This window comes from Nelumbo lutea, chromosome 1, assembly GCF_056320005.1.
Source record: "Nelumbo lutea isolate HS-2025 chromosome 1, American lotus-T2T, whole genome shotgun sequence".
In the NCBI taxonomy this organism is placed as follows: domain Eukaryota; kingdom Viridiplantae; phylum Streptophyta; class Magnoliopsida; order Proteales; family Nelumbonaceae; genus Nelumbo; species Nelumbo lutea.
In genome coordinates this window covers 12,044,233-12,102,247 of record NC_142684.1, presented here as the reverse complement: position 1 = coordinate 12,102,247, position 58,015 = coordinate 12,044,233, and the positions used below count along the sequence as shown (strand labels likewise).

At 38.0% G+C, this 58,015-nt stretch overlaps 2 protein-coding genes across 10 annotated transcripts; one reads left to right on the top strand and one right to left on the bottom strand.

Annotated features, from left to right (window-relative positions):
* The first annotated feature begins 462 nt into the window (after nucleotides 1–462).
* On the top strand, nucleotides 463–40,211 carry LOC148873543 (Peptidase family C54 protein). Of its 9 annotated transcripts, none has more exons than XM_088963613.1 (10): nucleotides 476–809; nucleotides 19,380–19,472; nucleotides 23,910–24,443; nucleotides 24,588–24,673; nucleotides 24,850–24,900; nucleotides 25,054–25,439; nucleotides 29,971–30,109; nucleotides 39,407–39,462; nucleotides 39,563–39,633; nucleotides 39,727–40,211. In XM_088963613.1, exons 3-10 carry the CDS (start codon nucleotides 23,981–23,983, stop codon nucleotides 39,948–39,950), a joined length of 1,476 nt encoding a protein of 491 aa, XP_088819739.1. In that variant the 5' UTR covers nucleotides 476–809; nucleotides 19,380–19,472; nucleotides 23,910–23,980; the 3' UTR covers nucleotides 39,951–40,211. The 9 variants fall into 9 exon arrangements, with proteins under 9 accessions (XP_088819736.1, XP_088819742.1, XP_088819739.1 ...); XM_088963614.1 differs by having other exon boundaries at nucleotides 19,380–19,613; XM_088963619.1 differs by having other exon boundaries at nucleotides 555–809; nucleotides 19,380–19,613; nucleotides 24,027–24,443.
* A 5,106-nt stretch (nucleotides 40,212–45,317) lies between these two features.
* On the bottom strand, nucleotides 45,318–47,142 carry LOC148873542 (F-box/kelch-repeat protein SKIP20-like). Its single transcript, XM_088965968.1, has one exon. The coding sequence runs from the start codon at nucleotides 46,832–46,834 to the stop codon at nucleotides 45,551–45,553; it is 1,284 nt and encodes a 427-aa protein (XP_088822094.1). The 5' UTR covers nucleotides 46,835–47,142; the 3' UTR covers nucleotides 45,318–45,550.
* Between the last annotated feature and the right edge of the window lie 10,873 nt (nucleotides 47,143–58,015).

The following is a 58,015-nucleotide window of genomic DNA, read 5'->3' as shown; positions in this document are numbered from 1 at the left end:
TTGGTTATAATGTATCAATTAAGCCACGATTGGTTGGTTTATGTGCAAGCTGTATACAAAGAAAATTTTAAAGCTAAGCAACTAAAAAAGAAAGATATTTTTTACTATTCTATATGTAAACAAGTAGAAATATATAAAAAACTTTGAGAAATCAATATTAATCCAATTTTCTATCTATAAAATTATATTTTTAAACAGAATCCCGTGTATAATACGGATCACCGCTAGTTTAAATAGGTACCAAAAAAACATCTTCTTAGTCCATTTGATAAAATTTAGGGCTAATTTTAAGGGATTTCCCCTTAATAATATTGGTGATGCGAATCGTGTCTCATACAACTTCGCTTCGCCACGCATTTACCAAAATACCCATAAAATACACGTGTCACCCCGTGGTTGACTTTGTGCTGGGTGGAGCTCCCATCCGTCCCGCAAGCCGCAACCTAAAGAGACTCGTAAGTCGTAACTCGTAATTGCGGTAAGACCAGGAGAAGAATTATTTTTGGCAGGACAGCCTGAGAAGTACTTTACAACTCATCGCAGAGGAGGAGAGAGAGAGAGAGAGAGAGAGAGAGAGAGAGAGGGAGAGGGAGAGGGAGAGAAACGAAACCTACACTTTACTTGCATGTTTCGTATTGTCTCTCTGGCTTGAATCCCATCATGCCAATCGATCCCTCCTATCTATTGCCATAGTTCAATCTGTCGGACGCTGCGATCTCTTCTTCGAGTTGGGATCTCAGCACAAAGGAGAGGAAGGGAAGAAGAGATGGAGTTCGAGAAATCAGCAACAACAATTCGGTTCCTCTGAGGTCGGGCTCAGGTTATAAATTAGTTTTGTTAGGATTGATATTTGGTGGTGTTTTCAAAGAAGAACATAATCTGGAATCAATTGGAACACATAAGAGAAGTAAAATTTAGGATTGTAAACTTGATCCTTTCTTTGTTTTATCTGTATTCTATGTGATGATTACATATCAATGGTATTGTCTTCCGGTTTATGTGGATTTAACTATTTTCCTTTTCAAATGGTGTTTAATGATCCTTGGGTTCTTTCTCTTATTGGAGCTCAGTGAGCTTTCTTCTTCTTCTTCGTCGGGAACTCGGGGGGGGGGGGGTTGATCTTTGTTTATTAGAATTCCATTGATGAGTCCAAGCTAAGGACGACTTAAGCCCCACTTACGCGCCCCAGGCTCATTCAGGAGCCTTTGCATCTCATAAGTGTAGCTGCACGGAGATTGTGACCTCGGCGCCTCGCTTAGGCTGGTTTTGATCCTTGTTTTTTATTTTTTATTTGTTTTGTTCTCGCTTCTTTAAGTTTTGAATTCTGGCTTACGCTTTACCCGTTAGTCTACTTGCCTATCTGTCAAATTCCTAGGAATTAAAATTGAATGATTATTAGTATCACATGGTTTCCGTATTTTCTATCTTTTTTTTTTTTTTTGATTTATAAGCGATTGGATTAGAAGAAAGAGTGCAGCAGTTTTAACTGTATATTTAAAACTTAACCTTTATTTTTCTTCAACTAATGTCTGATTGGTCCTTCTTCCACATTTTGAGTGCTAATTCCTTTTTTCTGTCTGTTGTTTGCATAATTTATTGAATTTGAATTGTTTTTCTGTAATTCTAATTGGCCTTTTGAGTTACCTTAACTTGAAAGACTTTCTAATTGAGTTGTTTGGAGTTTCCAGTAGAGTAGGGTGGTTGAAGTGGCCAAGCGCATTTAGTGTTCTATGATTGACATATGCGGATGAGACCAAAAGGAGAGCTTTATAGGATAGCTACAAGATCAGCATTACTATTTGGGGTGGAGTGTTGGACAATCAAGAAATAACATTTTCAAAAAATAAGGCGTATGAGGAGGAGGTACAACTTGATGAAACACATCAGATTTGTCATAATGTTTGGATTGGGGCCATTGGGCTCTTGATGGGAAGATTGATATGGCCAAACCTCTTGTGCTATTTTTCTTGGGGAGGTGAAGGTAAATGCTAGGGAGATTTTCAAGTGGTTAGAAGGGGAGGAAAGGAGATTGAAGCAGTTAGTTATTTATGGTGGGGGTGGAAGAATGTAAGCATCCTTTGTTGACATGTTTGTAGCTGAGGAATCTCATCATTAGGACAATGCTGTATGTAGTTTTCATTTGAAGGTTCCTGGATAGGGACATGCAATATTCTGAAAATTGTAATCATAAAGAAAGTTGAATCGAATCGAATCATGAATCGTATCATAAATTGCAATGCTATTTCTATTTTCTACAAAGTTGTCAAAAAATTAAATATATTGATATACTAAAAGGATAAATATTTATAAGAAAGTGATTTTACCCTATTTTTAATCTATATCTACCATATATGTACATAAAACCATAGAACTTACCACTTCTACAATAGAAACCTAAGGTGATATAATCAAGGTTGAGTTGAGAATCAAATAATCCACATGCAATGCCTCTTTAACCTACATTTGATGGAAAATAAACTCAATGTCTAGTCTTAAATAACATAAATATATCATTTTCTGGTTAGGGTTTTAAAACAAGAATCTTTGACAAAACTAATTATAAAAAAAAAAAGACAAAGTAGAGAACTAATTCTTAGATAAATTTATTTGAGTTGTAGTGAATCATAGGAATCGTATAAATCATAAGATTTATAAATCAAATCATAGCATTCAAACAAAAACCGTAAATTTTTGCATAAAGGATTCAAATCAAGTCCTCTGGGATTTACGATTCAAATCGTAAATCATAAGAAGAAAGAGTATGAGCTTTTGAAGAAAATTGCATTTATTTTGTAGGGTAGCTGCTTGTTTATATTAAATAAGCAAGGAGAAAAAGGAGAATGTTACATAGAATTGTTCTTGAAGAATCAATTAAGTGTTGGAATCTAATGTGTGTTTGACATGGATACTTATCCATTTAAAAAAGTCCATGCCACTCTTGTAAGGTGTACAAGCTTCAACAGTACATTAATGAATTACCTCTAAAATCATGCAAGCGTACTAGACTTCCATGAGTCTTCTCAAGTCTCAAGCAGAAGTATGAAATGTTTAGCTTTAATTGAGAATCCAGAGCTTCCACTAGGAAATTTATCTTGGCAGGTGGGAGATTAAGTTGCATTTGTGGTTACTTAGCGATGCATATATGGAAGCAAGGAAATAATCCATGGAGAAATAAATCAGTTCTTTGATTCCTAAACCAACTTTAGAATTTTTTGTTGATCTGGTATTGTTATTTTTGGAGTTATTTAATTTAGGTTGTGTTTGAATAAGTTTCAGGATTTGTGCTTTTAAAGTCCAAAAAGCACAAAGCCCCAATTTTAGGTTTTGCAAAGCTTAAAAGTGTGCCTTTAGATTATAATGTTTTCAAAAGCAACTCTTACCAAACGCTCAACAGCACTTTTTGGCTCAATTTTGTTTCCACAACCCAAAGCTCAAAAGCAAAGGCTTATTGAGAGGTGACTTACCTGGGATCAAACTCAGTCCTTTAGTTGATGATGAATGATGGCTTCTGATTGTCTTTTCCTAGGTCTGTGACATTCTTTTTAAAGAGAAAAAAGCGAAAGCCCATGTACAAAAGGATTGTGTACAATTGGACATACAGGTATATGAAGATTCTATCTCTGTATATCTTTGTAAATAGGGGTGGCAAGTTCCAACCCAACCCGTTGAACCTGCCCAGCCCACCCATTTATTAATGGATTGGGTTGTGTTTTTTCAATGCTGGGTCAGTAGCGGGTTGGTTAATTAAAGTGACGCTTAAAGGATTGGATGGGTTGGGTGATGGGTACCCAATGGGTATCCATTGATATATTAGGAAATTTTGCATTTTGATTTTTCATCTTTCTTGCTTTTGAATATTTTTTCCCGATTTTCTTTCATTCCTCTCTCTCTGCATTCCAACCCTAATCTGTGGTTGAAGATCACGGCAAACAGTTTCCTAACCCTAGACTACCTCAATCTCTCTCTCTCTCTCTCTCTCTCTCTAGTTATCCAAACCCTAACCAACACGAACTCAGTGGCAGCGGTCCTTCCATACACGAACTAAAGCTGCTTCAATGACAACAGAGTTGATTCATTTATCTTCGTTGTGATCCATTCCATATTTCTCTAGGACATGCAGAAGCTGCTACTTTCAACCAACAAATTAATCTTTTTGGATTAATTGTACAAGGTAGGGCAAGAGCTTGCAGAACTACTGAGTTATCCCTCCATACACTAGAGTTATTTCTTCAAGTTCACCTGGGTAAAATCAAAGTGATGTCATGGCATTAGTTTGCCCTGCTGGTAAAAGAAGGTGCTACTTTCCTATGATGTTAATAAAATCCAGAACTCAGCATCACTTCTTTACCTCTATTGATGGATTGATAGCTTATCTAATTTATTTTCAAGTCCATTATTTATTTACTCCTGTTTCATTAGTTTTTCTGATTTATTTTTCAAATCCATTGTTTTTACTCATGTTTCATTTATTCTACTGGATCCAATGGGTATATTCATTCAATCCTCCCTTATTAATCAAATCTTATATGTAATCTTAAATTAAATGTTTTTTCTTTCACTGCCCCTTTCTGAATGTACCAGAAGTTCTTTCTATAATTTCTGTTATAGTTTTATAATTTTTATGCTTTCCTATAATTTCTGTTATTTTTTGTAATTTTTCCTGAAATTTATATATTTTTTATAATTTTTGTTATCTCTTTTGCAGTTTCTGTTATTTTTTTTGTATTTTTATATTTGTAATAATTTCTGTTATTATTTCTATGTTTTTTCTATAATGTTTGTTATTTTTAGTGGTTTTTATATTTTTCTTCATTTTCTATGTTTCTGCAACTTCTGTTTTTCTATGATTTCTGGTTTTTCTTTCTCTTTTGTAATTTCTATTTCTATTTCTATTGATTTTCTTCATTTTTGTGTTTTTATGATACTGGTTTTATATATATTTTCACTTTTAATTATTTTTCTTAATTTTTATATTCTTATGTAATTTATGTTACTTTTGTTTCTGCATTTTTTGTTTTTTATAATTTCTGTATTTTCTGCAATTTATATTATATTTTCTACAGTTTATGCCATATTATTTTCTATATTTTCCTTAATGGGTTGGGGTGTTGGGTGGGTTAGATTGGGTTGAGGCGTGTTTGGGTGCCAACCCAAACCATTTAATTTTATCTAAATGGATTGTTAATGGGTTGATGAGTTAGATGGGTTGGGTTGAAGCTCAACCCAAACCCACCCAATTGCCACCCCTATTTGTACACATATTTTCAAATGCCAAAATAGGGCTGTGTGCCATTCCAAAAAAATTCTTTGCGAATAGAATTCCATGAAGTGCTAGTTATGTTAGCCATAGGTGGAGTTTGGGAGTGCTTATTTGAAAAATAAGTGCTCATGAGCATTTGATGAAAAAACACTTATTTCAAACAGGTGTAGTATAGGTATTTTCAAAATGACATGGTGGCCCAAGACAGGCCAGGCTGGAAAGGAAACAAGCACTTAAAAATAAGCCTGAAATTTGGGCTTCTCAAATAAGCATTTATTCTTGGGAATAAGCACTTATTCGGGCTTATTTCCCTAACACAAACAAGTGCTTATTGGTGTGATCTCATCCCAAAATAAGTGCTTATTCGAATAAGCACTCCCAAACTTGGCCTAAGCTCCTTATTACTACATGCTACATTCCTGAGTACGTGTGAGTTTCTTTCCTTTCAAATGTTCCAAATGACTGCTATTGGGATACTAATTGAAACTACTTTCCCCTTTTAGATAGTTCTCTCATATTCTCAGTAGTTGTTATTTTTCAGAATTGGGGTTTAAGGGGGTAGTCATAATTGTGTTTTTGAGTTTGGAAAGTTTCAAGGGTTGATGTATGGTGTCATGTTCTTGGAGTTCGGATGTATTCAGCTCATTTGGAAAGCATCCCACTATCCTGAAAAGGTTTAGAACCCTTGTCCAGCATGTGCTGGCTGCTTCACAATGCACAAACAGGTGATCTGTAGTCTCCACTTTCGACCCACACATCACACATACGTTTGAATCAATCTGTAAGTCCCTTCTGATAAGGCTATCCCTTAGTAAGACATCCAGGGACTGCAATCCACACTAGGAATGCACAAACAGGTGATCTGTAGTCTTCACTTTAGACCCACACATCACACATACGTTTGAATCAATCTGTAAGCCTCTTCTGATAAGGCTATCCCTAGTAAGACATCCAGGGACTGCAATCCATACTAGGAATGAAGGGAATCCATTAGCCGTGCTATGATTTGCCTCCTAAAAAAGGATCTGATGGAGATTTATCAAAAAAATAAAAGGATCTGATGGAGAATACCCCTAAACTATCTCATCTCCATACTTTGTAATAAAGGCTGAATAGATTAGACTGCACCTTGCTTAAAGAATTCAAAATTCTGTTTAGCTATCAATCTCCCAGTCTTAAGTTCCTTCTCAATCCAGGAACCAAATCACCTAACCATTGAATAATTTTAAGTACTAGCAAATCTATCCAAAGCTGGGAATTCCTTCATTAGGGAGTTGTCTCCACACTATTTATCTTTCCAAAACCTCACCTAGTGATTTAAAAAATGCATCTAGGCACATAGGCGAGGCACGTGGTGCAGCCCCCTTGGAAATGCATGCGCTTGGTGTGCCTTGTGCCTCAAGCCAGACCAGGTGTGCTTCAGAGTTCAATTTTGTGCTTTTCTAAGCATAGTGGCTGGGCCTGGGGGTGGACACCCCAATGATTTAAAAGGCGTGCCTCAGGCACATTTTATGTTTTTATTAATATTATGTTTAATAATTTTTTATTTTTTGTTTTGAAAATTTTGGCATTTTTTTTTTATTTTTAGCATTTTTTTTAATTTTTTGTGCCTTGCTAAAAAAGGCACGCACCTCAGGCGTAGATTGACCCCTGTGCCTTTTTTGTGCCTTGCACTTTTAAAACACTGGGACACCCCCGACCAAGCTCCTTGAGGCAAGCACAAACAAGTCCATGCTAGGGTCTTAAATTCACAACCTGTACATAAAAGATTTATTTTGTAATTTTAATTATAGTTTCTTATCTTTTAAAAGGTGTCTTGCTTTGTATTAAGAAGGATGAATGGGCAACACTAGCAAAAAAGGGGTTCTCAGCAAGGATCAAAATATTGAAATGATACGTCCCACATTGGTGGTCATGGAGACGTATGGATACATCAATTCACACAGGGTTCAAGGGTTTTGAAAGTTTGGGATGATAGAGGGTATCCATCTCATGCTAATAAAATAAAAAAAAGCAAAAGTATTGGTCTTATCAATTTGCATTGATACCCAATTGTTGGTATTGGGCGTATTGATATTTTGGTCCTTGGTTTTCTAAAGTAATGTAATCAGGAACAAGATAATGAGATTGGAAGTTTCATATGCTTGAATTGTTGAGTGTTTGACTATGTTTTATATGTTATGTCTATGTAATTTAATTTGAGATTGTTTTTAAAACATTTAGCTTAAAATTTAAGTTTGCATTTTTTAATTAATACTAGTTTTTCTCTTTTTTGATTAATTTTGAATTTTTGCTCTTTCTTTTTAAATTTTAAAAATTTTGTGCCTTTTTTTATCAACAAAGAGATTTTATATTAGAGATAGGGGAAAAGGAGGAAAGACTAAATTTGAAAGGAGAATTAGGAACTACGCTTTTGAGAGAGGATGGGAACACTAAATTCTTCCACATAATAGCAAATGGGAGAAAAAGAAAGAATCAAATCTCTGTGCTAGAACTAGAAAATAGAACTTTAACAAATCAAAACGAGATTGCTAAGGCTTTGGTGGATCACTTTAAATCAATTTTCAGAAAGCCTACATCAGGAAGATGGGAGATGGAAGGATTGGAATGGCTAGTTCTAGAAGAGGTTATGTCTAGAAATCTAGAGAAAGACTTTGAGGAGAGTGAAGTGAAAGAAGCAATTTTCTCAATGGATCAATCTAAGGCGCCTGGGCTTGATGGATTCACGACGGCTATCTATCAAGATTGTTGGGAGTGGCTGAAAGAGGATGCGATGAAAGTCTTTAAGGAATTTTATCATAGAGGGGTTGTAAGCCGGGGTGTTAATGCTACCTTCATAGCATTGATCCCAAAGAAATATGGAGTTTGCCATCCCAAGGATTTTAGGCCAATCAGTTTGATAACAAGCCAATATAAGATCCTTGCCAAGGTCATCTCCTTGAGGCTAAAAAGGATCGTCCTAGCAATTATCTCTCTGTCTCAAGGGGCTTTCATCCAAGAAAGGCAAATCTCCGATCAAATCCTAATAGCTAATGAATGTGTGGAAGATTTTAGGAAGTCTGGAAAGAAAGGCATTGTGTGCAAATTAGATTTAGAGAAAGCCTATGACTTTGTGGATTGGGAGTTCTTATTGGAGGCTCTTAGGAATTGTGGATTTGGAGCAAGATGGTGTAGGTGGAAGAAAGGCTGTCTACAGTCTTGCCATTTCTCAGTACTAGTCATTGGAGTAGTAAAGGACTTCTTTAGTGCTAAGAGAGGAGTTAGGCAAGGAGATCCCCTTGCCCCCTTCCTCTTCACGATCCTAGCAGAAGTGCTTAGCAGACTGATTTCGAAGGCTGATGCAACAGGTATTTTAAAGGGTTGGAGAGTTGGCAGCAAGGAACCTTAGGTTGGTGGCTAACCTTTTTGAAAAAAGCGACAAATCTGAAAGTGAACCTCAACAAGAGTGTTGTAGCCGGGATTAACCTAAACCAAGAAGAGATCAATATTTGGGTAAAGGAATTAGGTTGTTTGCGGAGTGAGTGGCCTTTGAAATATCTAGGACTCCCTCTAGGTGCAAACCCAAAAAACTTAGGTTTTTGGGAACTGGTAATAGAGAAGTTTGAAAAGAAATTGGCAGCATGGAAGAGAAATTATGTCTCACTGGGGGGGAAGGATTACTCTTATTAGAGCCACCTTAGCAAGTTTCCCAGTTTACTCTCTCTTGGTGTTTAGTATGCCTCAAGCTATTGGGAAGAAATTAGAGAAGATAATGAGGGATTTTCTGTGGGAACATGATGAGAAGAAGAGAGATCATCTAGTTAGATGGGAAATAGTGACTAGAAGGAAGGATTTGGGAGGGCAGGGCATTGGAAGACTTAAGGAGAGGAATGAAGCTCTCTTGGGCAAGTGGTTATGGTCCTTATAGAGATTCCTAGGTGAGACAGATAGGCTTTGGCACAAAGTGGTAACCAGTATACATGGGCTCTTAGAGAATGGATGGGATGCTAGAGTTTCCAGCAGGGCATTGAGTTATTCACCATGGAAGGCAATTCACAAACTTCTCTCTTCGTTTTTTAGTCATATCAGATTTGATCTTAATTCAGGTAACAAAATCCAAATTTGGGAAGATATTTGGGTGGGGGAGTCATCTTTAAAAATAATCTTTCCCTCAATTTTTGCTCTTTCATCCCTTAAAGGTAGACCGATTGCTGATTTTCTTGCCCCCTCCCCACCCTTGTCTGGTCTGACTTGGAACCTGGGACTTAGGAGAAATGTTAGGGACTCAGAACTGGATTCTTTGTCTTCTCTACTTTAGGTGCTTGATGGGGTGTGGCTTGACACTTCTAAACAAGACACTAGACTTTGGTCTCCCCATCCTTCAGGTGTTTTCAGTTGTGTGCCTCTTTTTTCAAGTCTTTTGTCTTCTCCTACCCAACTTGGGGAACCCTTTCCTTTACAGGAAGTTTGGTGTCAACCTATCCCTCACAAAGTGGGTGCTTTTTGTTGGGAAGTATATCATAGTGCAATTAATACTAGTGATCGGTTGTAGACGAAAAGACCTGGTTGGTGCCTTTCACCAAATTGGTGCTATTTATGTAAGTCAAATGGTGAGAATGCTTTTCATATTCTTGTTTCCTGTCCTCTTGCTAGTAGCATTTGGGATTGGTTCTTCTACCCATTTGGATGTAGGTGGGACACCCCAATGAACTTGGAAAGATTGTTTGTGCCATCTACTTTTAGATGGACAAAGTGAAGAGGGAGAATGACGTGGAGAGGCACAAGGGCAGCAGTACTATGGGTACTATGGGAGGAAAGAAATCGGAGATTGTTTGAAGATAAGGAAAGATGCAAGGCAAAAATTATTGAAAGTATTATGAGGAAGGTGATCTCATGGGTGAAAACACTGAACTTAATTTTCAAATTTTGCAGTGGATGATATGATTAAGAATTGGAGGCTAGTTGCTTACTCTTCCTAAGCAAAAAAGAAGATCCTGAAGGAGTGGGTGCCCCCTGAACCAGGCTTTGTCAAATTGAATTTTGATGGCAGCAGTTTCGGAAACCCAGGAAGATTTGGAATTGGAGGGGTTATAAGAAATGAAAGAGGAAATGTGCTGGGGCTGTTTTCGGGTCCCATTGGAATTGGAAATTCCATTACAATTGAACTGAAGGCAATGGTATATGGGATACAAAAAGCTAAGGAGATGGGGGTGGAAAGGTTGGTTGTGGATTGGGATTCAAAAGTAATCATCAGTTGGCTAAAACAACATGACAGTACACCTTGGATATTCAGAAATGACATCAAGAAGATTAAAAGTCTATCCAAGGACATGTAGCTTTCAATTCAGTGGATTCATAGAGTAGCAAATGGGCTTGCAAACCAGCTAGCCAAACAAGGGGTGAACAGGGATCGATGTTTTTGTGCTCAATTGTAAAAGTGAAAAGGAAATTTACTAGTGGATGCACTGTAATGGGGTAGCCGGGGCTACTCATAAGCTATAACCCCTGTAATTTCTTTACATTAATGAAACTTCTTTTTATTGATAAAAAAAATAAAAATTTTGTGCCTTGCTTCAATAACGTATGTTCCTTGCCTTGTGCCTCAGGAGCAAAAAACCCCTTGCACTTTTAAAATATTGACCTCACACTATCCACATCACCCACTTTATATTTTATGCCTTTTATGAAACCATAACATCTCTTCTCAATTCCCCTCCATATAGAGCACCTGAGGGATCTTGTAGCTTCTCTTGAATCCCAATCAAAGTTTCTCAGCCCATATTTTGCTACTATGACGGTATGACCTGCCTCTACATGCTTTCTGTTTATATGTTGAATCTCCACTACCACTTGCCTAGGAGGAGGGTCACATTTACTGTTTCGAGTCATCTAATTTCCTATCCACTCCCCTTCTTTGATGGCTATGGGTGGCTGATCTTAAACCCTTGAGAGAAGGCACGAGAAGAGTAAGAAGAAAAGCCTAGGAATTGCTCCTAGGGTTTCTAGAGTCACTCTAGGGTTAGTCACCATAAGTCACACAGAAAACTAAGCTCCAAAGTTCATTTTGTGGAGACTCTGTAACTTGATGTATCTTATTAGCATAGTCCCTGCTGTATATTACTTATACATCTTGTTATGATTCGGCTTACCTTGGAGTTCTATTTGTCTGAGGTTAGTCATGTAGAGATGTAGAAAGGTGGAAGAAAGAGAGAGAGAGAAAATGAGAAAGTCTGGTTCGAACTGGAAGTCAAAAAACCTAACTCCCATTCGGCCAGATATGTGCTTTTATTATTAAAATAAATGGAAAAGATATGTGCCCTTATTTAAGTAAGGAGCACTGGTTCTAACATAATATTACAGATCAACAACCTTAATATAAGTATAAAGATAGAAATACCCCTTACGCTAACACTCCCCCTCAAGCTGGTGAGTATATATCATATAATCCTAGCTTGTTACATATATTGTGCACTCTTCCCCAACTCAACCCTTTTGTAAATAAGTCTGCCCACTGGTTTCCTGTATTAACGTATGTAGTGTCTAGCTCTCCATTTAGCACCTTCTCCCTCACAAAGTGACAGTCAACCTCAATGTGCTTGGTTCTTTCATGAAACATCAGATTAGAAGAAATATGAACTGCAGCCTGGTTGTCATAATAGAGTTTCATTGGAATATTGATGTTGTACCCTACTTCCTCTAGAAGGTTCCTTAGCCACACTAATTCACAAGCAGTATGCACCATAGCCCTATATTCTGCTTCTGCACTACTTCTTGCCACGACTGTCTGTTTCTTACTTTTCCATGTCACCAGGTTACCCCCCAGGAAAGTGCAATAGCCTGTGGTAGACCGCCTATCAAACATAGAACCGGCCCAGTCAAACATTAGATTAGAAGAAATATGAACTGCAGCCTGATTGTCACAATAGAGTTTCATTGGAGTATTGATGTTGTACCCTACTTCCTGTAGAAGGTTCCTTAGCCACACTAATTCACAAGCAATATGCACCATAGCCCTATATTCTGCTTTTGCACTACTTCTTGCCACGATTGTCTATTTACTTTTCCATGTCACCAGGTTACCCCCCCAGGAAAGTGCAATAGCCTGTGGTAGACCGCCTATCAAACATAGAACTGGCCCAGTCAACATCAGAATACCCTTCTATTTCAAGTTTTCCGCCACTTTTGTATATCAAATCGCGACCCGGAGCCCCTTTTAAATACCTCACAATTCTCAGAACTGCATTCCAATGAGGAATCAGAGGTTTCTGCATGAACTAACTTACCACACTAATTGCAAATGAGATGTCTGGCCTAGTAATGGTTAGGTAGTTCAGTTTACCTACAAGTCTTTAAATACCTCACAATTCTCAGAACTGCATTCCAATGAGGAATCAGAGGTTTCTGCATGAACTAACTTACCACACTAATTGCAAATGAGATGTCTGGCCTAGTAATGGTTAGGTAGTTCAGTTTACCTACAAGTCGTCGGTATCTGCTAGGGTCTTCAAACACTTCACCCATATCACTACTTAGCCTAGTATTTGTGTCCATAGGTGTTTCAGTTGGTTTAGCACCCAACAAGCCTGTTTCTTTCAGCAAATCAAGCACATATTTCCTTTGGCACAGATTAATACCATACTTAGATCTCGCTACCTCTATCCCAAAGAAATATTTCAGTTTACTAAGATCCTTTGTCTGAAAATGATCCTGTAGATAAGTCTTCAGCCTGTCAATACCCATGTTATCATTCCTGGTAATAACAATATCATCTACATACACCACCAACAGTGTTTTTTCTCCTGGAGAGTCATGATTGAATACAGAATGATCAACTTGGCACTGTTTCATACCAAACTTCTTTACCACCTCACTGAACCTACCAAACCATGCTCGAGGAGACTGTTTAAGCCCATATATAGCCTTCCTTAGTTTGCACACCTTACCATCCTCCCCCTGAGCAACAAACCCTGGAGGTTGCTCCATGTAGACCTCATCGAGTAAGTCACCATGCAAAAAGACATTCTTGATATCAAGTTGATATAGCGGCCAATCATACATAGCTGCAAGAGAGATCACAACACGAACTGACCCTATCTTAGCAACTGGTGAGAAGGTCTCTGTGTATTCAATACCATAGGTTTGGGAGTACCCTTTTGCAACCAATCGTGCTTTCAGGCGTTCAACACTACCATCAGGCAGATACTTAACTGAATAAACCCATTTACAACCAACAGCTTGCTTCCCAGGAGGAAGAACGGTGAGGTCCCAAGTATGATTGTGATGAAGGGCTGAAAGTTCTTCTGCCATCGCACGACACCACTCTGGAGAGGCAAGGGCTTCCTGGACATCCTTAGGGACAACAACTGATGATAACAAGGTGACAAACTGGCGATGGGAGGCGGAAAGATGAGTAAGTGAAACATAATTAGAAATAGGATGAAGGGTGCAAGTGCGTTTATCTTTCTGCAAGGCAATGGGAAGATCAAGATCATATGCTGGGTTCGGGTCTGGAGCTGGATCTGTTGACGGTGATGTAGCCGGAGGAGTAGTAGCTGGTGCGCGTGGGCGATGTGTATACACTTGACGGATAGGTGGGCGTTCAACTGGTGGTGGCACTGGAGGCAAGGATTTGGTCACGGCTGGAACAAGGGGAAGAGGGTCGGCCACGGGAAGTGGAAGAGGAGGAGGTGACGAGGAGGAATAAGTATCACCGGACCCCAAAATGAACGGAGTAGACTCAAAGAAGGTGACATCAGCACACACAAAGGACCGTCGAGAACTAGGATGGTAACACTTATACCCTTTCTGGGTCCGAGAATAGCCAAGGAAGATGCACTTGAGAGAACGGGCATCGAACTTGTCGTTTCCGGGACCCAGATTATGGACGAAGCAGACACACCCAAATACCCTAGGAGTAAGGGAAAACGAAGACAAGGCGGGAAATAAGATCGTAAACGGAGAATGACCATCAAGGATGGACGTGGGCATCCGATTAATCTGAAAGCAAGAGGTAAGCATCGCATCACTCCAAAAAGGGTTTGGGAACATTCATGTGATGCATGAGGGATCGTGCTGTTTCCAAGAGATGGCGATTCTTTCTCTCAGCCACCCTATTTTGTTGTGGGGTGTAGGTACATGAGGTCTGATGTATAATGCCGTGTTGGTCCAGGTATTCTTGAGATTATGAAGATAAATATTCACAACCATTATCAGAACGGAAAACTTTAATGTGAATACCAAATTGATTACGAATCTCAGCATAAAATTTATGAAAATGGTAAACAATTCACTTCTTTCTTTCATTAGATAGAGCCACGTCATCATTGAAAAATCATCTACAAAAATGACAAAATATCTATACCCATTATATGACATCACTTTATAAGGACCCCAAACATCGGAGTGAATCAAAGAAAAAGGACTTGACACACGGTTATCAACCCTAGAACTAAAGGGAACACGATGGTGTTTCCCAAACTGACACGACTCACAATCCAAAACAGAAAGTTGACTCAAAGATGGAACCAAAGACTTCAAAACTTTCAACGACGGATGACCAAATCGACAATGCCACTGGAGAGGAGAAAGGGATGACTGGAGAGCTGTTGAAGTTTTTCCACCACCGTCAAGGTAATACAGTCCACCAGCTTCATGCCCTCCACCAATCTTCATCCCCGTCTTGAGATCCTGAAAAACACACATAGAAGGATAAAAAGTAATGAAGCAATTAAGTGATTTGGTCAGCTTACTAACAGACATAAGATTAAAAGGCAATTTAGGAACATACAAAACTGAGGATAGGGATACAGGGTCTAGGTCAACATTACCAGCACCACAAATTGAGGATGTGGAACCATTAGCAAGGGTGACAGATTGTGATGTTGAGCAATGAGATAGGGAATAAAACACACCTGGAGTTCCAGTCATGTGAACGGAGGCTCCAAAGTCAATGATCCATGGATTGGGTGTGGATGCCAAACAAACCATACCTAAGTGAGTGAAAGTAGCCGTGTTCTGCTATGATGTGGATTGGATAAACCTCTCATATTCATCACGGGGAACACTCACCATCTCCTTCACGGGACCATCTGTGGATGTAGGAGGTATCTGATCAAATGAACAGTTCTCATGTCTAAAGCTTGAATTGGTGTCACTAGTCACAGCATGATTGGCCTAGGTTGAGGGTGGACCATGTAGATCATAACAATAGTTAATGGTATGTCCATCCATACTACAATGAGTGCACCTCCTCGGGCCTGAGCCACGTCCTCTACTACGGGTTTCCCCTGAATCTCTGCCCCTAGTACGACCACCACCACGATTATAAGTAGGCCCACCATTGCCACTTTGGCCATACACCGGACCACTACCACCACCACGGCCAGACTGAGCTCCCCGAGCTCCAACTCTAGCACCACGACCTCTCGACACAACAAAGGCAGATCTATCTGAGACATTAGAGTTCTTAGTAGATCTGATAGAAGTCCTCCGGAGTCGAGCAAATACCTCTTCTAAAGAAGGGAGAGCTGATCCTCTTAGTATCTGAGTCTGTACTGGTTCATATTTAGATTTCAGTCCCACCAAAAATCGAGTCACATCAAGCTGTTCTCTCTGTTGTTGCTGAATTTTGTCATACGAAGTGAGAGGGTGGTAGACATTCAGCTCATTACGTATGTTTCTCATACTGACATAGTACTCCTCAAGACTCTGATTACCCTGTTGCAGATTAAAGTACTCCTGATATAGCTGATACACTCTGGTTGTATTGTCCTGACTTGAATACAATTTCTTCGCATGGTCTCACACATCTTTGGTAGTGTCAAGAAACATGAAATTTGAACTAATCCTGGGTTCCATACTATTCCATAACCATGTGATGATCTGAGCATCCTCTTGCTCCCAGTCTTCATACTCGTGAGAGTCAGTGGAGGGTTTCTCCTCTCTTGTGTGTTTTACTTTCTTCTTTGCCTTTAGAAAGACATCGACGGATTTAGCCCAAGGCACATAATTCTCTCCATTTAGTTTAATGGAGGTCATCTGAACATTCAGGTAGTCTGTAGGCACCATCACATTAGATTTACAATCATTGTTATCTCCCATTATGTTATCACTGATTCTGCACACTTGCTGAATTCTATTATCATTGAATTCTGCACACTGCACACGATTAGATCACACTCGTCACACTGATTTCAGCACTTGTTGTTGCTGAAACTTGTACTCTTTACACCACAAACCCTACTCCTACGGCTACCTAAAATCTCACCACTATATGATCACAACTCTTCCTTTGAAATACACAAAAACAGCATAAACCCTAGCACGCTACTGTCTGAAACCCCAACATATGATCTGAAACATACTTCCTATTTGATCCATAACAGAAATCATGCATAGAAATCTCTTACCTTATCACTGAAGGAACAACCACACGAGCAGAAAATCAATCCACATAAGACAGCCACTGCACCACATAGATCGGCCCTCTTCTCTTCATCGATTAGGGGAGGGCTTCTTAGAAACCACACCAACCGATCACACAAGACACGACTGGAGACATAGAAACCTCCAAGGGGAGAGGGCGATCACTCCTTTTCAGCCCTTTCCCTTATCTCCAGTTGAATGCAGGAAAATCAAGAGAAACCGTAGATTGGGTGCACAGAGAATAGAAATCTAGGTAGACAGAAATCTAGGCAGACAGAAATCTAGGTAGATTCGAGTGGCTCTGATACCATGTTATGATTTGGCCTGCCTTGGAGTTCTATTTGTCTGAGATTAGTCACATAGAGAGATGTAGAAAGGTGGAAGAAAGAGAGAGAGAGAGAGAAAAGGAGAAAGTCTGGTTCGAACTGGAAGTCAAAAAACCTAACTCCCATTCGGCCAGATATGTGCTTTTATTATTAAAATAAATGGAAAAGACTTATGTGCCCTTATTTAAGTAAGGAGCATTGGTTCTAGCATAATATTACAGATCAACAACCTTAATATAAGTATAAAGACAGAAATACCCCTTACGCTAACACATCTTATTCTTCTTTTCTCTTTCAGCCCTATATGGGCATTCTTGTAATTGTACATATCTTTTAATATATAAGAGACTCTTTGAGGTGGGGGTTATTCATTCTTGACACCTCTAAGATTATTCTTGTTCTTTTTTCTATTCAGCCAAGAGTGTTGAGATGGTATCAGAGTAGGTTGCTCTCTGATCTATTTTCTCTCTCTGTTGAACCTCACTAGAAGCAGTAATCCTGTCGTATTAGGGCTGTTTTGATCAACCCTTTTTTGTTCAGTCTTCTTTGTGCAACCAGCAGGAGAGATTTCATTAGATCTCTCTTGGGAGACATTGGTTTGAGGCCAAACTTCAGATCTGGTGTTGCCTAGACCTGATCTATTCTCCATACAAACACCATCTGATTTGGTGAAGTTTTTGAAGGAGTTTTGATCTTCTTCTTGGGGCAGCAACACTGTACAGTTTCCATTTTTGGACGGCAACAACTTTGGGCTTTAGATCTGGTGTCGCCTAGACCTCCTCTATTCTACCTACAAACAACATTTGATTTGGTGAAGTTTTCGAAGGAGTTCTGATCTTTTTCTTGGGGCGGCAACACTGTTTAGTTTCATTTTTTAGAATGCAACTTTTTTGGACTTCGGGCCTTCTACATGAGCCAGTGATTTTAGTTTTTCTCTCTAGATTAAAGGGATCTCTCAAGCTCTTCTTAACCCTACACTCAGTTTCTGGTTTGGAGATTTCTAAGGATTGTTTCGATCAGCACAAGATACCTCCTTGTTCTTGAAAAAGATGCCTGATGTGTTGGTAAATCACAATTTTCTCTCAATCGGTTGATTCGATCAGCCTATAACCCTAGATCTGGTATCATCCTACGGTTTTCTTGCTTCCCATTTATTTGATTCAGATTTCAGATTCATATTTGAAAGGTTAGACTCGACAGTCTTAAAACTTTCCTTTTTTTTGGACTGTCATCTCGAGTTCTTGATTGCTGAATTTGGTTGTCTCTGATATCTTTGTGCCTGGACTGTTATTTTCTTGCTAAAGTGGAGCCTGATATAGACGATATTATTCCTATAAAACTGGAAGGACCAACCTATGGAATTGACACTTCTGCTGTAGCATATGGGAGTAAGAAATCTACTACTAGTGGTGATTCTTTTGTTAAAGGTGATTCTTTGGCATCTATGGTTGAGGAAAACATTCAACAATTGGTAACATCTGCTATTTTTTTTTGCTCTTTCTGCTATTGTCTTACCTGGTGAGTTTTCTGGTTATTGTGCTTCTCCTTCTCATATTTGGATCATCGACTCTGGAGCTACCAACCACGTGACAGGAGCCTACCCTAACCAACCAAGTAACCTTATTGAAACCCATCATAAACATATTGTTATTGCCAATGGTGAAAAGTTAAACATCATTGGTAGTAGTGATCTGTTTCTTAAGATTTCACCCACTGCATCTTTCCCTCTTACCAAGACCCTTCTTGTTCCTAATTTCACTACAAATTTGATTTTTGTTGGCCATTTAGTTGATGAAGGTATCATTCTCATCTTCTCTCAGGATGGATGTTTGATTTAGGATCGTAACACTAGGAAGGTGAAAGGGAAGGGGAAGGGGCGCAGGTTAGGCCGTTTGTTTGCATTGGAGTTTGAGAAGTCTCAAACAACAACACCATCAGTTTATTTTAGTTCCTCCATTTCTAGTTCCTTTCTAAGTCATAGATATAATGTTTGGGACTTATGGCATAAACATTTGGGTCATTTACATGCTAAAAAATTAAAATTTTTGTTTGATTCAGGCCTTATTAAGAATAGAGTTCCTTCCTTGCACACCTTTGATACATCTTGTGTTTCTTGTTGCTTAAAGTAAGAGTCATACCTTACCATTTCCTCACATATCTGAGCATGCAACCTCTCCGTTTGAGCTTTATACATAGTGATGTCTGGACTGCATTTGTCACTTTTCGGCTTGGATACAAATATTTTGTGTCGTTTATTGATTATTGTACTAGGTACACATGGATATACTTTCTTCGCCACAAGTTTGAGGTGTTCCCAACATTTAAGCTGCTTCATGCTATGGTACGGGTTTGGTTTTAATTACAAGTGCATATTCTCTGTTTGGATTCAGGGGGAGAATACACTGATGGAGATTTTTTATTCTACTTGAAGAATGATGGAATACAAGTGCAACAAAGTTGTTCAGATACTCCTCATCAGAATGGTATGGTCGAGTGCAAGAATGGACATATCCTTAGTGTTGTGAGGACATTATTGCAGGAGTTCTCATACTCCACCTTCTTTTTGGGTAGAGGCAGCTAGTACAACTATGTTTTTGATCAACTATATTCCTTCCTCTATCTTGGTAATATGTCTCCCTTTTAGAAGTTGTTGGGCCATTCTCCAGATTTATCTATGCTTCATGTTTTTGGATGTATGCTTTGTTCGTCTTCCCTCTCGTGAACACTCTAAATTGTTTGCACAGTTTGTCATGTGTGCCTTTGTGGGTTACAGTCCTAACTACAAAGGATTTCTTTGTTATGATCCCTCTATTCGTCGCATTCGTATATCACGTAGTGTTGTTTTCCTTGAGCACATTTCCTTTTTTGCTGGAATTGCTAGACTATCTGCACCGTCTGTTTCTATTTTGCCAAATTTTGATTCATAGGATACTCCACCTCCTTCTGTTGAGAAGGACCTTCTTGTTTTCTCTCGCAAGTGGTTACGTGCTCCAGCCCCTACACTTGTGACTCTCCTTCCTCCCGGTTCAGATCATCATCTTACCACTGCTCCTGTAAGTGATACCTCTACTTCAAACACTCTTCATACTTCTGTTCCTCTTCATCGTTCTACTTGTATACCTCTACTTCAACCAAGTGTGTTGACACATTTATTTGAACCAACCAAACCAATTATGTTGGTTTTGGTTCTGTGGTTTGTGTCCCAATTAATAATTGGGTTGGGACTGGTTCTTGCTATTCTAAATCAATTAAGACCTGGGTCGATATATCATTAATAATCATAGTTTTCAAGGCACCAAGGTGAGGCTAGGAGATAGGGGGCGCCTTGTTTCCTAGTTGTGGCGCCTAGGCGATGGATTTTTTTTTATTTTTATTTTATTTTTTATGTAAAACCATATATCCTAGGGTAGTTCCTAGGTTCCATAACCATCTTTCCTTAATAATTATCCATAATTTTCATAAGAGAACTATAAATTTCATGTTTAAGTCTAGAAAAACAACATTTTATGAGAAGAAAAAGAACAAAGGAAAGAAAATTAAAAAAATATAGGGGCTGAACCCCTACTTTTGTTATAGGAAAAGAGAAAAGAAAAGGTGGAAGAAGAAAATGTATTGATTAGACAAAATTTTAAGTTCTTCTCTTGCTTATTGGTTCAGGTTTTGAAATCTTTGAGGGTTCAATCAAGGATCAAAATTTCAATACGATATGTCCTGTATCAGGTGTATTGTATTGTATCTTTGGGGTCTTGATACACCTGTTTACAGGGACCCATTTTTTTAAATAATATATATATATATATATTATTTAAAAATGAAATTGAAAACCAAAGAATAAAAAAAATAGGGGGAGTCCTTGGAGGCTCTTCTGTGGTTTGTGCCCCAATTAATAATTGGGTCGGGACTGGTTCTTGCTGTTCTAAACCAATTAAGACCTGAGCTGATATATCATTAATAATATATAAAAAGTCTCCTAGTTTTCTTGTAAGATTTGTTATATTGTGTCTAAAAGGTAAATGTCATAAACAGTATATACAATCATTTTGGTTAAAAACACTTCTTTTATCAACATATTATCAAAAATGAAGTTCTAAGTTGTTATTACCATGGGTAATTATAGATGTCAAGTATAATTGGGTCAGATCCAATTATTCCAATTTTTTTTTTTTTAAATCAGAAACGATAACTTTCATTAGAGATAAATTAGCCTGAAATACAGAATTCAACCCTTATTAGAAAAGATTGATCCAATTATTCCAATTAGCAATTGGTTTGGTTCTGGGTCTATATTATAGAACCGATTAATAATCGGTTCAGAACTGGTCCAATTGACTTCGAGGGAACTTCTTAATGGCAAGCTGGGTGAAGTTACGTCAGATGCTCTGCAACCAGATCCAGTTGAAGGTATGCAAAGTCAGAGGCCTGCTTCTTTTTCCTTGGTAAATCTGATAACATTGAAATCCCCTCCTAGGCACCACAGACCCCCCCTCTCTAATCCCCTTATATCACTCAATTCTTCCCAAAACTCGTTTCTTAACCTATACCCATTTGGTCCACAAGTATTTGTTAGAACCCACTCAAATCCATCTTCAAGAGACCTAAACTTGACAGATAATGTAAATTTACCCGTTAACTCCTCAATTCCTTCCACTCTATGATTTCTCCACATCATTACCAAACCCCTTGAGGCACCCCAAGAAGGGCACCAAGCCCAACTGACATTTCTGGTCCCCCCAAAATAGGGTTAGTCATTTTAAAGGGTCAGTTTAGTTTATAGATTCTAATTATAGAGTTTTTGAAAATTTGAGAAGTTGAAAATGCAGTTACACCATTTTTTTTCTTCCATCCTATTTTTAGGGGTCAAAACTTGTCCTTTTTGCATTGTTTTGGTGCCATTATATAGGTAATTGAGTTATGCATGCAACAAGACTAAGTTTTTGTAAATTTAACATATTTTGTGGGAATTATGGTCATTTACTGATTAGGTGTTGGTTGGTAATGGAATTTAGGTCTTTCTATTTTATTTTATTTTATTTTTTGATAGGAAATGGTAACTTTCATCGATGAAATTAAATAAAGAGTACAATTGTCACCACCCAAATGATGGCTGGAGAATCCATAGACATTATTAGTCTTAAAAACAAGCCCAAAACAAAGCTTCCCTATTGACTCCTTGCTTAGCTAAAGTGTCAGCCATTCCATTTGCTGACCTTCTTGCCCATCTAAACTGCACCCCATCTCTTTTGCTAAGCTCATAATTTCTCTTAGCGGTTGTCTGAAGGACCATGTTCCCGAACTTCTTGTTTGCATCCAACTTATTACCAGCTTGGAATCTCCTTTCACTTCTCTGTTGCATCCCCCATTTTTTGCCAGTCTTACAAACAAGCCCAAAACAAAGCTTCCCTATTGACTCCTTGCTTAGCTAAAGTGTCAGCCATTCCATTTGCTGACCTTCTTGCCCATCTAAACTGCACCCCATCTCTCTTGCTAAGCTCATAATTTCTCTTAGCGGTTGTCTGAAGGACCATGTTCCCGAACTTCTTGTTTGCATCCAACCTATTACCAGCATGGAATCTCCTTTCACTTCTCTGTTGCATTTCCTATTGTTTTTCCAGTCTTACAAACAAGCCCAAAACAAAGCTTCCCTATTAACTCCTTGCTTAGCTAAAGTGTCAGCCATTCCATTTGCTTACCTTCTTGCCCATCTAAACTGCACCCCATCTCTTTTGCTAAGCTCATAATTTTTCTTAGTGGTTGTCTGAAGAACCATGTTCCCAAACTTCTTGTTTGCATCCAACCTATTACCAGCTTGGAATCTGCTTTCACTTCTCTGTTGCATTCCCCATTGTTTTGCCAGTCTTAGGCCTTGGAGTAAGGCCTTTATTTCTGCCCTCAAAGAAGTTACTAGTAAGATTAGTAATGAATTATTGAAGTTATTTTAAGGGTTGGAGTCCTTACTTGAGTATCCCTATGGGTTTCCCATTGGGTTACCTTAGCTAGTAGTTGGGATTTCTTTTGGGTGAATTTTCCAGTTGAAATTGGAGTCTGTAAAGAGAGATTTGAATCATGCAAAAAAATGCCAAGGTTTGAACTATATCCAGTCCACCCCTCCTATGACCCCAGATAGATGAGACCAACATTGGGTAATGGCCTTAAAGAGAGACCTGAATCCTTATGTTTGGTCTATAAGTAGAGTCATTGTAATTGAAATGAATGGAATGAAGTTTTCTTGAAGTTGCCTAAGGGTAAATAGTGTTATCTTTTTTTTCTTTTTTCTCTCTTTTTCTTCTAAAGTGACACCTGTTCTTCTCTTTCTCTTCTCTATTTGGATCTGAGTCTCTCTTTCCTGACTCAGATCCTTAATTCTTCCTCTTCTTTCCATCATATTCACCCCAATAGGACTTTTCTCCTTCATCTTACATCATCTAGGTATGTTCTTTAATTTACATAAAAATGGAAATTTCCTTGTTTCAATCATTTTTGTCCTTTAGTGCCACACCATCTCAGAATGGTTTAATATTTAGGCAGCCCCCCATAGATCTTCATTACCTTTCATCTTACTAAATTTCATCCAAGAACTCTATCTAAAAGAAGAGAATAAAAACCAACAAGATAGGCGTGTCTGGTTGTATTTAAGTTTTCTCGGTCACCATCTTAGTGCAATGGTTTTGTTTCATTTTCCTTTTCTTCTTTTTATTAATTTTATCATCAATAAAAAAATGCTTAAATTTTTCCTGATTTCCATATTGCCGCCTCAGAAATATTACAAATTAGGTGGCCCACAAAGAACCTTTTCTTTTTATTTCTTAATAAGAAATAAACAGTTGTCAAATGTTTCTCCTTGATTTTCTACTCCACCATTAGGTGTCTAGATTGTGGCTGGAATGAGTTCCATTTCATTTTTCTGTACATCTGAACTGCAGATAAAATATTCACACTTTGGCTTGCTTCTACGAACCGATTCTGTTATGGTATGTTGACCTATGATTAGCTGATGAAGGGCTTACCTGAGAAGACTGTGGCTTCAAAATTTCCTGCAGGAAGCTCAACTGTTCTTCAAAATAGAGATCTGGTTTCTACTAGTTCAGACCAAAAAATTAGCGACTCTACATCCTCAAAGGGTTCTTTATGGTCGAGCTTATTTACATCTCCATCATCACTCTTTGAAACATACAGTGAATCATCTATTTCTGTAAAGAAGACATTTAACAGTAAAACCTATGGGTGGACAACAGCTTTGAAGAAAGTTTTGACTGTTGGCTCAATGAGGAGACTTCAAGAGCGTATATTAGGACCAAGCAAGACTGGTGTTTCTAGCTCAACTAGTGAAATATGGCTTCTAGGTGTATGTTATAAAGTTTCAGAAGAAGACTCTTCTGGCAATTTAGTTAATGGCAATGGATTGGTTGCATTTACAGAGGATTTCTCATCAAGAATATGGATGACATATCGTAAAGGTCAGTTTTTTGTTTAGTCTTCATTTGTCTATATTTGATTCACTGCTTTCATTACTTGCCTAGATAAAGGGAATGAAGGTGACTTTAGTACATTATTATGACAAAAAAGGAAAAGGGATAAAGTAATTTTGAGTCTTTCTGCAGGATTTGATGTTATTGATGATTCAAAGTTCACCAGTGATGTCAACTGGGGGTGCATGCTTAGAAGCAGTCAGATGCTTGTCGCCCAGGTACAGGTTCTTTTGTACATTTGAATTATTTATTGATTAAGCAGGATTTATTCATATAATTCAGGAAGTTCAGCCATTCTTTTCATTGAATCTTTCTGTTTTATCTTAAAAAAAAACACAAAAAAAATTCTGTTTACTTGGTATTAGTCATGAAATTACTATATCTATGCCTGCAGGCATTGCTTGTTCATTGTTTGGGAAGATCTTGGAGAAAACCCTTGCAGCCAGTAAGATGAATCTCAAATACTTCGATACCATATAAGTATATTGAAAAGTAGGATTTAGTTTAACTTTGAGAGAGAGAAAGAGCGAGAGAGTGATAAATCTCTTTTAATTAGCTCTACAGGGATGCTCATGATGATTCTTTTTTGTTTATGCAGCCTTTTGATCCAGAGTACATTGAAATCTTGCACCTTTTTGGTGACTCTGAGGCATCAGCTTTCTCCATACACAATCTTCTTCAAGCTGGAAAAGCTTATGGACTTGCTGCAGGTTCATGGGTAGGACCATATGCCATGTGTCGTTCATGGGAAACCCTTGTTCGTTCTAAGAGAGAGCAGACGAACCTTGAAATAGAGAACCAGTCACTATCCATGGCTGTTTATATAGTTTCTGGTGATGAAGATGGAGAGCGAGGTGGAGCTCCAGTTGTCTGTGTGGAAGATGTTGCTAGACTTTGTTCCGAGTTTTCTAAGGGTCAAGTTGATTGGGCACCTATTCTTCTATTGGTTCCATTGGTTCTTGGACTGGAAAAAGTCAATCCCAGGTTTTTAGCTGTCTTGACCAAGTATCTTTTTTTATTGTTATTAATTAACCTTGCTTGCTTTGTTACCAAACAAAAAAGGTACCCATTTTTAGGAGTGGTTTTTGTAAGTTACAGATGAGCCCTGAGATTAGTGTAACTTTCTTGCTTGGTAATCTTTTCTGGGTTGGTTCTTCCATGGGTTGGGTATCTTGTTGTTAACATGTAGCATATCTATTTACTGGCTTCATTTGAAGATTTTTTATAGAACATTTGTTACTACTACTTTCTGGACTGATAATAAAATTTGATTGAAAATATTCTGTCTTTAGGATTGATTACAAATTCACACATTTAACATGGTTTTTACAACTGGATGATAAACTTCTCAGATTCTATTTGAGGCTGGATTTTTGCAATTTAATATAAGACATTAAATCAATGTCATAGAAGTTTATAGCTGCATTTCTTTTAGCTATGTATTTTGTTTTTTTTTTGATAATTGAAATAATTTTATTAATCAGCAAATAGACAATAGTACAAAGTCCCCAAGGAAAGGCACGAGTTGCAACCTCTCTGGGCTAGTTAAGTACAGATTTCCAAATAAATAACAACTTACAAAGAAGCACAAAAAAGATCTTCCCTAGAAACCCCCTGTTTGGCTAAAGCATCAGCCAAAGAATTAGCAGACCTACTAACCCATTTTACCTCAACTCTCATATTGCTGGTTAACCACTTAACTTTTTTTATGAGATCTTTGTAGCCCCAAATGGTGGTATCCAAGTTTAGGAGCCACCTTGTTACCACCTGAGAGTCCCCTTCAACTAGGAGATTCTCCACCCCAAGCTGGTTGGCGATCTGAATTCCTTGTACTGTAGCAAGGATTTCTGCCCTTGTGGAATCCCCCACTTCTACCGGTCCTGAGAATAGGGAAATTATGTTGCTGTCCTTATTTCTCAGGATACCCCCTATACCTGAAGGCCCGGGTTTGCCTTGGCTGCTTCCATCAAAGTTCAGCTTGATGACACCTTCCAAAGGCGGAACCCATTCTGACAGAATTCTATCATTCTTTGTTGAAGTGTTAGCTATTACTAGCCAATTCCTCCACAAGTCATCAAAGGAGAAGTCATCAAAGATATCCATAGTTTTCAGCCAATGGATTGCTCTTGTTAGGATACAATCCTTCATTTCATCTAACCCTCTTTCATTCTCTAAGAAAATTCTTGCATTCCTTTCCTCCCAAAGAGTCCACAGAGTGGCTTCCCTGACACATTTCCACATGACCTTACCTCTTCTAGCGTGCCAAACAAAGACAGATGGGTTGAATAACAAGCTTAAATCAGAAGGCATAGACCACCTACCTCCAAATAAGGGGTTTAATAACAAGCTATGTATTTTGTTTTTCTTGGATGCTGAATGCCATTTTATTCGTGACGTTTAAATAATTCATTCAATTTGATTTACCACACTATTTGTTTGTTAATTATGTTAATACTTAAGGATGGCCAATATTATTATCAATTATTGCCAATAGAAGTTTATATCTTCATATATTTTAGCTTTGTATTTTATTATTCTTGGCAACTTAAGGATAGTTTGTTCATGTCATTTAAATCATTCATTTCATTGCTATATTATTTATTTATTAATCATTTTGATAAGTGAGAACCGGTGATCGTCACCGGTTATTTGGATTTTCATCAATGTGTTGGTGAAAAAAAATTTAGGTAGCTTTCTTACATAGCATAATTCACCAAATTAAACTAGTAACTAGGTTTTTATTATTGGGAGAAAGACAATTCAGCCCAGGGTCAGAATTTGTAGGCCTAAAGTACTGTTGGGGTAGGTGCCAGCTCGGAATTGGTGCCAATTTACGGGCATTCGTTGGTGCATAGAGTGTGGGTTGTTGACATTTTGAATGTTTATAGCTCTGCAGTGGAAATCAGAAATCTGCATTAGGCCTGTCCGTACTTTTCTTATTATTTGGGTATTCCCCATTTAGGTTGTCTTATAGATATTCCCTTGATTAAACTGCTGGGGGCAAAGACAACCTTCTGGTTCTGACTTTGGAAGTGCAAATGAACAAGGTGGACAATATAGATTTTAGCTGAAATTTTCTACTGAAAATTCTGGTGTACATTCTCCCTTTAGTTTGAGAGAAAACAAGAAGAATAAATTGATAAATACCAGCTTTATGTATAGCAGACATGTAGGGACCATAATCAGTCAAGTTTCAATAACAAGGTTATAGATGGCTTTTCTCCCAACATAGAGTAAAAATCTATAGAAATTTAACATGGTATATGGAACCATAATCAACTGAGTTTTATAAACAAGGTTGTAGATGGTTTCTTCCTTCCCCTACACAGGATCAAGATATAGTTTAATCTTGTAGATTAACATTGTGTAGGGAACCATAATTAGTCAAGTTTCATGAACAAGGCTGTGCCCCTATGTCAGATTAATTTTCTATGTAGAGAAACAAGAAAGAAAAAAGAAAAAAAAAGAGTAAGAGGGTCAGAAGATAGAAGCATAACCCTCCTTTTTACAGAGGAGTTTGTATTGAATGTGATAGTGAAGAAACGGAAGGTTCAAAGCTATGGTTCAGGAAGCCAAATTTCTTGGAAGAAGCCTGAACTGCTTGTTCAGGTGGACTCCTAGATTGGTCAACAGTGGTAGATACTTTAAAAAGAGCAGGGGTAGCCAGAGAAGGTTGCATATGGGGTATTCCAGGACGTTGGATTGATCTGTAATGTAATATTTTCTGTTTTTGTGTTGTTGTATGGACAGCTCAAGGCTGGAAGTGTATTGTTCCTGCTGTTAATTCTGAACAGCCAGGGCTTTTCTCATGGTGATGAATACACTTCATATCAGCTAATTATCAAAAAAAAAAAAAAATCAGAGATTTGGTCCCTCACCTTTCCCATTTTGAGCTCTCTTCACAATTCTGTTCAAGGTTTTGGTTAGCTATAATGAAATGGGATGTGAAGAGTGGTATTGGATGGAATGGGAAGGCGAATAGGCCATGCTTGGTTCAACTCTCATTCTTACTCATTCTTTCCAATAATAAAATTCTAGAATGGAAAAAATGGGTAGAAATGGGCAGAATGAAAATGTTGCTATGAACCAAACACTTTTTTCCCCAAAAATGATTCTGTTTGTGGCAGGAATGAAAATAAATTTTGAGTGTTTGGTTACAAATTTAATTTTCGTTCATTTTTCATCAATCAAAATAATAATATAGGTATACATATAATACTCATTAGCCAGATAAATGGTGGAAACAAACAAGACTCATACTAAAGAAACACAAATCAACCATGTGGGCCCCACATTAATAATACAAAATATAAAAAGAAAAAAAGGTAACAAACTAGAAAAGCTTTTGCATTTATTTGCATAGAGAAAATGTAAAAGAAAGTTTAAAGGAAGAAATTAGCACCTATTTAAAACTAATTAATAGGAAATTAGTTTTCATAATTGAGTAGGCAATTGTGTAGATGAAGAAAATGGCTTGCTACTTTCAAATAAAGATAGAATTTAAAAGTTGTAAAATTAAAAATAAAATTAATAACACGAAGTACAAAAAATGTCTAACAATTTCTTCAAATTGATAATAGTATACTCAATAAAGATAATATATTAAAGAAGGTCATAAATAATAATAAAACATCATATAATCGTGCCTCATATTGCTCATTTCCATTTTTCAAAGAAGCTCTTTGCCGGTGGTATAAACTGTCGGTATAGATTTTTATCGGCTGATGGTCGGCGGTCAATGCTCGCTGGCATAAGTTTTCACGATAACAGCTGATAGATAGTTGATCGTCGGCCATCCGCTGGTAAAAGTCTATGTTGGTGATTTTTGAGACCTAGACCAACGGTTTATGACCGCTGGCATAGAACTTTGAAGAATGATGGGCAACATGGAGCACTATTGTTTTTAGTTCTGCAAGTTACCTCAATTTTTGTGCCATGGACTCATTTTTCATTTTAAAATTAATGAGGCCTATGGCAAGAATTTTGTAGCCAAACGGCCCAAACACTTATGCAATTCATTCTTGCCCATTTTTGCCCAGAATGAGTAGAATTGAAAGAATGATACTCATGGCAGCGGGCCAAACATGGCCTAAATTGCTTTCCACATTGCCTCTCGAGCTTCTTTAAAAGATTTTCATTATCCAACTTATGAGAACTAATAATGTTCATTTTTGTTCAGCAAAAGATCAAGGAGGTTTTAGCAATGTGACCATAAATCCATTTACTGCATCAGGTACAGGTAGTCGGTAGTCCAAAACGTAGGAACCCCATGCACTGTTCATTGTTGACTTAAACCTATTATTCTAAGCTCCTAAATAAACAAGGTTTGTAAATCCTTTTTTATTTGAATACCAAGTGCTTTATCCAGATTCCTGAGGTTCTCTCTGATTTATTCCACACGTTTTTATGGGTTATGATGCCTTTTTTTTTGGGGGGGGGGTTAAGAATGGAATGTGATGATTATAACTCATTTAATTTGTGCATTAACATTCATTCACTTGGATTTTTAAATCAGATACATTCCATTGTTGTGGGCGACATTCACTTTTCCTCAAAGTCTTGGCATCTTAGGCGGGAAACCTGGGGCTTCAACTTACATTGTTGGCGTGCAAGATGACAAAGCGTTCTATCTTGATCCACATGATGTTCAAGCGGTATAGTGCTATCTTATGTGATCACTTTTCTATCTGGTTATTTAAACGTGTCTGAATTTGATATGGTAAATCACAATCTCTTTATAAAAACACAGTGCTTGATTTGCATGAAGGTGTTGAAACTTGAAAACTGCATCTAACCGGCTTGTTGCATTTTGACCACTTCTGGTTTCCTCAGTTCAGATGAGCTCTGTGCCCACCATTTTTTACACTTTTTACAAGCTATTAGCAATTGAAAGCTTCTAAATTTTTATCTAAATGTGCTAGGAAATAGGTTTATTTTCATGACTTGAGTTTGTTAGGCTGACAATGAACAGATATTGCCAAGGGAACATTTTGTTTCAGCAACCAAATTATATGCTCTCACAGCTAGATTTGAACGCCTTCAACCAAATGGTTCATTTACTTAACCCAAGCCAACAACAGATTTTTTCTTTTATTCCTGAACCAACAGTATATCAACCTTGTTTTATATAAAAAAGGAAAACTAACCCCATGTAGCATGCTTGGGTTTGACAGTGAGGGTCTCCTTCCCCGTAGCATCCCATGAATCTGTTGTCATTGTGGCAGGCAGCCTCCCTTTTGTACCTTCAAGTGTTGTTTGACTTCATGTAAAAGGAGGAACATGGAGAATTTCTCAAAGTGGATCATGCCTCTCTTTTCAAATCTTGTGACACCTATATCTGTCTCATCCATTGAGGTTTGCTTTCCAAGTTAAAGCCAAATAGGAAAGTGATTTGTTTTCCTATTGAGTATCATTTTCCAGGGAAACCATTGATTTTCCTTGTTTTTAATGCAACCTAAATCTCATAGCACTCCCCCTACCTTTTCATTTGATTTGGTTTTTTAAATTTGGACTGCTAATTATTGTGAGTGTTTTTTTTTTAATAATTGAAGAGGAATTTTATTAAGAAAATATGAGAACTGTTATAAGCATCCCACTGAGAGGCACGGGTTCTTGTAGCACCAAATGATTGAGCTCGGATATGTTAACCAACCTACAAAAATCTTGGAGTCTCCTCCAATTTGAAGGTTTTCAACACCAAGTTGATTAGCAATCTGAATACCTTGTAAAGCTGCCAACAACTCAGCCCTATTTGAGTCTCCTATTCCCTTTGGGCCCGAGTACAAGGCTAAGATATTGCCGTCCTTATCTCTCTAAACCCCTCCTATACCTGAGGGGCCAGGATCGCCTTGACTGTTTCCATCAAAATTCAGTTTTACACAACCTTCCGGTGGCGGAGTCCATACTATAGAAGTCCTTTCTTTCTTGAGGGAGCTATTAGCCACCTCTATCCAGTTCCTTCCAAAGTCATCAAAGGAGAACAAATGGAAAGATTTCTGAAGTTCTCAACCAATGCATTGCCCTTGTAAGATGCACTCTTTGATATCCGGGAGACTTCATTCATTTTTTTTGAAAAATTCTTGCATTTCTTTCTTCCCAAGTTGTCCAAAGTGCAACTGCTCTGATACATTTCCACATAATCCTCCCTCTTTTTGTGGGCCATACAAAGGCCGATGGGTTGAAAAGCAGACTTACATCAGTGGGTAAATTCCACCTGCAACCCAATAAGGCAAAAATCCAATCCCAAATAGCAACAACAAAGGAGCAGGAAATTAGTAAGTGGAAGCAGTCCTCACCATTAGCTTTGCAAAGAATACACCAGCTAGGGGACAAGCACATAAAAGGCTTCTTCTTTTGTAGGCAGTCTAGAGTATTGATTTTCCCCATAAAACACTTACCAACAACACAAGATAATTTTTTTTTTTGGGCTCAAAGCTCCTTTACCGGAAAAATCGACTGAGGGGAGGAAGAACAGAGGGCTTTCAAAAAGGAGGCACAAGAAAAGGAGCCTTTTGGGTGGGGGGACCAAAAACAAGATAATTATCATTGAGTGTTTGCCCCCAAGTGTAATAAATCCTTTCTTTTCAAAGAATCTTCCTTGTTGTGCTTCCCTACCTTAATATTCCTTTAGTTTGATCTTCTAGAACCTTGTTGACAGTTGTTTATGTATTCAGGTTTAGTACCATAAGGGTACTGTTGGAATTTCTCCTATGTTTATATTGTTTGACTGTACTAGTATAAATAATAAAATCATTCTTTCACCCCCTAAGTTCTAGAGGGCTTTCAGTCACACGACTCACCTCTCTTTTCTCTTCTCCTCTCCTCTCTTCACTTTCTCTTACTCAACATGGTATCAGAGCAAGTCGTCCAGGCCTGAAGGGTGATGTCAAGCTAACTACTGTTGCATCCAATGCTGTCTCCAATCGAACTCCTAATCTTGTGAAGTCAGTTCGACCCAGAAGTTACAAAGTCTTTTCGTCTTCCAACCCAGAAATTGCTCCTTCTGTTTGCTCGACTGTAGAGAGACTATTGTTTGCAGTTTGTAGAGGGTGTTCTGTCTTCAGAAAGGCTATCATCTGAAACTAAAAGAAGTATTGCTCATCTTCTGTTCGGCTGTCTATTGTTTGAGGATTCGCAGAAGGAGTTCTGGTTTACCATAAGGGAGATTATCATTTGAAACTAAAAGAGGTACTATCATCCTTGTCTGTTCGGCTACCCTACTGTTGTCTGTTCGACTGCCTACTGTTTGATGAACTGTTTGGCTGCCCTATTGTTAAGTGATTGTATTCCTTAACACAGTAACTGTATTCAAACCTTTTTTTTTGTTGGTATTGTGGACTGTTGATGGTCTGTTTAGCCGATTGATTGTCTGCTCAATATTAATCTTATTGATTGACTGTTCGGCTACCCTATTTATCTCCTTGACTGGTTAGCTATCAGGCCTACTAATTAGGTCATTCAGACCTGTTCTTGTACTGCAACAACAGTGTGCAGACTTGTTTCAGTGAAACCGAAGGTCAGAAGGACCTGTTTCAATACTGCAGCAGTAGTGTTCAGTTTGTTGTTTGTTCTCAGTGAAACTGTAGGTCAGAAGGACTTGCTCTTGTACTGCAACAACAATGTTCAGTTTGTTGTTTGTTCTCAGTGAAACTGTAGGTCAGAAGGACCTATTCTTGTACTGCAACAACAATGCTCTTTTTTTGCTCTCAGTGAAACCGGTGGTCAGAAGGACCTATCTCTGAAATAGCCTTGTACGGCTGTACCTTTTTGGTTGCTGTTTCATTTTTTTTTTATTCAGGTATCATGGGCAGTGAAGATTCAGCCACATCTGGAGTTTCCTCAATGTTGAATGGAATGGGTGGGGGTGACCTATCATTTCCTATGGTTGTTGTCCCTCTTGATGGTTTTAATTACCTGGAGTGGTCAAGGGGGATCAAATTATACATTACTGCAAGGGGGAAGATAGGCTATATTAATGGGAGTATTAAAGAACCATCCTCCGGGAGTGTTGAATATGATGGATGGAATCAGGAGAATAGTATTGTTATGTCCTGGCTCTTGGTTTCCATGCAACTTCAAATTAGGAAGAATTTCATGTGGGCTGAAACTTCAAATGAAATCTGGGAACAAGCAAAGTCTACATATTCAGAATTGCGATACTATGCCAAAACTTATCAACTGCAGGCAGCATCTTCTACTTGTAGACAGGGGGAGAGGTGTTTGTCGGTCTATTACTCTGACTTAACATCTGTCTGGAAGGAGTTGGATCACTACCAGAGTGTGGATTGGAAGTGTGATGAGAATGCTAAGAAGTACAAACAGCTTGTCTCCCAATAAAGGGTGTTTGCATTCTTACCTAGTCTGAATCCTATGTATGAATCTATCAGGGTTCAGATTCTTAGCTCTAAGGATCTCCCATCTGTTCAGGAAGTCTATGCTCTTGTACAGTCTGAAGAAAGCAGGAGAAATTTGATGAACAACCCTGGTGGGGATGCTGTTGTGTTGGTTGCAAAAGGGGGTGTATCTACTGGTGTGGGATCTTCTTCCCGGAAAGGAGATCTCCAGAAAAAAATAGAAGATAAGGAAAAATTGTGGTGCACTCATTGTCAGAAACCCCGACACACCAAAGATACCTGTTGGGATCTTCATGGGAAACCAAAATAGGCTCAAGATCTGACTAAGAAGCAAGGTTCAGAGGTGAATAAGAAGTACAGACAGCAAAATACAAAGAAACATCACATGGCCAACATGGCTACTCGGGAGAATCAACCCCCCATTTCTACTGTGACTCAGGCACATCTCACTGAACCTGACCCAAGGGAGGACATTATGAATTCCTTCCGTGACCATTTAGAGCTCTATGGTAGAGCAATTCATCAGATGGATGCTCCTCCCTCAACCTCATTTGCATCCACGTCAGGTAACCCTGCCACTGCTTTCCATGTTGCTTCTCACACCCCTGACTCTCCATGGATCATTGATTCTGGAGCATCAAAACATATGACTGGTACGTTCTCTTACTTTCAAACCTATCACTCTCTTTCTGGAAGAGACAAGGTGAGACTAGTCGATGGATCATACTCTTCCATAGCTGGTCAAGGAACTCTCTCTCTTCCTCTTGGCCTTACCCTTTCTGATGTTCTTCATGTTCCTAATTTTCCCATTAATTTGTTCTCTTTTAGTAGTGTTACTAATTCCTTGAATTGCTCAGTGACTTTTTTCCCTTCTCATTGTGTGATACAGGATCTAGCCTCGGGGAGGACGATTGGTAGGGGTCGTATGGCTGATGGATTTTACATGCTGGAGAATAAGGCTGGTCTTCATGTTACGGAGTCTATGAGTTAGTCCTGTAAGAAAAAAGTCTATTTATGGCATTGTCGTCTTGGTCATTTGTCTTTTGAGTATTTGAAAGTTGTATTCCCAGAATTTTTAAGTCAATGTCTGTTTCTGATTTTTCTTGTCAAACGTGTCAGTTGATTAAGCATTGTAGAACTCATTTTCTTCAAAGAAATAGTAAATCTGAATCTCCGTTTCACATTGTTCATTCTGATGTGTGGGGCCCTGTTACTTTACCATCTGAGAGTGGCTACAAGTATTTCATTACCCTCATTGATGATTATTCTAGATATACTTGGGTATACCCGATGCGAACCAGGGAAGAAGTACCAAATATCATTCAAGATTTCTAGCGGATGGTCTTCACTCAATTTCAAACTGAAATCCAAATTTTTCAATCAGACAGTGCAAAAGAATTTTTTCATAGTGACCTCACGGAATTTTTTGCTTCGCATGGTTCCCTTCACCGTAGCTCTTGTGCCCGCACACCACAACAAAATGGTGTGGCCGAACGGAAGAACCGACATCTCCTTGAAGTGGCTCGGGGTTTACTACTTCATATGAATGTTCCCAAACGGTTTTGGCTTGAAGCTGATCTTTGTTCCACTTACCTTATAAACCGTATGTCCTCTCGTCAGTTAGAGTACAAAGCCCCACATCAACTTCTCTTTCCTAAGGCTCCCCTTCTTTCTGTTCCTCCTCGCGTCTTTGGGTGCCGGTGTTTTGTCCAAAATCTGTCTCCCACCCGTGGGAAATTGGATTCTCGTGCTATCCCTTGCATATTTCTTGGTTACTCCTTCACTCAAAAGGGATGTCGTTGTTTTGATCCTGTTTCTCGTAAATTCTATGCCTCCATGGATGTTTCTTTCTTCGAAGATGAGCCTTTCTATCCTGTTTCTCCTCAGGGGGAGTGTAGGCATGAGGAGAAACTGGTTCAGCTTCCCTCTCTCCCTGACCCTTCACCTTTTCGTGTTTTATCTCCTCGTCGCAAAGGCCAACCAAATTCAAGAGCTGTAGAGAATCCAGAAGCTGTATCTCCAGTGCCACCAGACTCCTCGGGGGAGGATCATACTCACTTAGGTATTTTGGCTCCCAATGATGTTCTTGAATCTATTGAAAATGATTCCTCTACTGCTAATGATCTTGACCGTCCTATTGCTCACAGGAAGGGTATTAGATTGTGCACCACTAAACATCCAATTTCCAACTTTGTCTCTTATGACAGTGTCCCTATCCCTAAGAATGTGGTAGAAGCTCTTTCAGTTCCTGAATGGACAAATGCCATGAGGGAAGAAATTAATGCCCTTCACAAAAATGGCACATGGGAACTTGTTGATCTTCCTAAGGGAAATGTTCCAGTTGGATGTAAATGAGTGTTCACAGTCAAGCATAAGGCTAATGGAACAGTGGAAATGTATAAAGCTCGCTTAGTGGCAAAGGGATTTACTCAAGTGTATGGAGTTGATTATGTAGAAACTTTTGCCCCCGTTGCCAAGATGAATTCCATTAGAGTCATTTTCTCTCTTGCGGCTAATCTGGATTGGGTTTTACACCAGCTGGACATCAAGAATGCATTCTTGAATGGTGACCTTGAAGAGGAAGTGTATATGATTCAACCTCCTGGTTTTCTAGCCTATGGCAATGAACAGAAAGTGTACAAGTTGAAGAAGTCCTTATACGGGCTGAAACAATCACCAAGAGGTTGGTTCAGTAGATTCCATGTGGCAGTTCAGCAGAAAGGATATGGGCAATGTCAATCAGATCACACACTGTTTGTAAAAAAAGGAGAAGTTAAAATTGCTGCTCTAATTGTATATGTGGATGACATAATTGTTACTGGTGATTGGGAGGATGAAATTCAGAAATTGAAACTTTTTCTTTCCACTCAGTTTGAAGTGAAGGATCTAGGACCTGCCAGATACTTCCTTGGAATTGAAGTCGCTTGATCAAAGAAGGGTATCTTCATTTCTCAAAGGAAATATGTCCTAGATTTACTTCAGGACACTAGGAAGATGGGGTTGAAGCCAGTTGACTCTCCCATTGACCCCAATCATAAATTAGGTGACAACTATGGTGAATCTCTCAAGGATGTGAAACAGTTTCAGAGGCTTGTAGGGAGATTGTTATACCTTTCTATGACTCGCCCAGACATTGCATATGCTGTTGGTGTCCTCAGTCAGTTCATGCATGCTCCTTGATCTTCTCATCTTGAAGCAGCAAAGAGAATCCTCCGATATCTAAAGAAGTATCCGGGTACTGGTTTGTTATTTCAAAAGCACGGACATTTGAAAGTTGAAGTTTATACAGATGCAGATTGGGCTGGATCCCAAAGTAATAGAAAGTCTACCAGTGGCTACTGCACCTTTATAGGAGGGAATCTTGTTACATGGAGGAGTAAAAAGCAAAATGTGGTGGCTAGATTCAGTGCTGAAGTTGAATATCGTGCTATGGCCCACGGGGTCGCTGAAGGCATGTGGATAAAGAATTTGTTGGGGGAGTTGGGTTTCCCAGTGACCAAACCAATAACTCTATTTTGTGATAACAAAGCAGCTATAAGCATTGCTGCCAATCCGGTGCTACATGATAGAACAAAGCACATCGAAGTTGACAAGCATTTTATCAGAGAGAAAGTTATCACAGGCGAAGTATGTACCCCCTATGTCACTTCTGAGAACCATTATGCAGACATCTTTACAAAGGGTTTAAACCTTTCCAGACATCATGATCTTTGTGACAAGTTGGGCATGATTGATATCTATGCTCCAACTTGAGGGGGAGTGTTGACAGTTGTTTATGTATTCAGGTTTAGTAACCATAAGGGTATTGTTGGAATTTCTCCTCTGTTTATATTGTTCGACTGTACTAGTATAAATAATAAAATCATTCTTTCGCCCCTTAAGTTCTAGAGGGCTTTCAGTCACACGGCTCACTTCTCTTCTCTCTTCTCCTCTCCACTTGCTCTTGCTCAACAGATCTCATTGTGCACACTGGGATATTCTTATTCTGCACCTTCTGATTTCTCTACTGACTTAAAACTGGTTAGACCCTTAGCCTTGCCAATATACCATCAGTCCCTTTTTTACCACAGTTCCTCTTTCACTTCTCATAGTTTAGCAGGTAGAATATGACTTCTTTTGATATTTGGTAATTTCCTCTACTTTGTCTGCAATGGTAGCCCATTATCAGTTTATTTTTGTCCCTTAACAGCAACTCATATGTTCCTTTGATTGAGACAGTGTGAAAATGACTGTCGTTCTTCCTTGTTGAAGATGCGTCACTCTTGATTATCAAAAATAATTGGATTTATCAGAAGAGATTCATACTCCATGGAGTTTTTGTTTTTGTTTTTATTTTTTTTTATACTCCATGGAGTTGGATAAAAGGCAGAACAACCCTTCTGAGATGAACAGTTATATAGCATTTGCCATAATATATGCAAGTTTCAAAAAGCTTGTGTCTTGAAGTATGGAGCTTTGTCTGATTGCATCAATAACTTCCTCATGCTTCGAATGTTATGGGTTGGCTAGGCCCTCTTTTTAACACTGTTCTCTTCTAATTTCTTAACCCCCCTAAAAGAAAGGGAAAAAAAAAGGTAAAGATACCTTTTTTAACACACGATGCCAGTAAAGATCTATTTTATTGCCCCTTGTTAAACGGTCACCTTGACCCTAGTCTCTTGCAACTTCATTAATATGCATCCTCAACATGTGCCAGCTCCAAGACTCTTGTATCACTTTTAAAACAAGATATTATGAGCCCAATATGTTTTGAGGAAGTTATTGCTCCTTTACTGATATGATGTATATAACTTAAATTATTATTATTTTTGGATCCATCTTGAAGTTGTAGTAGGATGATGAGTCCTTTTCTAAGGACTAGTCAACTGCTTCTCGTTGTAAGCATGTCTTTGAAGTAGGATTAGTTAGATATCCTTGTAAGCATGCCTTTAAGGGTAAATTACTTGGATCAATTGATGAAAAATTTTTGAACTGGACTTTGAACTCGAGGATGGGAGTTTGTTAGATTTTTGTTGTTTTTTTACTGATTGTATGTGTCTGTTTTTAAGATTTCTCTTGCAAGTTTTCTTCTGTCTCTGCAGTTGATCTCTTATTTGTTGCAGTCATTTGATCTTCAATATTTGTTGATTAGTTCCTGATTAGTCTAGATAGATTGTTGATGATTTCTTGAGTTCTTGCTACATTCTTCTCTTCTTGAATATTTGTGAACTTGGAAGTTAGAACTGCCTTAATTCCAAAGGGTAGAATTCTAACTAAAAACTTCTGTGGTCTTGAGCAAAAAGTCATTTTGGTTTTCTCTCCATTTTATGAACAAATTAGTTAGCACCTTAAACCACTTAAGGATATCTAGTAATTTCTATGTAGAAATCTTCTTAAGAGCATAATAGTACAGTTTGAAGAAAAAATTCCGACTACTGTGGTGCTTTATGGTTTTCTGTTGTTTCTCTCTCATTTTCAATTGTGGTTTACAATTGTGCAGTAGCAGTACTGCTGCTATTGCTAATAGATATCTGCTGAAGGGAGGGTTGCTTATATTGTAATCTGAGCCATCATGTTATTTATGACTGATCTCCTTTTCTGAAACTTCGCGGTTACTAGGTGGTTGATATCAGGGGGAATGATCTAGAAGCTGATACTTCCTCCTACCATTGCAGGTAAACTTGCTAAAGTGGGAAGAAATTGTAAAACTTTACCCATTTGGTTCTTTTTCCTTTTTTTTTTTGTTTCTCATCTTCTTATTATGGTTGGCCTCAGTGTCATAAGGCATCTTCCCCTTGACATGATTGATCCATCCTTGGCAATTGGATTTTTTTGTCAAAACAAAGGTTTGACCTTCTGCATTTTGTCAAATTCAATGGTTTTCCCCCCTGATAGTCAAATAAGCTGTTCTTGACTTGTCATCTTTGACAAATTTGCAGATGATTTTAATGATTTCTGTGTTCGAGCTTCAAAACTTGCAGATGAATCAAATGGTGCTCCCTTATTCACGGTTGCGCAATCCCATAGTCCAACAAAACCCATTAACCATGAGGATGTGATGGTCAATAGAGGTGAAATCCAAGGGGATGATGCCATTGTACTCGGAAACCCTCCTAGTGATTCAGAGGCCCAATCACATGATGATGACTGGCAACTCCTTTGATCAAAGCCAAGGTGTGGATATTGGTCAAGGAACATCCGGGAGCCAGTTCCATGGTTTGTCTCTCCAACTTGTATCTCATCATATTTCCTTGTGGGTCTGATTGGGAAGTGTACATGTATAAAGTATTACTCCATAATTTATTGATATTGATGTTATTGCCTTAGCTGAAAGGCATCATTATTCTTTTGCTGCTATCTTCTGGTTCAGTTGTAGTTCTCTCTCTGTTAATTTTACTTGCGAATAAAGTATATTTGAGCACCATAGTTAGGATAAGTAAGCTCAAGTTTTGGTAGATGAATTTGGTCCCATTGCCAGGACATATTAAGTTTTCATGCGTGCTCACAAGGCAAAGGTTAGCAAGAATGAGACAAAGATGTAATCTTGGTGTCTTGGTAGGCATGTACACAATTGCCAAAGCAAGCAAAGCAGAGGATGATTTGATAATAAACACCAAATGTACCAACGAATTGTGTTTACCACCAGCTGGCAGCTGGTATAGCCGGCAGATGGGTGGCCTGAACCAAACTGCTTCATGTCCAAGTCAGTCGGCAGCATGCCGGAAGTAATCAGTAATGTTGTCTGTCATCTCTGCATACTCCATTCCGACTGCCGTTTGGCATGCCATGCCTTCTGTGGGGAGGGAAGGCACCAATACCATCACCATGGTAGTCCTGTTGGCTACAACATGGGCCCCCACAGAGTCCTCGAGCGACTGCATTAGAATGCCCAGTTCTTCTCGCCTCTGGCTTTTGAATGAGTTGATCTTCAGCCTACCGGGCAATTCCAAAATGCAATAACTTTGCTAATTTTGTACCAATAAAGAGACCAGATCTCCGGCAAGCAAAAAAAACTCTGCTCACATCAACATAGCATCCAGCCACACATTGGGAATAACATATCTTTCGTACATTTATGTCAAAACTCTGTTCCCAATGTGTGGTGGGATTTCCATGCTCTCACTGTGTGCATGGTTTTTGCTTGAAGGAAATCCAGTCATGCCTTTAAAGGCCATGCTCTTCTGATCATAAGAAACATACCTAGCGGCCTCGTGGGAAGGCCTACTGGCAAAGGTGAGGTTTTGCATCCTGAGGACAATCCACACTTGCTATGATGTGGTTTTAACCCTGGGCTAAAACTGTGAATCACGGCCTTCGATGTTTTCTGTGGACCTACCTTGACATTAGACCTGTTCATGGGCTGGGTAGCCCGATGGGCTGGCCCGACCTGGCCCGATGTAAGTTGGGCTTGGACAAGATTTCAGGCCTCGGGCTTGGGCTCAAAATATCGGGCCTGACTTTTTTTGTTCCAGGTTTGGGCTTTCTCAGAAAATCCTGGCCTGAATCCGAGCCCGACTTGATAATGTATTATATTAATAAAAATATATTTTATATAATAAAAAAACATATATAATATATTTTTCTTCTCTTTTTTCAAGTAATAACGAGACTTTTCATTATTTTTTATGTTTTAAGGTCTTTTAGTGTAAATAAAACAACTTTTAATTCAATTAAGGAAAAATCTTTTTTTTTTTTTTCAAATTTCTAGTCGGGCTTGGGCTCGGGCCCAGGATTTGGGCTTTATAGTTGGGCTGGGCTCGAGCTCAAGACTTAGGCCAAACGGTCAGGCCGGGCTCGGGCTCAGGCCTGAACATTTTCTATTAATATAAAGGCAAAGCCCGGCCCAAACCCAGCCCTGCCCCGTAAATCTTGTCTAATCAACACTAACATTTTCTGTTAATGTAAAGGCAACCCCTCGTCTAATCAACAGCATTTATCCTTCCCCCCGTAAATCTTGTCTTCTACAGAGATTTATCCTCGTCTAATCAACTGCATGCCCTAGTGAAGCGGGAACTTGACCAGTAAAAAGGTTATTAGAAAGGTCGATGGTTTCAGTCCAAGGTTCAAAGTATCATTACGTATCAGCCCGTATTGGCTGATGCGTATCATTCCAGGACCCTTCCGATATACCCCTACAGTGGGTGTATCGGGAGTCTGACCGATTCAGGGGATGGAGGGGTCCTAGACTGGCTCCCCTGAACCAGTTTTGAAAAAAAAAATAAAAAATAAGTAAAAAAATAGGTATCGAAATGCGGGCGTATCAATATTTTGAACCTTGTTTCAGCCAATATAAGGGAAGTCTTTGAGAGCAGCATTGATGGCTCTAATACAGGGTTTAAAATTGTTGCAACAACAGGGGCTAAGAGGTGTAATAGTGGAGGGAGACTGTCACAAGGTAAATTTATCCAAATTTACTAATATATATTGAAAACTCATTTCTATGCATCTCAACAACAGATTTCCTAATATAAATTTATCCAGGAGAATAGAGTTTGTGAAACCTATCTTACTGAAAATTAGTGTTTGGTATTATAATCATCAGTCTTATCCCACTTAAGTGGGAATGGAAGCATCAGTAAAATTACTCTATTTTGGTCTATGAAAGGCCATATGATACCACTATCATCAACAACAACAAAAACAACAACAATTTCATTTTGTAGGCCAAGAGGTATTTTGTTGAAGATAGTCAAACCTTCCTAGATATTCATGGGAAATTATCAATATATTCCCAAGATTTTACCATGTTTAGATTGTCTCTGTCTTTCTGTCTTTCTCCCCTCAGGCCTCAACTTGGCTTATATAGCTTGAACAAGTTTGTGCTACATCAATCCTGTTTTGTCATTCCGTTCTATCAAAGGCCATATCCATTGACCATTATTAAATTGTAAGCCCCAAAATAATTTCTCACTACCTTAACCAATGTCCTTTTATGCCTGATCTTGTCTCATCTTGGTTCAGGCCCCTTGCATCAAATTGCTTCTTATTGGTGCAGCAGGCAGTCTTCTATGTTTATATCCAAACCATTTCGGTTTGTTATCCCTTATTTTTTCACCTACTGGACTAGTAATCTCTCTCCTATACTTTCACAAGGTAAAAATCTTACCAATCAAGGAGAAAAAACAAAAAAAACTGCTCATAGAATGTATTTCCTTCACTAATTCCCTTATAAAAGTTTCCATTGTATTTATAGACTCATAAAGTAGAAGATGCTAATTACAATAGAATATTGGCTTCTAGGTTAAGGAAGAACGCTTAGATGTGTAAAATTACAAGTCTAACTTGAAAAAAAAAAAAACAAAATTTTAGACCCAAGCATAGCATTAGGACTGAAAATGCAAACCCAACTTATGTAAAATTACAAATTGAATCTATTCAGGCTTGAATTGGGCCCACCCATGTTGCAGCCCTAATCATTTTGAATTAGGTATTCAGGCTTAGATGATGCTTGCCGAAATTGGCTCCTGGATGTTCGGTATATAGTCTAGACCACCAAATCAAACCAAAATTGGTGGTCTGAAAGAGATTTTGAGGAATGCATTTTTGGGAATGATGCAAATGATGAGTTCAGATGAAGATGGGAATCACTTACAAGTTTATATGATCTACAGGACAATGAATGGCTTCAAATGCTTTATCAAAATGGCCATAAATGGGTCCAATATATATGAAGGGTAAATATTTTGCAAGCATACTTTTGAGGTGAAGTTCAATTGTAGAAGATGAAATGTAAGAATGACATCGTATTATAGATGTGAGATTTTTGCTTTTAAACATTTATTTTGTGATTTTTGTTTGTTTATGTGTTTTTCTTTTTTTCATATTTTCTCCATATATGCACTTGGTAGCAGGTTGCCAATGTGTGTCTATCTTGAAAATATATAATTAGTGGATGTTTTTGAGGTTCTTTTAATAGGGGCAGAATTGAAAACTTTGATTAATTCCAATTCCAGCTTTTAGTTGAACCAAACAACAACGATTAGAATCTGGTTCCGATTCCTGACTGAACCAAACAGATGTCAGGAATGGGTGATTCTGATTCCGATTCTGGTCCTGTCCATGAACCAAATGCACCTAAGTATTAGAGGTGTTTTCAATACATGACTGAAAGCTCTGTGAGGAGCAAATCTCTGGATTCTTGATTGAGAGGTGTTTCTCTCCCTTGAATCTTTGCAATGCATAATTTTTGCATATCACACATATCAATTAATACTTTGAACCTCGGTTTGGATGCTATTAACAAACAATGCTACACTCAGGCCTAGGCCTACGATCACTTCTACTGGGATTATAAGTATTTAGAATTCTCTCTTTCTTTTCTTTTTGAGAAATCTCATAGGCTACTTCATTACACATTTACACCAAATCATTCAGGAATACAGGTCTAAGAGAACTAGGAATGAGGAACTAAGTAATTGGTCTGTCTAGAAACAGTATAAGCATAGAAAGAAAGTTCCTACAATCAGCAATGCTCAAGATGATGATCCAACATGAGATTGACGATCTTCTGAGTGTCACACCAAGGTCTTGACTCGTGAGCCATCAGTTTGAATGCTTTTGCTTCAATAATTTCCTGGTCTCAGTTTGGAAGATCACAAATACGTAGATTGCAAAATTTTGTATTTTATATTATTTTGCATGTATTTATACTCTTTCTAAACCAAGCCAATCTGATTTCTTTATACCAAGGTTCAAAATATTCTTTATACCCTTAAGTTTTAGGAAATTAACTTACTTGCATCCGTTAATGGAAAGATGGAAAAGACTATTTTATACATCATTCTTCTTTAAATTTTCAAAATACAACATTTGAATAAAACCTTTGTGGTCTTATGCTCATGGAAAACTGTCCAACAGATTAGAGATATTCAATGAAACGACTTGTAAACCGAAACTAGATGGGATCATTTCGTTTCTCCGGTTTAATTCTAAGGATGCCATTTTAACTCTAGCTAGTTTTATGTTCTTGACCTTCAACCGAGTAAAAATGAATGTTGAGTTTTATTTTGAAAATCTGAAGAATAATGACCATAAAAGGATAATATTAGATTTTAAAATGAATGTTGAGTTTTATTTTGAAAATCTGAAGAATAATGACCATAAAAGGATAATATTAGATTTTAAAATGTGGTATCACATGTGAATGCAACGTTAATGATTCATGTGGTGTCAAAGGCCTAACCCACATTCAAATTTTGACAAACCCCTCACCCAAATTGCAGCCCTACTGAACAACCTTATTTATAATAGAACCATCTTCTTCTATAATTATGAAATTAACCTTATTTATGTCTTTAAACTCTTAGGAAGTATAATAAAAAAGAAAAGAAAACATGATCAGTTAGATAGATATTTATCAAATTGTGGGCCAGGGCCTTGGTGTAAGGTAGCAAGTTATGGAGGCCCATGTCCTTCCACAAACCTCACAAATCCATTTAAACCATCCATCTGCAATATTGTATATTAGTTGTTAGACCCACCTGAAATGGCGGAATGCTGATTAATTGATCTGGTTCAGCCAAGGAAGAAGGGAAGAAACCTCATCCATCTTTCATTCATTTTCGTTTGTTTTCTCCCGACTATTCTAAAACTTAACGTCTGAAAATTTTGGATAACAAAACTCCATGATTGGTCTAGTCGTTTTACTTCTAAGATAAGAAAACGCAAAAAGGGGTTCGCCGGAGCTACGCCGGAGAGGTTGCCTGAGAAAGAGTAGCAGCCGTTGAGTCTCGGCCACCATCATTGGTTTCGTATGTTCAGTCATCAAAGTAGCAAGGAACAGACCGAGTAGGCAAAGCCCGAGAATTCGGTGGGCGTGTGGAGATTGATCCACTTGCCATTACTGTTACCACCATTGGTTGTCGTAGTGCTTTTCTCTAGCTCTAAGATCAACCCACCGTGCCTGTCGCCGGCGCCGTTCCCGCCGTTCAACCCATCAATGCCGGAACCCATCATAAAGATCCGATCTTGGTTTCTTCCTCCACCTCGAAGAGTTACTACGCACGGAGAAGATTTCAAGCCGTTATCGGGAATGGAGGTCACTACCTTCCAACATTTCTCTTTCACGTCATACTCCATGACCCCTCTCTGCTCTCCTCCGTTACCGCCACTCACGAAGCACCACCGTCCACTGGGAGTAGCAGCAATGGCCCTTGGGCTGGCACTGGGAAATGGCCACACTTCCTCTAGCTTGGACCAAGACCCAAGAGTCGGGTCGTAGCACTCGGCGTCCGATTTGAATCGCCCTTGGCTCTCGGTGCCGTACCCGCTGACCACCCAGAACCTGCCGTCGCCGTCGCAGGACAATCCTTGACACTCGTCCCTCTCCTCCGCCATGGGTGGGAGAGCCCGCCACTCGTCCGCATCGGCATCGTACACCTCCGCCGATCGCAGAGCGTTCTTCTGGTTGTCGTGTCCTCCCACCACGTACACGGACGACGGTCCCACGGCTGCGCAGGCGAAGAAGGACCGCCCCATCGACATGGGAGCAGCGCGGCGCCACCCCCCGCCGCTGACGAAATCACAGACATACACATCAGGAACAGAGTCCAGAGTCTCGGGGTCCCAACCGCCTAGCAAGACCAGCTTTCCCGAGATCGGGAGCGCCACGCAATGACTAAACATGGGGATTCCACTGCAGTTGCCCCGAGTCGGCATCATCCTACGCCAGGTGTTCCTGCTTAGGTTATACACGCTAAGGCCGTACACGGGTGGGCAATGTCTTCGCCGGAGCCGCCTCTTCTCCTCTTGCTCCTTATCGTTGTCTTCAATCACCGATTCAACTTCTGCCTCGGCGGAGGTAATGGAGGTGAGGGCTTGAACAAGACACACAAGTTGCTCGGCAGTGCCCGTCTTCTGCCTTTCTCTGTAAAAAGAGGGATCATTGGCCAGGTTGCGCCACCTCCGGCAAACCGATTTCATCGCCAAATGGAATTGGTAGGGAACACGAACCAGGCAATCCATTGCTACTTCGTCGGGCAGGCCGGGAATCAAGTATTGCTGTTGATGCTGCTGCAGCAGCTGAATGTCTTTCCCTGCTCCTCCCATATTCTTTTGTTCTTTCTCCTGTTCTAATCCTCTCTCAGACAAACAATTAGGGTTCCTCAGATATTTCAGAGAGAGAGAGAGAGAGAGAGAGAGGCGTATAGAGGCAACAAAGGCGAGTTCTGTTAAAGGGTGTGTTAGGAATGGGTTGGAAGAGGAAGGTTAATTGGTTTGGATCTCTATCTAGGAAGGAAGGAAGGAAGGAGAGAAAGAGAGAGAGAGAGAGAGAGAGATTGATTGGAATGTGGAGTGAGGGAAGGAGGGAAGGAGGGAGGGATTTAAGTAGGGAATGAAAACTTGGGATGTGGGTTTCACTGGATGACTGAAAGCAACTAAGCGAGGGAAAAGGGTGGCCGCGGCCCGCGGAGTGCCGGGTGGGGTGGGACCGTGGGGGGGCTCACGGGCTCACCGGCTCACCGGCTCACTTGGATGACCACTGACTATTAATTAACCTGTTGGCTAAATAGTGTCTCAGAGCGTAGAAACTTAAAAATAAAAAATGGTGACAAAATAACTAGTCTAAAGCTGACCGGGCCCATGAGATGCGATGTCATGCAACTAACACAGCTTCTCGTATAATAAAATAATAAAAACAAATCACCATATACATGCATGATGCATGTAATGTAAGCCATTGACACTTTATGGATCCATCATGCATCCATCAATGGGACAATATTGCTTTTCACCTGGGTTTGGGTCTAGATCCGGGTCCGACTGCGTGGCTTCTGGCTTTTTGAGATGGGTTTTACATGGACAAAGCAAAATTTCTAACCCTGCTTAGTGAAAATCTTCAGTTCAGCCCTCCTAAATGAGCATTATCTCCATTTTCATGGATTCTGTTTATCTTCACATGAAGAGAATACAAACCAGAAAGTTCCTCATCACTCACTGTTATGGTCTGCTCTTCACACTAACCTCATAGTATATTTCAGTGAAACATTTTTTTATACTTGTATCGGTGTGAGGAGCGCTTTATCCGGGCGCATCCAAGTGAATAGGAACTTTTATTTTTATTTGAGAGTGTGTACTGAAATGGTCAGAGAAATCATAGAAAACAAGATAAACAGGAAAAGTGAAATCAAACTTGGGCAGTTGGGCCAACTCAAAGTTTTTATTTATTTATTTATTTTCTATGTTATTTTTAAAAGGGACATGGTGGATCCCTCCTTGAGTGGAGACAGGGGGCTGTCCTTTATATTCTATTCTTCTTATTATTATTTTTTTATTGATAGATCTCCTCTATTCTATTATAACAAGTGGAGCAGCAGCTTTTACAAATTGAAGATTTGTTGGTTCATTTAGATTTACACAATGTATAATTAACAAATGCACCGATCCAAGGTTCCATTTAGTTTTTTTGGTAGTTAGGTTCTATGTAGTTAATAGTGGAAATGGTGTCAGGCTGCTGAAATTGTCATTGTCCCATATAATTAAAAGAAGAACTATAAGCTAAACAAAACCTTCAGCATATGTTGGTGGTTTAGTCCAATTGGATTCTCAAATAGGAGAAAGGAAGGGAGAGCTAATTAGGGCACATCCCAGCTTTTATGGGGCACACCCTTTGTAAAAGGACCAAAAATACCCTATTAAAATGCACTGATTCATATGTAGGGTTTCTTATCTTCAAAATATCGCTTTTATGGGGTTAGGTTGGCGAAATATGAGGATTCTAAATTGGAATTGTTGAGGTTTAGGGTCTCATCCAATAATGAGTTCATGAATACAAAGAGATTTGGCAGAGGGTATTGCCCTTATTTGGGAGGATTTTCTAGACCTCAATATTGTGTTAGAAGATTCTATCTTCCTTTATTATAAAAAGAGTGTTAGTGGATGCTATGTTTATTCAAAGTTGTATTACTGAACATGATTCTAACATTTGGTAATGTACTTTTATGTATGGAGAACCTAAGAGAAGCAGCCCGAAAGACATGATATTAGAAAAGCTTTGATCAACCAAAACTCTCATAATTTTGATGAAAACCCACCTGATTGGTTATCTCTTTTATGATGCCGGTTGATTGTGTGGTTATAACATTTTCTGGTATCATGCCTTTAGGCATCATAGTTGAACAAAAAATTAATTTCATTAAAAAAAAATCAAAGGGTCTCTTACTGAGATCATTAAGGGTATGTGGATTTGTAGTGGAGAGTTCAATCTCAATGTTGGCAAAAATGATAAACAAGGGAGTATTAGAGATCAAAAGCTTTTCAAAACATCACTGAGACCATTCAGTAGGGGTCTGTCCTCCTTTATCAAAAATGGGATGTGCTCTAATCACTGCTCAAAGGAAAATTGTAGGGACAAAGCCACGCAGAGATCTAGTCAAGAGTGATCCTAAAGTAAATACTTAGAAGCAACAACAACATAATCAATGGTGTGCCAAACAAAAAAAAAAAATCCATTTAATGAATCACGTTTTTATTGATTATAGATGGAACTTCTCATGGTAGATGGCAGACTTTTTCTGAGTAATATATAATTTATTTTGTTATTTTTAGTTGGGTGGGAACTTGGGATCTCTTTTGGATAATTATTATAACCTTCAATTCTATCAAGATAACATTACATGGACTAGATAATATAAAATTACACATTATAGTCTAGTCCCAGTTTACAAATAAATAAATAAATGGTTAAAATATGGAAATGTAGATTGTATCAATGCAATAAGATTTGGAATTTTGGATCCTGGGTCAATCGATGGAGGATAGAGGGATTAAAAAAGATTGCATGGTCTAAAGTCATAATCATCATCATCATGATCTTCATCATTGTGTTATATCTATCATTAAATTATGGGTGCTTAAATCTTATGAATCAAGACGATAATTTAATATAGGCATCAAAATGTCCATGAGAATAATAATAAGGTTTTTGAAGTCTATTTGTTTCAACCATGGTTTTTAAAACCGATCCGGAGACCAAATCGGTCAGGGGTCTAGTTACCGGTCGAATGATTTGATTGTTCAAACCAAATTCTTGGTCCATTTTGACAAAAAAAATATAAACATTAAAAAATATTAAAAAATAGAACCTAGTTCGAATGATTAATCGCCCGATTCAGAGGTTCGCTGACCAAAATCAACGGTTTTGAGAAAATTCGATTTTTGGGGAAAACAAAACCAATCACCTGACCAGTTCCCGGTTTTCCCAGTCCGACCGTTCGGTCCAATCCGGTTTTGAAAACCAGATTTCAACATAAAAAATAGAAAGAAAAAATTTCAGACCGAAATATTTCAATTAAGAGTCCATTTGGTTGCACATAAAATGAAGGAAAACTAGTTGCATGCAAAATGACTGTGGAGAGTGAAAATTCCAAAAGGTGGGTATTAATTGTTGGAAACTGACTTTTCTTCTAATTTTCTATAAATCCTTTTCCAGGGTGGTCCTCTTGATTCCAATCTCGTAATACCCATATATGTCTCAACCATTTAGGTTTATTTCCAAATTAAGCCACACACTATAAAATACGAAATATGATTTGTTTTCTTATTGAATACTTTTCAATATTGATTTTCCTTTATTTTAAGTACAACCAAACACAGCCTATGTCTCCATTTCCTTCACTATAATTAAATGGGTGAACATTTTTTAATGTAAACCATTTTAGTTTTCTGTTGCCTTAGCATGAAAATTTTGTATTCCAACCCTTTTACAAGAAAACAAATGCTGAAATGCAGCACGCATTTTTTTTAATTCTCTTAATAGCAAAGGCTTCATTTCCAAATCTTCACTGAATATAAATTAAAGGAGACTGATTTCGGAACATCCCTTCTTTTAAAAGGAGCACTGAGCACACCCCTGATCATCATTCAAAGACATACTATGCTTTTGGAGTCTTGTAAGATCAAGACTGTGTGGTAAGTGGATCAATCTACTTGCTCTTAAAAACATATTTAAAGGCTATTTATCACACACACATACAAAAAAAAAAAAAAAACCTAAAGTTTTATTTGAAGTTTCTTGAAATTTGCTGTTTTTAGTCTTTTTGGGTCTTTTCGGGCGCATATATTCTGTTCTTTTCAACCTTTTATTATCAAATGGAAAAGACCAATTTTCGAACTTGACAAAACGTAGAAGACCGTACGGAAAAACTTTCCAAATGCCACCTTAGTCTATTAACTTGGGATGTGCCCAAATCACTCCACAAAATAGAACCTAAGACACAGTTTGAAAAGATTATAAATGCAAATATGTATAATATAAATATATATAAAATAATATATAATACAAAGGTTTTACATTTTACATATTTATATTTGTATTCTTTCCAAACTGAGCTTAAATTTCAAGGCGTAATTAGTCTTCAGCATAGAAAGATACTTAAAAAACCTAGATATACACATAGGAAGATAGAAAATAGAAAAAAAAAAAAAACAAAGAGAAAGGAAACCTTTCATTATTGACAAAATTACAATAGACAATAAAGAATAAGATATTCGTTCAAAGTGAATGGCGTGAGAAAGTGGCATGGCTGATGATGACATATGGAGGGAGAGAGAGAGAGGCAAATAGCATATGCCCATCATAATCATCATCGTCACCTACGTACATGACCCTCAAATTTATCTAATAGGAGTTTGTAACCGAGGCCAGAAGTGAAGTGGAGTGGGGGAGGGGGCGTGGGGACTTTGATGAAGTCTATCAAAGAGGACAAAAGTTATTAAATTCTTGGTCTGAGATATCTCAATAAAGAAATGAAAACAAAGTGTTCTTCTAGAAGCCTTTCAATTCTACAGTGTAGAGGGAGGAAAGGATAAGCTCCTAGGAGCTTCTAGTTCCATTTCTGTCTTTTGAAAGACAGCCGCTACTACTAGTCATTTTGGATTTTTGGGTCTTGGATGGGTTGGATTAGGGTATTGATTCTTCAACTCAGATTGAATTTGGGTTTTGCTGTCCTCACCCACCAGTCAAGATATTTTTACATATATAAAGGATACTTTTATAATTTTGTATGACTTTTATTCTTATAATCTTAAAGTTTAGGATTTCTTTTCTTATTTGTTTTGTTTTGATTTGGTTTTCTTTCATAATGTAAGAATTAAGAAGCGACACTTTGGGACCCATAAACCAAATCTCAATTTAAAATTAATTGCTCCTAGAGTTTTGGGTTTTCAAAATTTATTATAAAAAGTATTATAGAAAGATTGAGTTGGGTTAAGTCAGTATTTTATTTTGTTAAAACAATATTGGGTTGAAACCTTATGGGGTCATGTTTGATCAGTCCGGTCCGATTCAACAAAAAATATTAAGGAACTAGAATTGAATCAAACCCAAAACCAAACAAATTATTTCTCAGGACAATCGAGTTTAAGTCAGTTCAGAACTAGGTAAAAACTGGTTCTGAACCAACAATGAATCAGGACAGCAGATCAAGAACTGGAATTGATTCATTAGTATTAGACCTGTCCATGGGTCGGGAAATCCGTCAGGTTGGGATTGGATAAGATTTCAGTTCTGTGGGTTCGGGTTCGGGTCTAAAACATCAAATCCAACATTTTTTCAAATCGGGCTTGAGTTTTTTGAGCCTAACTTGGTAATGTATTATATAATATATTCTTTCTTTATTATTCTTCTCTTTTTTCAAGTAATAGTGAAGTTTTTCATTTTCTTTTTAAGTTTTGAGGTCTTTTAATGTAAATAAAATAATTTTTAATTGAATAAAAAAATATTTTTTTTTCTGAAGATGCACTCATGCTTGAGTTCAGGCCCAAACTTCAAGCTTTATATGAGGGTTGGACTCGGGCTCAAGACTTGAACCCAATAGTTGGGCCGGACTGGAACTCTGGCCTGAACATATTAATGTAAGACAAAACCGAACTTGTGAACAGATCTAATCGGTTCAACTGATTCAATCAATTCGGATCCGTCAGTCAGACCTAACCCATTAGAAAAATCCGTATGGAACTCAACCTATTGAAATCTCTATTTGGGCCCCCCATTACTTGACATGTTATATTGCTAATTAAATGCATCAAAATCCAAAAAGCAGTTGAGATTTTACCCCATTACTTTCATTCGAAGATCTAAAGCTAGGTTTGCAAAAGCATATTTTAACTCTAAAACCTCCATCTATTCTGTTAATTATCAATAGGGAAAGAGTCCATATGAGTAGTTTTCTTTTCAAGTCTCTTAACTGTGATGTCTAAAACGGTAAAAGGCCCCTTGAATCCATGCATTTCTAAGTGGGTGTCAGGTCATTGATATGAACGATTCAGTCAATCACTTAGTTATCTTTTGGAAAAGTATGATAGAATGGGTCTTAATTGGAGGCAGTCTTGGAATATTACCTTACAATCTTACTTTTTTTTTTTCTTCACTTTCTTTCTTGGGTTAAAATGATACGAAGTTAATTTTAGATCGTTCATTACAAAGGTGATTCTTAATTTAGGCTCCATTTGGCATGTCTTTTTGTATTGGCTGTTGGCTTTTTAAAAGTTTGACAGTTTGCATTTTAATATTTTCCTGTTTAATTAGGAAAAGATTTAGTTGCTAAAAACTGCAGCTCTGAAAAGATGTTGGAAGTCTATTTTGGGCTATTTTTTGGAAGTTCTATATGGAGTTTTTTGTCTTTTTTGTTCAACTCATCTTCATACAGAAAGATGCATGAACATATGTGCCTTAACTAAACGGTTTTCAAACTGCTAAGATTTTGATACAAAAGTTCACATAATCTTTTGACTGTTAGAGCTTCTAGAAAATCTTTCAAAACAGACTTGTCAAACCACCTATATTAGTATTTGAGGTCCAAATCAATTCACCCACATCTAATAGTGAGCTCTCATTTAGGTCTTTTTTTTTTTTTTTTTCATTTAAACTTTGAAAGGGTTATGATTCAAAGAAAGAAACTGATATGTGGCAAGATATGGAGAAGTTTTATATATTTGTGTGTGGGTGGGTGTGGGGGGCTGGGGCTAGTTTATGTAAAAAATTTTTACTGTTAAATGTTGTTGTCAAGATTACAGCCAAAATGGGGTCCATACCACTCTCTATTTGAAATAAATTTAAGGTAAGGAATTGACCTCTCAAATTGGGAGAGAACAGAAATTTCTCTGCTGCACTATTGTAGCCTTTGGCTAACATCCTTGTCTCTTAACCCAAATACCCTCGGGCTGTGTTTGGATTGGAAGAACCTAAAAGGGAAATACAGAAAGTTCTTAATGACTTTCACAAATTTTGTTAAGAATTTTCCTTCCCCAATTTTCTGTTTCTCTCTTATTTATTTTCAAACCAAACATAGCCTCAAGGTTTATGTGCATTTCTCCCAAAGGAAATGCTTAGTGCTTAGAATTACCCTTAACAAATGCCTGTGCAGTAGTGCCTAGTAGTGATTTTTCCCTCTCTACTGGTTAGATGCGGGATTGCAACTTGGGTTGGGCCAACCCAAACCCTATTGACCCAACCAGAAAATATAGGATGGGGTTGAGTTGGATTGAGAATTGGGTTAGGGATAAAAGTTGGAAAAAGCCAACCAAATCTAGATTTGCCACTGTGGTTGTGTAATAAACTTCTTTAAATGATTAAAGTAATAATCTTATATAAGGAAAATTAGTTTCGATCTCATAAATTTAGATTCTTGATTCCTCTCCTCACACAATAGTTCAACTTTTATAGGTAAGTTTTATGTAAAAAAATAAAATTGTGCATGATTTTTTAAACCCCAAACTTCACCCTTGGTAGAGGGGCTAACACTATAAATTTTATTAAATTTGTAAAAGTCGTAAAAGAGACACAAATACCTTAACCCTCTACAAAATCTATACAGAAGGAGTTTCCGCCATCGATGCCAGAAGCTTAAACAAAACCCTGTGACTAATATTAATTAATAATAGCTCTGAAGACCGTAGGGCATATGACTGATATATGTGGAAATTGGGATTCAGCAAGTGCCCAATCCAGTGGTGTAGAGGAGCTCCCTGCTTGACTCAACTAATGAACCCTATTTCACAAGACACTTCAAGATAATTTAAAAAAAAATATTGAAAAAGACCATTGGAGAAAAGAGTATGGACTATGCTACTATTTCACTTTTAGGCTATGTTTGATTTAAAGGAAAAAGTAGGGAAAGGAAGAGAAAGACATGAAAACCAATTAATGTAAGGGCTGTAAAGATTTTCCTACCTTTTTCTTCAATTTTCTACATTTTCCTTCAAATCAAACATAGCTTTAATTATTTTATTGAAAAAGTGGAATGCTCTGAAAGCAACTTAAACGAAATTAAATCCAGTGAACAGGACAAGAGAAAAAGTCAGTAGTGGAAAAAAAAACACCATGAAGCTTATTTCATAAAATCTTAATGTGTCATTGTTGATCAAGAAAAAGGAAAAAGTCAGCCTCCGTTTGCCTGTGTTGTATAAATTATCTACAAATGGCCGACCAGGCCATCTAATGCAATTCTAATTAAGCACGATTCCTTATGTCATGTGTAAAAATATTCTGTTTGATATTTTCATCTGTTTGGCTTAGTCATGATGGGACATGGAGAAAAAATGGACTTCACTCTACTTTTGAAATGGATTGAATTTGGATGGATTTCAAAAGCTAGACGTCTGTTTCATTTTTGGATCAAATATGAATTTATTTTATTATAAGTTACAGTGTTTTTCTTCTTCTCTTCTCTCTGTATATATATATATATACCTTTATCTATATTTTTTAGTTTCTTCTTTATTTTAAAGAGGATCAATTGGACACAAATTATGGAAAATCTGATGGATTTGAAAATTGAACTTGAAACCCGCTAGATTCAATTGTGTTTTGGAATGAATTTAGCTTTGAGTTTCTGATAATTGGATTGAACTTAGATGTGGCTGGATTAACCATATCTCCTACATGTATCCTGTTTCACCATTCTGCTCTATTTAATGCCATAATATCCATTGTTAAATTATGAGAACTTTAAAATTTGTCACTACTCAACCCATTGTTACATAATTTCAGCTCTACTTGCATGTCCACTTAAATATTGCTAAATGAAAGAAGGTACCATCATATGCACTTCTCAAGCTTCTAAATTTGGATCTTTCATGTAAAAGTTATTGCCTTTGATGAATGATGATATAAAGTCTTACTATATTTCACAATTCCACAGGGAAAGTGGAAATTTTGTTCACAACCCAAAAACTTTTTCTCCTTTCAAAAAGAAGTAACCCTTTGTACTATGGTGAAAAGGAGGAATACTGCTTTTTGTTGATTCCGAATCAAGTAGGAACATTGGATGAGCACATTGAGTAAATTTGCTCACACTGGTGATACCGGATTTGGTCAGTGCAAGGCCCCTTCATACAGCCTTGCATTAGGATTTGGGAATATTTCCTCATGAAATAAAGTACAGAAACATGAAAGCGTTTCCAATGCAACGCTGTAAAGGCTGTTTGAACCATTTGAACGGGTGTTGCACTGACTGACTGGTCCCATAAACACCTCCAAATTATTCTTGAAATCATGGTTTTTAAAATTGGATCGGACTGGAAAAACCGGAAACTGATCAGGTGATCAGTTCCGTTTTTTCTCAAAATTAGAATTTTGCCAAAAAATATTGGTTTGGTCAACAAACCACTAACCCGGGTAATTGAACCATTCAACGATTTTGAATATTTTTTTCATTTTTTTGTTAGAACAGGTCATCCGTTTAGTTCAAATGATTAGACCATTCGATCCAGGAACCAGACCCCTGACTGATTCATTGTCCGATTTGATTTTAAAAACCTTGTTTAAAATGATTAGAATTAACAAATTTTTAATACAGCTATCAGAATATTTATCGAGTGCTTAGTATTCTCACAAGGGTGTGCTTACCACAACTGAGCTTGCCGCTGCATGAGATATTGGTGGGTTTACTTAATAGCAAACCTGCATTCACCCGATCCATTGGTGGCCCGCATCAAACCTGACCCATTGGCATATAATAATGTAAAAAATTATTAATATAGTAAAATAGCCTTGGATTAAAATAAGACAAGTTGGATTGGATTCAGTGATTGATTCTATATTCCATTTAGTTGGAATGGGGTTGGAGTACTTTGAATCAGGGGTTGGAAAATAAAATTAAAAAAAAAAAAATTGTACTGAATCTAACTTTATTTTCTATCCCCAAATAGGGTCCTGGGAGGGTTAGGGTGATTTTTTCTTTTTTTGGTTGATCTTGTGTAAATGAGTTGGATGATGGATGAAAAGGAGGGATCCTATGAAAGAGTATAATTCAGTGGGACAGGATAAGGATCAAACCATACGCAGACCTATGAATAATCAATACTACTAATAGTTTGCCAACCCATTACTCACTTCATGAATTAATTAAATCCACCTAACACCAAGCCTCGAGCTTAAATAAATAAGGCAGCAGTTGAGAGCTCAAATGACTTTGTTAACAAGAATGCTTTTTAGGTTCAGTTTGGAAGGAGTATAGATGTATATAAAATATAATGTTTTGCATTCTATACATTTGTGTTTGAAATGGTTATCCCAAATTCAAGTTTTTTTATTTTTTTTATTTTTTTATTTTGAAGGAATTTGGCAAAGCCACTCTAAACATTGCTAAACCATGATTCAAAATATCGTAACGTTTCGGCGTATATCATACGATATGTATTGATTTTTAGGGTCATCAATGCATTGCTTAATTAAAGTAAGGTTACTATAGTGGATATAAACTATAAAAGAGTTCATATCATAACTAATTAGTGACAAATTGTTAAATAAAGAGTTTTGATTGATTGAAACTCTCAATACACAATTTGTTTACAGTGATATACTTTATGCTAAACCTAGGGATGTCAATGGGTCAGGCACCTGATGTCCTGAACCCAACCCAGCATGGCAAATGAAATGGAACACCAAAGCTGACCTAGACTCACCCTTCTAGTAGTGTCCCTCTACTCAGCCAAGGCTATATTTACAAAAGTTTCAAGCAACTATGCCAACATGTCAGGTTTGATATGCCGAAGTTTATCCATAGCCAAATCAATAACCTAGAGTAGCGATTCTTCCCTCTTAGGCATTCAATTGAGCATGGACAAAAAATTGGGCATGGGGGAATAAGAATTCAAAGGAAAAAAGAAAATTAAAGGGACCACTACCTAATCTCAAAGGAGAGCCAAGGGCTAGAGGGTTCATAAGGTCCACTAACAGGGGGGCAGAAGCTTGTGATGAAGATTCATAAGTCAACCGAAAGGATATAC

Coding starts and splice junctions, on each gene's coding strand:
- LOC148873543 (XM_088963610.1), top strand. CDS start 23,981: ATGAAGGGCTTACCTGAGAAGACTGTGGCTTCAAAATTTCCTGCAGGA. Junction 39,463..39,562: donor ACTTCCTCCTACCATTGCAG/GTAAACTTGCTA, acceptor GGTTGGCCTCAG/TGTCATAAGGCATCTTCCCC. Junction 39,634..39,726: donor ATTTTTTTGTCAAAACAAAG/GTTTGACCTTCT, acceptor ACAAATTTGCAG/ATGATTTTAATGATTTCTGT.
- LOC148873542 (XM_088965968.1), bottom strand. CDS start 46,834: ATGGGAGGAGCAGGGAAAGACATTCAGCTGCTGCAGCAGCATCAACAG.